At 34.0% G+C, this 72,089-nt stretch overlaps 4 protein-coding genes across 7 annotated transcripts; 3 read left to right on the forward strand and 1 right to left on the reverse strand.

Annotated features, from left to right (window-relative positions):
• Positions 1-9,838: 9,838 nt before the first annotated feature.
• Positions 9,839-13,211, reverse strand: LOC107929832 (putative cysteine-rich receptor-like protein kinase 30). The gene is made up of 7 exons (XM_016861350.2): positions 12,355-13,211; positions 11,732-11,860; positions 11,459-11,652; positions 11,179-11,389; positions 10,836-11,073; positions 10,356-10,486; positions 9,839-10,266 (listed from the first exon to the last, which is right to left on the reverse strand). The coding sequence occupies exons 1-7, from the start codon at positions 13,085-13,087 to the stop codon at positions 10,241-10,243; spliced, it is 1,662 nt and encodes a 553-aa protein (XP_016716839.1). The 5' UTR covers positions 13,088-13,211; the 3' UTR covers positions 9,839-10,240.
• Positions 13,212-25,265: 12,054 nt separating this feature from the next.
• On the forward strand, positions 25,266-25,885 carry LOC121230682 (cysteine-rich receptor-like protein kinase 28). The gene has a single exon (XM_041115877.1). It carries the CDS (start codon positions 25,270-25,272, stop codon positions 25,696-25,698), a length of 429 nt encoding a protein of 142 aa, XP_040971811.1. The 5' UTR covers positions 25,266-25,269; the 3' UTR covers positions 25,699-25,885.
• An 11,674-nt stretch (positions 25,886-37,559) lies between these two features.
• On the forward strand, positions 37,560-43,771 carry LOC107929836 (uncharacterized). Its single transcript, XM_041115421.1, has 8 exons — positions 37,560-37,564; positions 37,860-38,040; positions 39,954-40,102; positions 40,213-40,270; positions 41,522-41,563; positions 42,459-42,538; positions 42,663-42,835; positions 43,646-43,771. Exons 1-7 carry the CDS (start codon positions 37,560-37,562, stop codon positions 42,730-42,732), a joined length of 585 nt encoding a protein of 194 aa, XP_040971355.1. The 3' UTR covers positions 42,733-42,835; positions 43,646-43,771.
• Positions 42,663-45,783, forward strand: LOC107929834 (cysteine-rich receptor-like protein kinase 10). 4 transcript variants are annotated; one of them, XM_016861352.1, is made up of 8 exons: positions 42,663-42,835; positions 43,646-43,770; positions 43,848-43,976; positions 44,214-44,356; positions 44,428-44,638; positions 44,726-44,963; positions 45,055-45,205; positions 45,279-45,783. In XM_016861352.1, the coding sequence occupies exons 1-8, from the start codon at positions 42,813-42,815 to the stop codon at positions 45,630-45,632; spliced, it is 1,374 nt and encodes a 457-aa protein (XP_016716841.1). In that variant the 5' UTR covers positions 42,663-42,812; the 3' UTR covers positions 45,633-45,783. The 4 variants fall into 4 exon arrangements, with proteins under 4 accessions (XP_016716841.1, XP_016716842.1, XP_040971809.1 ...); XM_016861353.1 differs by having other exon boundaries at positions 44,217-44,356; XM_041115875.1 differs by having other exon boundaries at positions 44,428-44,963.
• Positions 45,784-72,089: the final 26,306 nt, after the last annotated feature.

The following is a 72,089-nucleotide window of genomic DNA, read 5'->3' on the forward strand; positions in this document are numbered from 1 at the left end:
ATATCAACAATCATGACACATCCATATTTCACTTTCGTTACTAAGGCTCAAACACAAAGCATTTATTAAATCTTTTCAATTTCGGCTCAATAGCCACACACAAAGAGCATGATTTCAATTGGCTTTATAACATAGTCTCTATGCACATTTGACTATCCATCATAGGATGACTAATCATTTCAATATAATTCAAGTAGGGTCATTACTCGAAGACTTACCTCGGATGTGGTCGAGCGAGTTCGACAGCTATTCGATCACTTTTTCCTTTCCCTTGTCCAACTGCGGTCCTCTAAGCTCTTGAGCTAATTCAAACAAATTTAACTCATTAAAGTCTCATTTTGCTAGCTTATGGCCGAATATGACAAGGAGTTTGATGGGTCATATGGCCACCTTTTAGCTCAAATACACAATGGTCATACGCATTTTTAATCACATCAAATGATTCAATACAATTCACTCGAACATCAAAAGAGAACCTCAAGGTACTTAGTCCATATACACATTAGACATTAGAGTCACATACGTACGAAATCACGAATCGAATTCGACATATTAGCTAATTTTCCCTTTAGCCGAATCTTCTAAGTCAAGATAAAGCCATCAACATGCTTACCTTTGGCCGAACATACACATCAACTTAGGTGCTCATTTATGTGGCCGAACACACACATGTCTATGTTAAGGCCGATTGCGACACTCAATACATTCTACAAGTATGGACACTTGCATTGACTAAACACCATTTTTATTATTTTTACTCCAAAGCCGAATGCCTCTCAAGCCCTAAGCTCATGATCCTTTCATCATTAAGCAAGTGTTATAACACAACTAACATCCATTTTCAATTTGAACACCAACATAAAAATATTAAACATGAAAATCCATAGCCGAAACATATACATGACATTAATCATTCCACCCATCGAAACAATATTTGTTCAAGACATCAAGCATTTTTATTTGGGTATTACATATATGAGCATTTAGAATTTATATTTTTAGCAAGATCAATTTCTTTCCTCAACACATTCTTCATCAAAACTTAAAGGAAATAATCAAATTCCTTCTTTAATAGCCATAGCCGAATGCTCCATCCATCCATCAAAGTTAAAAATTTAGCATGGTCTAAGTAAGAACCATGATAATTAACCTAAAACAAGCTAAAATTTCACAACTTTAACACAATATACTAACCTTATTAAGCATTCAAATGGCCGAAAGTTCTTTGCCCCTATTCCTTCCTTCAATTCGGCCAAGAAGACAAGGATGAAGCCTTTTTTTTTTTGCTTTCTTTTTATTCTTTTCTTTTATTCATTAAATCCCACAACCCAATATCAATTTCACAAATATATTGCCCATCATCAACCCACCTTGGCCGGCCACTATAAGGAAATTGGGCAATTTGACATGCAAGTCCACCTTTGTGTTGACATGCACTAATAAGCCCTTTAAAATTAGCCTATCATATTTCACCATGTCTCATGTTGATCCCTATTTAATAATTCCTCATGCAATTGGCAAAATTAGGGAATGAAACTTCCACATATGCATGTACACACATAATAAACGTAGAATATAACAATTAATTATTTTCATAACTCGGTTTTGTGGTCCCGAAACCACTTCCCGACTAGGGTCAATTTTGGGCTGTCACATCTGTCCACTCGAATTTAACATCTTTTCAGAGTAATCTGGTCATAGGAGTAGCAATCATAGAGAATCCATTTACAAATCATTGGTAATAACCAGCCAAACCCAAGAAACTTCTGACTTCAGTCACGTTCTTCGGCGGCTTCCATTCAAAAATAGCTGAAATCTTACTGGGGTCAACCCGTATACCATCACCTGAAACAATATGACCTAAGAATCCAACTTCTCGAAACCAAAACTCACTTTTACTGAACTTCACATACAACTGCTTATCTTTCAAAATTTGCAAGACTATCCTCAAGTGTTCAGCATGTTCTGCCTCGTTCTTCGAATAAATCAAGATATCGTCAATAAATACTACAACAAACTTGTCCAAATATGACCAGAATATTCGATTCATCAAATCCATAAACACAGTAGGAGCCTTTGTCAACCCGAATGGCATAACTAAGAATTCATAATGGTCGTACCTTGTTCTAAAGCAGTTTTAGGCACATCTGATTCTTTCACCCGAAATTGGTAGTACCCAGACCTCAAATCGACCTTTGAAAACCATGTCTCTCCTTTCGACTGATCGAACAAGTCGTTAATTCTTGGCAACGGATACTTGTTCTTGACTGTCACCTTATTCAACTACCGATAGTCCACACATAATCTCATAGAACCATCTTTCTTTTTCACAAATAATACGGGAGCACCCCAATGCGAGAAACTCGGTCTCACAAAGCCTTTATCTGTCAATTCTTGCAACTGTGTCTTTAATTCTTTCAACTCTGTTGGTACCATTCTATACAGAGCAATCGAGATCAAAGTTGTTCTCGGTATCAGCTCAATACCAAATTCTACTTCTCTGACAGGAGGCAAACCCGGCAACTCCTCTGGAAATACATCTGCAAATTCACACACAATCGGTACTGATTCAACTTTCTTCTCAAATTCTTTTGTATTCAATACATATGCCAAATAAGCTTCATAATCTTTTCTCAAATATCTCTGAGCTGACATCGAAGTAATCACACTAAACAATGCTTCTGATTCGTCTGATTCAACCCGCAGAATTTCACCATTTTCATATTTTAATTCAATAACCTTTTGTTTACAATTCACTATAGCATCATGCAATGTCAACCAATCCATACCCAAAATAACATCAAATTCATCAAACGGCAACAACATCAAGTCGGCTGGAAAGTAATGACCCCTAATCATCAAAGGACATTTCTTGCATACTTTATCAACTATGACACATTTGCCTAACAGATTTGATACTTTAACCATAAATTCCATAGACTCAATAGGTATGTTCATATTAGATACCAATTTCATGCACACGTACGAATAAGTAGAACTAGGGTCGATCAAAGCAATAACATTAATATCATAAAGAGAGAAAGTACAGGTAAGCACGTCGGGAGACGAAACATCTTCACGCGCCCTTATGGCATAAGCTCTAGCCGGAGCTCTAGCTTCAGATTTTGGCACTGATTCTCTAACTACATTCTTGCTGCTTGCCTCGTTCCCAGCATTTCTGGAGGATCTTCCTCTCGAAACAGTACCACTTGGCTTTACACTCTGAAATTTTTCTTTCTCGATCCTCTTTGGACAATCTCTAATAAAATGATCCGGAGACCCACACTGGTAACATTCATTAGTTCTACGAGGACCAAAGTGACTTCTACCACATCGTTGGCACTCGGGTCTAGCAATTCTCGAATTTCCCACACTAGCCACTGAAGTAGTCCGAGATCTGGAACCCATATTTTTCTTCTTACAATCCCCATATGAATGTCCCGCTGATGCTTGAGAACGAGAATACATATCTCTGGACTTTCTAGACTGTGGTGGGAGTGTACTGCTCATCGGTCTTTTCTTCCAATTTCTTGTCTCAGCCTATGTCTTTTTCTTCTATTTAATTAGTTCTTCAGCCTTACAAGCTCGATCAACAAGTACCACAAATTCTTTCAACTCAAGAATACCCACAAATACCTTGATGTCTTCATTAAGTCCATCTTCAATTTGTCTGCACATTTTAGCCTCTGAAGGGATATATTCTCGAGCATACTTGCTCAATCGAACGAACTTTCTTTCATACTCGGTAACTTTCATGTTGCCTTGCTTCAACTCAAGAAACTCTTTACGCTTTTGGTCTACAAATCTTTCACTGATATATTTCTTCCGAAATTCTTCTTGAAAGAATTCCCAAGTCACCTTCTCTTTCGGCACCACTAAAATTAATGTTTTCCACCAATGATAAGCCGAATCCCTCAGCAATGATATAGTGCATTTCAAGCACTCTTCAGGTGTACAAGATAACTCATCAAATACCCAAATAGAATTTTTGAGCCAAAATTCTGCTTTTTCAGCATCATCATCAACATTTGCCCTGAATTCTTCGGCCCTTTGCTTGCAGATTCGGTCAACCGGAGATCTATGGAATTTCATCAGATCCATACCTGAAGGCATCTGGGGTATAGGTTGAGAAATCGAGGGTGGTGGGGGAGGTTGTTGAGCAGTCGAGTTCGTACGAACGAACTCTGTATACCAAGCATTCATCATTGGGAGAAAGGCTTCCCGAGCCCTTTCTCCTCCTCCTTGGTCAACAGTAGGAGGTCAATTTTCAGTCGGCACTGCCCCTTCAGCAGGAGCTGGCACATTTCTCTCTACATTATCAGCCACAGTTGGATCGAGATCCATTTACTATAAAAAAATCATTTAAAAAGGTCAGGAGTCGTCACACTATCACAATATATAAATATGGCATATATAGCGAAATTTGTACTTACACCACGTTAGTCGGAGAACTGACTAAACCTACTCTAATACCACCAAATGTAACGCCCCCGTACCCGAGACTATCGCCGGAGTCAAGCACAAGGTGTTAACGGACTTAATTCATTAATTAAACAGCTCAAACAAATTATTTTAGAATTTCCAGACAAGCTGGCTAACTGCATCACAGTCGCTAAAAAATCTATTTCTCGAGTTATGAAACTCGAAAGCCAATTCCATAAATTTTTCCTGAAACTAGACTCATATATCTACTTACTAACTATTTTCTAAAATTTTTGGTCGAGCCAATTAGTACAGTTTATTAGTTAAAGTTTCCCCTGTTTTAGGGTTCTGCTACTCTGACCCTTGTGTATTACAAATTAGATATCTCCCTGTACAGATTTTAAATGACTAGGCCGTTTGTTTCTAATAAAACTAGACTCAAAAATGATTTCATACATCTAAGGTACAACTCCTAATTGCTTTTTTACAATTTATGGTGAATTTTTAAAATCAAAACATGGGATTCAGAGATATCTCTAACCTTGTTTCACCAAAACTTAAATATCTCATAAAATATAACTCATTTACCTGTTTCGTTTCTTCCATATGAAAATAGACTCATAAATATTCAGTTCCATAACTTATTCATCATTTAATTCCATTTCTACTATTTTTAGTGATTTTTAAAATTCATGTCACTGCTGCTGTCTGATTCTATTTTGTGGCCAATTTTACCTTTCCAAGGATTTTCATGGTTTAGTTAAGACATAAAGCGTACATGTTATCATATATAAACTTGATTAGCCATTCCAATAGCTAATCATTCTCAAACATTTCCATTCCATCCATGGACCATATCGTAAGACTATACACACAAAATGATTGGAATGCTATACATGCCATATTTCCAAAAATTACAAGTCATTATACCGCGATTGTCCAGTGATAGTGTGAGCGTGCCTCCGACCGTCCCGATCTCCAAATTGACTTGTCAAAGCTACAAAGAATGAAAAGGAGGGAGTAAGCATAGATGCTTAGTAAGTCCACATGCAAATAAAAAATAACTTAACAAAGCAATTATACTAACCAACATTAGCATAATATCACCAAAATATGTATCACATTTCTATTCATCATTCATCATCTTACCATATTATTGTTGTCGTATTAAGTCTCAACCCGAGGGTTAAGTACATACTTGTCCAAAGTGCCCATTCCACAACACTTACCAATACGTCACTTGCATCTTGAGTATTCTTCCGTTTCACTAGAATTTTACCCGTTAAACACATCGGAATATAACTCGGATACTTGGAAAGTTTGCACATAAGTGCCACATATGTAGCCAAGCTACCATGTAACCCGCCCATAAGCGAACTCAAACTCAACTCAACGAGCTCGGGCGTTCGCTTCCATAAGTGAACTCGGAGTCAACTCAACGAGCTCGGATGCCTAGTTACATCTCATGAACTCGGACTCAACTCAACGAGCTCGAACATTCGCATCCATAAGTTAACTCAAACTCAACTCAACGAGTTCGGATGCCTAAATATCCTAATCTATTCGCAAGGTTCAATGGGACTTTCCTTGTTCATACTCCTTTACCATTCTCCTTGGAATACCAATGACGATACTTCGGTAGTCTTTCACATTTTTCACATAATTCATAAAATTTTTGCATGTTGTCCAACAATAACCACAAAGCATAGAATTGCATGATAAAAATTATAATATCGTATAAATAGCATTAATGATTTAAAGTAGCAGTTATATTACAATATTTACATATGAACTTACCTCGATACAAAATGAGAATAGTCGAGCCTATTCCTCGTAAACTTTATTTTTCCCCCGATTTTGACTCGAATCTCTTTTCTCTTGATAATCAAGGCTTGAAAGTGTTGAAACCCTAGCTATGGTGGAGAGAAAAATTCAGCAGCAACTTATGGAGAAGATGATCATTTTTGTGTTATTTTTCTCATTTTATTTCAGTTAATATCCAAATGACCAAAATGCCCTTTCTTACTAAACTTTCAAAAATTCCATCCATGTCCAATTTTTGCCCATAAACTTAGAAATTGGTCGAATTGCTATTTAAGACCTCCTAATTAATATTTCAAAGCAATTTCATACTAGAAACTTCTAGAATGCAAGTTTTGCAACTTATTCAATTTAGTCCCTAACTTCAAATTAAGCACTTTATGCATAAAATTTCTTCACGAAATTTTCACACAATCATGCAATCATATCATAGACCTCAAAATAATCATAAAATAATTATTTCTATCTCGAAATTTGTGGTCCCGAAACCACTATTCTGATTAGACCCTAATTCGGGTTATCACATCACTTTAGATCTTTCATTTGTCATCCACCACCGAATTTTAAAGAAGAAACCCATGGACGTTTGCTAGGGTGTTCGAACAAGCTATTTTTGATTGCATGGTATGTAATTTTGTCCCGTTTTTAATGAATTCTGTGTTTTTGAAGTCGTTTTAGCTTAATCTAGCTAGTCTAGGGACTAATTTGCAAAATTTTTAAAGGTTTAGGGTTTTTCCATGAATGTTCTTGCATGATTTTTGAATTTTAATAGGATAATATGAATCTTTGCTATTAAATAAACAAGTTTTGTAAAGAGACTTTTTATGAAATTATTTTTTAGGGACCTATTCGTAAAAGTGATAAAAGTTTATGTTAAATTCTTGAAATGATAATTTTTATGGATTAGTAGACGTCCTAGTGCATTCGTCTAGCATAAAATGTGGATGAAATTGCTTAAATTCTAATTTACGAGCTTAGGGACTAAATTGTAAAGAAGTTAAAAATTAGAGGCAAAATTATAATTTTGTAAAAATATGAATTTTGGACTGAATTTAATAGTATAATTATTAAATGGATTGAATTTGTCTATTTAGATTAAAATAAACCTCGTACGGATTTAGATTGAAGAAAGTTAAAACCTCAAATTAGTTAATCTCGTTTGTATGTATTTGTTATTAATGTAAGTTTGTATAGTTTTGTCCATCTAATAAAAAAGAGCATCTTAATCATTTTTCAAAAGCTATCGTACTTTTGGAATAGTGAAAAAAAACACATGCAATGACTAATCAATCATTAAGATGAAATGTTGAAAATCGTAACCTCATTAACAAAACATATTCTATCAGTGGAATTAAGTTGAAATGGTTCTGCAACAAAATGTCCAACGTAAAATATAATTTCTGTTGGTCGAGGAAGTGTTATGGCCTTACTACCCAACATGGCAACAACAGTTGACATTGTTGGTCTGTTTTCTGGATCTACTTGCACGCATAATAACCCAATTTTAATGCATTTAAGCACTTCTATTGGCACACTTGAACGAGCAAGATGCTCATCTATTAGTTCCATTCCTTCACCTTTTGACCATAATTTCCATGCCTACAATTATTACATAGAATTAGCCTAATATATATATATAGTGTTAATCCATTCATTGAATATAGAATATGAAACATACAAAAGTCAAAAGGCTTACACCACGTTGTAATTGTTAGAGTTATATGACTCGAATCTCATCAGTTGTTAAAGAAATAAAATATAGTAACAAAATGAGGGGATTTGTGGGGACGAAAAGCCTCCATCCTTTTGTTACATTGATAATGATTATTTAAAATTTATGAACTAATTAAGAGACTATGTGTTCTATTTATTTTTAATTATTTGTTTTTAATTTTTAAATATGCAATAAGTAATATGAATCACTAATAATTTGATTTTGTGTCAAATCATTTACTAAATTAATTAAAAACTAAAGTTATGCTAGTCAAACTAAAAAAAAATTTACAAAATAAATTTTTATTTATATATTATATTTTTAAAATTTACAGTTTCTATTATTTTAATGGTGTTTAGTTAAGTTCAATCACTAACTTCTTAAAAATATAAAGAAAAAAAGTTATATATTGAATTAGATAATTTCAACCATAAATGAAACACTTGGTAGATTAGGAATGTCTCTGTTTTAAAAATTGAAAACTTTGATTAGGATGTTTGAGGATCAAATTGATTGAATTTGTAAATGTGAAGAGTTAAATTTATTGAATTATTTATAATTAAGATCAAATTGATAGAATATGTAAGTATTGAGGATTAAATGTGTTATTATATTGGTTAGAGAAAGTCTTTCCATTATCAATTTAACAATGGGTGACCAAAATAAAAATAAATTTAAACATTAATGTCTAAATTGAAAACTTTTAAAGTGAGATGACCAAGAGAAGAACAGGAACATAGTTGGCTTATAATTTGATGCATTATTTTTATGAAATTATATTTGAAATTTATTTTTATAAAATTATATTTGATGCATTATTTGTGCATAAGTCCTATGAGTGACTTATAATTTGCCACATCATTGATGAGCAAAACAAAAAAATATTAAAGGACATATAAATTAATAGCCCGAAATGTATTAAAATATAAATCTTCAAAACATTGCCTCTTTCTTCAAATCTCATCACAGCCAAGAAGGCAAATGTAGAGCCAGAAAATCGGTATGCTTGACGAGGGACCACCGTCCTCCACCATGGTACCGCCGTTCTCCAATGACTGCAACAACTCTTTGAGCAAACATCACCATTTCTTTTTAGGGATATTTATTTTAGTTCCTTCCTTACGAAACCCCCCACCCGTTTCACCAATTTCATCTAATGATTTCCTCGACCCATTCTTGCTCAATAACTTTGTGGTCATTGTGGAGGCCGTCACTCTTTCTTCGCTGTAGCTAGAGGTTAAAATCCCATCCATCAAGTTTAAATTTGCTGACGAACTCATGGTCATTGATTTTTTCGATAAATACTCGATGACAATCACGGATTTGTCATGTTTTGTAACAAGAGAAAGGTTAAGATCGGAGTCGGTTGTAGTAAAACTGCTCTTAACAACAGAAAAGTCCTTCACTCTAAACATTAAAACACACTTAAAGACTCACTCTTGAGTTACATTTGAAAGGAAAACGGTGGTATAGTTGAATTAGGGTTGACTCCAACTGAAGAAGTTTGTTTATTACATGAAGAATAAATGCTTCATCTCCATAATTTTTGAAAATAAGAAAGAAAAAGAGAGGTTGTGGAGGAAAATGGGGTTCTGGAATAACGAGGCACAATCTTCCAAGTTTGAAATGTGAAGATTTTGGTAAGGGTTTTCAGAGATAAAACATTGGAGGAGACTTTGAAATGTGAAGATTTTGGTAAGGGTTTTCAGAGATAAAACATTGGAGGAGACGAGGAAGGTGAAATTAAATTATATATTTTTAAAACTTAGGCGACATTAAGTGAAATTCAAATTTGAGGATTAATGTAAAAAAGTAATTTAAGGATGAAATTTTAAAAACTGAATGGCATTAAGATACATTAAAACCAAAATCATTACAATATAATGAAAGAAAATCTCTAGTTGTTTAAATGAAAAGTTGCAAAACGTTTTAGTATTTTACATCCAATATAAAATAGCATATTAACAATTTTTCAAAAGCAACATGCAATAACTAATTAATCATCGAGTTGAAATGCTTGAAATCGTAACCTCATTAACAGAAAATATTCTATCAGTGAAACTGAGTTGAATTGCTTCTGCAACAAAATGTCCAACGTAAAATGTAGGTTCTACTGGTAGAGGAAGCGTTATGGTCTCACTTCCCAACATGGCAACAACAGTTGACAGAGTTGGTCTATTTGCTGGATCTACTTGCACGCACAATAAACCAATCTGAATGCATTTAAGCACTTCTGTTGGCACACTTGAACCAGCAAAATGCTCATCTATTAGTTTCATTCCTTCACCTTTTGACCATAATTTCCATGCCTACAATTATTACATAGAATTAGCCAAACATATATAATATAGTGTTAATCTATTCATTGAAGATAGAATAGGACTCAAAAGGCTTTCACCATGTTCTGAAAGATGAAACCCGTTATTCTTTTTTCCACTTATAATCTCCAACAAAATTACTCCAAAACTAAACACATCTGATTTGACAGAAAAGAGTCCTTCCATAGCATATTCCGGCGCCACGTATCCACTATTTTAGTTCATAAAAAACAAAGAAAGATTAAAACAAAATTAGATAATCATAAACAACTTTACAAAGAAGCAAACCTTTTCTTCAATGTGTCTCAATCAAATAAAAGATGCCTTCAATAACAACCCATGTTAGTTTTGTTATACAATAAATCATTAATTGCACGGGATCCTTCTATCTTGCATGACTTTGAAGTAGAGGATAAATCTTTTTTTTCTTTTAACAAGTTAAATACTAATTAGTTGAAGATTTTTATATATCTCATTAAGTTGAAATCGGAGACAATGAACAATAAAATGTCAAATTACAAAAGAAAGAGAACAAGTTGGGAAGAATCCATAACACTTACTATGTTCCCACTACTCTATTTGTATTTGCTTCATTTTGATCTCCACAAAATATTTTTGCCATGCCAAAGTCTGAAATTTTTGGATTCATCTCATGATCAAGTAAAACATTACTTGCTTTAAGGTCTCTATGGATGACTCTAAGATGAGAATCCTCATGCAGATACATGATACCTCGGGCAGTTCCTTTAATAATATTGAATCTCTTTTGCCAAGACAATTGTGTAGCCAAACTTGAATCTAATAAATGCTCCAAAAAAATATATATATATTAGTTAAATATTCAAATTCATTTAGTTTATGTATAAAGAAAAATGTCGTTATTTAAAGGTTTAAGGCTCAAACCAAATAGGAACAGGTCAAGACTTCTATTCGGCATGAATTCATATACAAGTAACTTTTCATTTTTCTCTAAGCAACATCCTAAGAGCCTCACAAGATTTCTATGTTGTAATTTGGCAATTAACATGACTTCATTTTTGAACTCAAGCAGCCCTTGACTAGAAGCTCTTGAAAGCCTTTTAACTGCAATTTCGTTTCCATCTGCTAGTGCGCCCTGGAAATTAACATATAAACATGTATACTTTGTAGGCTTCATCATAAAGAAAATTCTAATCATAATTACCTTGTACACAGGGCCAAATCCACCTTGTCCCAGCTTATTTTCATCACAAAAATTAGTGGTCGCTGCTAGTAAAATATCCAATTTAATTGAAGGAAACTCTTGAGATGTTTCAACATTTTCGCTTGAGTTCTCATGATTCCCGCTTCCGATAAACAAGTCAAGTAATTGAACTTCTTGGCTATCTTCTTTATCCCCTGTAATAAGATATAATGTGATTGGCGTAAGATTATATCCAAAATTGGAAAAATGTCAACATGATCTAATAGTGCATACCTTGAATGTTTGTCCTTTTCCATAGGAAGATACAGCAAGCAGAAACCAAAGCTAGTCCAAGAATCGCCGATGAACTTTCACCAAGTGGAACCCAGATTGATTTGTTCTGATTCTTCTCTGGTTTTTGGTCTTTCCAAGATAAACAGATCTTATCAAAATCTTCAAAACTACATGTAATTAACAAGAAACACAACTACTCACTACCCTTTCGAAACAACAAATCACAACTTGCAACTCATTTCCTAGGACATTGTATAGACTAGATGCTAAGTGTGCTGACAACCCATCTCCACATTGGATGAATACAAGAGAAATTGATTGGCTAACCCACTCAATCAGTCAACTATTGAATTGTCATTTCTTTTGTTCTAACAAAAGAAAAGGAGAAGGAAAGCCTGCAGTTTTTTTTGTTTGATCCAAATGCAATCAGAGATGATGAGGGTAAGAAGGAATAGAAAAGAAGGCTCGCAAACCATATTAAAGATTGGATGAATGCTTGGTTTCTATATTTCAAATTTTTAATTTTGCAGTCTATAAGTATAATATTTGACAACTAGAAGAAGATAAAAAGAGATAAGAGTAGTAGTAGATTTTTCATTTACTTTAATTAGATGCGTACTAACCTTGTGTAATTGTGGGAATCAAGTCGAATGTGAACATACAGTTAGGCTTCTGAACATAACCTCCTTGCTTCCCATGGCAACATTCTTTAAAGGAACTCTTGGCTGCCCGCAGGCAGGAATCACATTCCTCCTGTGATATGTCTGGAGTGCACTGCATTTGTGCATTTATGTTTTGAGATACTGTCAAATATGCTTCCCCAGTTGCATATTTACGACTAAAAGAGCCGTTGGAAGCGTTTCTCACCAAACGGTCCGTCAAACTCTCCCAAATCGTATCAAATCGTGGTAAGTTGGAGCCGATGTCCTGCGTGATAGTGCCAGCAGTAGTAGGCTCTAGCTCCAGGATTCCAAAAAAGGGGCGATTTGCATAGCGTACAATACATGCGGGATCACCAGACCATGAAATGGCTTCTTTATGGTCGGGACATTTATCTCTGAGATCACGAACAGCGGATTTCACAAGGCCATAACAATCGTGTGGATTTAAGTCTCCACTGCACAGCCCAAGAGCGTAAGCTTTGTTGGAGTCTTGGCCAGCGGTGGCAGTAAAGAAACCACCACTTTTAGAGACATTATCTGGGAGAGAATCGAGAATATGGTCAAGGTTTTTACCATATCTACTGTTGGTTGTGAAACTACCAGACTCTGTTATGCATACATAGTCTTGATTAAAGATTATACTCATGCCTGTGAGCAAATGGGTGAGAAGAAAAGCGAGAACATTAACCCACATCACACGAACTCTACGTTAATTTCCCAATACAAATTGTTAATGTTCATCTGTCTTCTTCATTTTATGCTGGGGAAAAAAGCGATCTTCCTCCACGTTTCCACGCTCTGGAATTTCCTTTTTTACATGTTTAAGTCAAAAGTTTTATAATCAAATGAAGGGAAATATTAAATGAATAATTTCGTTCTTATGGATCCAAACTACGTGATCCGTCACTCATCCTATTTCTACGATAATTTATCTTTCTTAGGTTGGTTATATAGGTGTGCATGGGCCGGACTATCCAGCTCGGTCTGGCCCGAAGGCCCGCCCAAAAAATTAAAGGGTTCGAGTAAAAATATAAATCTGAAATATGGATTTGAGCAAAAAAACAAGGCCCGTTTTCTAAACGGGCCGGGCTCGAACAAAACTTTTTTGGCCCATATTATATACTAAATATATATATTTTTTATTTTTAATCATATTTACATTTTATTTTCAATTTTAATATAATCACTTTTTATTATATTTTCAATTTGTGTATTATTTTAAGAATTGTTTTAGTATTATTTTTTATTTATTTCTTGTTTTAATATTTATTTTAAATGTATTTGATTTATTATATTTTAAATTTTTTTATTTAATGAAATAAGTTAAAAAAATTAATATGGGCTGGGCCGAGCTCGGGCTTAACAATTTTATTTCAGGCCGGGCTGGGCCCGGGCCTAGGAAACGAGTCTAAAATTTTGTCTGAGCCCGGCCCGGCCCGGCCCATGCACACCTCTATTTGGTTATACTGAAATGGAATATAATAGGGTCCATAAAAGAAATTGCAATTAAATAGGGATGCCCAAAAATAATATTACCCAAAACTTAATAAAAGAATGACATGATGATAAATTTAGTCTTTAATGTTTATATCTTTTGGTAATTTAGTTTTTATTCTTTTTTATGGGATAAATTTAATCCTCAACATTTTAAAAGGAGTTAGAATTTGAACACCTAACTTTCATGAAGAGCCAAATTGTTATTTAATAGAAATATTAACTAAAACTTTAAACTTTTAAACATGGGAGTGCGCATGGCTACCCCGTATACTCCATTTTTTTAATTCTTATGAACTTTTTTATAATTATTTTGATTTTTTCATTAAAAAAAAGCTATTTGACTTTTTCTAAAGGCTAAAATAGTAGTATAAGCCGAGTTTTTTTTTTTAATTAGGCCTTTGGGTTATTTTTTTATTTAGGGAAATAGGTAGTTTTTAAGAAAGAGAAAGGGAAAGCCATTCAACTGGGCACTCTTTCTGCATAGGTGGCAGGAAAACGCACTCAACTGGGCACACTTTCTCTTTCTCTCTCCTAAAAACCCTAACCATTTTTATTCTTTTAGAGTTAGGGTTTAAGGCTTGGTATATATTCTAGGGTTTAGGGTTTTCGACTGAAATCGCGAAAGTTCATAGGTAGATTTGAGGGGTTGAGGATGTGATAACACGCCTCAGAATACATACATTTCATATATCATGGCGGGATAAGACCATCACCTCAAAAACTCATCGTGGGGATGTGACAGCCCTAATTTGGCCCTAGTCAGAAAGTGGTTTCGGGATCACAAAACTGAGTCACAGAAATAATTAAATGTTATACTCTGTGTTTATTATATGTGAAAGTGCATGTGTGAAAATTTCATGCTTTGATTTTGTCATTTGAGAGTAAAATTATGAAATAGGACCTATGTGAAAATTTCTGAAAATGCTATAGGCCAAATTGTAGTGGGCAAATAATTTGTAGTGTAAAATGGGAGGATTTGTATGTCAAACTCCCCATTTTATGTGTAGTGGCCGGCCATGATGTTGGTGGGAAGCAACATGTGCATTAGATAATAATAATTTAAGACATGAAGTTATGGTACTAATTGATATGTGTCATTTTATGTCATAAAATAAAGACTAAAAATAACAAAATGATGGAAGGGAAAAGTTTGTCCATCCTTGTTCATGGTAGCCGAAAATAGAAGAGAAAGGAGAAGAAAAGAGCTCTTGAATGTTCAGTCACTTGGGGAAGAAAATCCAAGGTGAGTTCATGGTGCTTTGCTTCTAGTTTGATGTTCATGGGTTTTTCTTGTTTCTACCTTAACCCATGAAGCATATTTTTTATTTTTGGTTATGTTGTGAGCATTCAGTCATGAATGGAAATGAGAGAAATGGTTGTTGTTTCATGTTCTTTTGATAAAAAATGGAGAATAGATGAAGTTGAGCCAAGCAAATGAGCATGCATGTGCCTTAGATGCTAAGGGGGGAAATCGGCTAACATGTTGTGTGTATTATGGCCGAATGTGAACTTGGATAATATTGAGTAATGTTGTGCTTTAAAATGATGAAAGGAAGATTATGCTTAAGTGAAGTTATAGGTATGTGATGATTGATTTGTGATATGCATGTTTAAATAACATGCATGCAAGGTATGTGTGAAAGAGTGAATTGGTAATAAATCTGCTTGAGATAGCAGCAGTAACGTGATTTTGGAAAATCACCATAAATTGTGGGAGATGAGTTAGAAGCTGAATAAATTATGTAATTAAATCTTAATGAGTCTAGTTTCTTATAAAAGAAACTGTGTAAGCAAAAGAATTTCCGATGATGAGATATTTGAAGTGATGTGGGACAGGGTCAGAATGACTTCTAGATCCTCTGTTCTATTTTTATAAAATCATTATAAATTGTAAAAAAATGGTTATAAGATTAAGTTTATATGCTTAGACTCCTTAATGAGTCTAGTTTCAAATTAAATAAACGAGAACATATTTTTAATTCTGTACAATGAGAAATTTGATTCGTGGTGAAGAGTGGTCAGATTAGTCAAGCAGTGAAATAAGGGAAACTTTAAGAAAAATCTGGTATTGATTGGCCAAACCAAAAATCCTGAAAATTTTTTGGGTAAAATATATATGGGTCTATTTTCATATAAAATTAACGGAACTTGATTTGGAGTTTCGTAGCTCCAGTTATAAATGATTTAGTGACTGTTGCTCGGGAAAACAGCTTGCAGTGAAATTATGATTATGTGGTAAACATTGACAAAAATTTGTTAATGAGTTGCATATTGATTTCTTATAAGCTTACTATGATCAGTAGGTGTGAAATTTGAATATATATATATTATATTTTGAAAGTGATGCTTGAATAGTCGAATAATGACTAATTTAAAATCTTTAAATTTTAAGCTCAAGAGCATAGAGGGGCAAATTCGGATAAGAGAAAAGAGAAAGTAATCGAATAGCCGTTGTAATCGTTCGGCAATATTTGAGGTAAGTTCTTAAGTGTTTAAGCTTGATTCCTTTTTATATGCCCAAGAGTTAAATTAATATGGTAAAGGGAATGTAAATTTTATTTAGTTAATGTGCCGAATATGTAATGATTTAAGGCTATAAGCCGATTATGGCTATTATGCTTAAGTTGAATTGGATTTGGAAATTTGATGCACTAAATGAGTGTTACAATGAATAAACTATGCCGTATATGTGCTGGTGGAGATATCACGATTTGTGATTATTAAATACTTAAAGGAAACCATGATGTGTATAAAATTATTATTATTAGTCCTTTGTGGTAGCCGAATATGGCTTGGCACTAAAGTGATTAAATGTAAACTTCGATGAGGTAAACCATTAAAAGTGTGGTGCTATAAGACTATGGGCTAATACGATATGTGGATTCGTTCCGTAAAGTAAATTATTCAGATATGCGATATGTACTTAGGCATGTTAAATTGATTGGAATTGAATCATGAATATGAATTGAGAAGCATAGGTAAAAATGCCTATGACATATATATGAGTAAGGGTAAAACCATCGTAAATTATCGATAAGGATGGGCTATGTGCGGAACCATCTTATAATTGCTAATTTGAAAGGTTGTGTGTGAATCAGTGAGCAATATGTATATATTAGATGAATCGTGACCTTTTGGTTCTACTTGAACTAAGTTGCGCGATAAATAATTTATGCATATGACTTATAGTCGAATGGTCACTATGGGTTAAGTTTGAATGGTGAAATGAAAATGTGATATGTTGAATGAGATGTGTTAATATATGATTAAATATGCATGATATTTGATGTGTATCCAGGCTTAAAGACCCGCAGGCTTCGTGCTGGTAAAATATCCGGGTTAAATCCCACAGGCTTCGTGCCGGTGATGTATATTCGGGCCTTCGTGCCTAGCAGGATTCATGCCAGTGATGTGTATTCGGGTCTTCGTGCCTAGCAGGCTTCGTGCCGGTGATGTGTATTCGGGCCTTTGTGCCTAGCAGGCTTCGTGCCGGGGATGTGTATTCGGGCCTTTGTGCCTAGCAGGCTTCGTGCCGGTGATGTATATTCGGACCTTCGTGCCTAGCAGGCTTCGTGCCGGTGATGTGTATTCTGGCCTTCGTGCCTAGCAGGCTTCGTGCCGGTAATGTATATTCGGGCCTTCGTGCCTAGCAGGCTTCTTGCCGGTGATGTGTATTCGGGCCTTCGTGCCTAGCAGGCTTCGTGCCGGTGATGTATATTCGGGCTTTCGTGCCTAGCAGGCTTCGTGCCGTTGATGTGTATTCGGGCCTTCGTGCCTAGCAGGCGTAATGCTGGTGAAATGATATGTTATGTGAATTCGGTGTTCCTTGTAAGATAAGGGTTTAGCCGAATGTTAAAGATGAAATGATAGTGTATTGTATCATGCTTATATGGCTTAATGGCAAGTATAACATGTTGGTAAATATGCAATATGCTTTTATAATCGAATGATAAGTTTGAAATGAATTTGAGTGAAATGTTATGCATAAGCTATCAAATGTTAAGTGTGAAAATGAGATGAAAGAAAAGTGTTTGAAATGTATAATTATATACGTTCGAATGATGTTAGTACTCAATTGATATGAATATGTTATATGGAACTTGTTGATTTGATTATTCGGGCCTTTGAGCTTAGTAGACTATAATATCGGTAAGATACTATTCGGGCTTTCGAGCCTAGCAGGCTATAAAGCTGGTGAAATGATATCGGGCCTCGAGCCTAGTAGGCGAAATGTCGGTGATTTGAGAAAAGCCTATGACTAAGGTACCTCGTGCTAGATTGTCAAATGAATACATTTAATACGTAAAGTGGGCCAGGTACGCAGTATGTACTCAGATGTGAGTTTGATTTGAAGTGAATCATAAGTGAGTAATGTGATACGTACGTGAATAAATGTTAAAACTATACCTATGATCATGATACACCTGGTCAGGGTGTGAAAGTATGTGAGGGTATTTGATTTAAATATGTATATGAATTCAGATTAAGTGTGATAAGAATGTTGAACGTGCATTATGTGCTTGTGTATATTCGGCCAGATGGCAATATCCCTAGAATTTGGCCTCTTAAGAAATTAAATAATCGAAGTATAATTGCGTTTATTTGTTTGCATTGCTTAAGACTTACTAAGCTTATGAAAGCTTACTCCATTGTTACATTTCTCTGTTTTATAGATTGTTTACTTCAGTTACCTGCTCGGGTTGGAGTTCACCGGAGATATTATCACACTGTCGAGCTCACGTTATCGGTGTAAGTAAATCCTAGTATTTCGAGTCTATGGCATGTATAGGGTTTTAATGTTTTGGACCTCGTAAGCTCATATATGGGATAGATTGCATGTGAAAAGAAAAGTTTTAAATTGATTGAAATTTTTCAGCACAGTTTTTGTGTGATTGACTGAGTTTAAGTCGGGTAACACCTCGAACCCTGTTCCGGTGAGGGATACGGGCGAAGGGTGTTACAGGGGAAATCTAGTTTCAAGGTAATAATCATTGATACAATCAAGGGCCAAAGTCTAAGTCAAGGTCCCTGTTAGCAGTTGTGATACGGTCATGGGTTCAAGTATAACCGAGGGGCCAGGTGACAGTCGTTACGCGGTCAGAAGTTTAACCTTTTTGGATACTCGCAAATGATGTCCTATATATACCACACATAAGATTGAAACCATAATCATACAGAAAAATTTTGTGGACTTTCGGTGTAATCAACGTAATTTTTTTCTTTGTTTCAAAGTAACTGGTATCTTTAAACTTTCATTCTTATCTGAAGGCTGACACCGAGGTGGACACAAGAGGGCTCTCAGGTAGAGAACGGATGTTCTGGCATAGTAGAGTTTAAACTTGGATCGACGCGGCATCGGTTGTAGTTATTAATGGCTTGTTTAATAAAGACAATCGTCGTCGCCCCGAAATGAGCATCACATTTACGGCACCAAAAAAGCCGCTCCCCGCCTGAGAGTCCTCTTGTGTCTATGACAGTGTCAGACTTCTAATAAGAAGGAAGGTTAAAGGTACCAATTTCCTGGAAATGAAGAAAAAAATTACATCGATTATAGCGAGAAGCCTCAAAGTTTTTCCGTATAAATATGCCCTCAAACTTCTATATGGTATTTTTTTAGGGCATCATTTTTTAGTATCCGAAAAGATTGAGCTCGAATCGTGTAATGACCGTTAACTGGCTCCCTCGTTATACCTCGATCCATTACCGCATAACGGTCGTCGATTGAGACCTTCATGTAAACTTCTACCCTTGATCATTTAAACCAAAACCACCCCGAACCTGGCTTCCCCGGGATAGGCTTCGGAGGTAATGGTCCTCAATCGGTATGATATATGAAATGTGTATAACTCGGAGTGATATTGCATCACCGACGACTCAAGAATACCTCGAACATTAAGGAAATATTTTCAGTGATCGAAATTGTTAGCACCCAAAAATGATTTATGGAGAAGAGGTGAAAAGTGTGTGGTAGAAGAAAAGATTAGTTTATACCGATCGAGCTCAAGGACATAGCAATATACTGGTCGGGCTCGAGGACATCCAACTAACTTTAGATCAAGAAACCGGAGAGGAGATTAGTTTATAAATTTCAAAGTTATTGATTTTTTATTCCAGCATTTATTTCTGTCGTGCAACCTCCCGGTCAGTATAATTCATTTATTTCTGTCACTAACTCATTTTATTTTACACCATCATCACAACATGCACCGGTTTATTTTACACCAGCACCATAACACGTACAATCATTCTCTACACTGACACATTCTGCCGGGATTTATTTTGCACAGCCGCCACCCCCTACATTGTATTACACGCTCCATGCGGATCACCCCATGGAACACCATATAGTGGTCCGTTGATAATGTCTCAAACACCCCCAACATCGTTGTTCTTTTGAGCTAGGTTATCCTTGCAAACGTCGACTCGATCAATGGAGGATGCACTATAGGCAGCTGGGACACGGTCCTAATCATCCATAAAGGAATGATATGAGGTCAGCAATCAACCTCGATGTGCACATGAAGACGAGGCCGAAGTCCTAGTTGAGCCGCCAACCCAAATAGTGCGACGGAACCTTAATCATACCTAACACACACCCAGTTATGGCACACATTCGAGGGATTGGTGATTATATCTATTTATAACTTTCCGAAGTTGTTTATTTTGTTTTATATTCGCAATATACACTTATTTAAAATATACATATCTTGTTTACTATAATTGGGATTCATGTACATAAGTTTTTAAGTTAAGGATTTTGAAGATGTTGGTCATGCTACAAACATTGTAATTCAAACACTTACTCTTGAAGGATTTAAATGAAAATTTAGTAAATTAATGTTGTATATGGTTTGTATAAGGGTTTGTGTGTCTTTTATAGTGAAAATATTTTTATTAAATTCAAACATACCTTACAATTATAACAATGTCTATCTCAAATGTGAGAAAAGATAAATCTACAAATTTATAATTTCAAAACGAGAATAAATAAATAAGACAATTTTTAGGGAAAAATGTGTCCTACCGGACACATTTTCACGAATCTGGCAAAGAAAATGCACCACATAAGACACATTTTTAAGAATGAAAAAAAAAATCTTACAAGGAGCGCTTTTATAACCAGATAAGTGAATGCATTTTCTTTTCTTTCTCCAAAAATAACACAGATTGATAAATTTTAAAAAACATATATTTAATTTCTTAAATAATTTTTTTTCCAGTATATTTACATAAATTTAGCTATTATGGAGAGAAGAGAGCTTCCTCCAGGTTTCAGCTCACCACGCTGTTCCAAGTCAAATTAAGGAAAAATTCAAATGAAAAAAAATCAAATTCTAAATTAAAAAGAAAAAAAAGGCGTTGGATTGACTACACTATTTTAATTTGGGTTATTTTCACGTTTCTTCAACTCAAGCAGCGACTTTAGTAATGAACTAATAACCGCGTGTCACAGGCTACATTGTTTTGTCAATCTAACAAACTCCATCAATATTTTAGGTATGGAAGTTTCCTCCGTCCCCACATTCTTTCATTTTGGTCATAGATACCGTTCCCACTTTCTCAATGAACTACCTTCACCCATCAATTAGTCTTCTTAGGCTAATCTAATATTATTTCTTTCATTTCCACTCAACATTTAATATCTTCCATCAATATCATGATTTTACAATTTATGTTTATAGGAAAATAAGGATAATTCCTTTTATCAACGTATGAAGATCTTTTATGAGTAGAGCTATTAATTTTGCTCGTACTACATTTCTCATAATAATTCATGTGTATATCATATAAATAATTAATTATTTTTTAATAATATTAATTATAAAATTAAATCAAACTCAATTTAATTTAAACTAAAAGCATTAATTTTAAAACTTCAGAAACAATGTGAAGGAAAAGAGACTCAATGGTCAATTTTACTAGCCCGTATTTCAAAAATTGGAATAACGGAAACTAAAATTGTAATTTAAAAGGTAAAAACCCTTTAAAATAATGCCAAAAACATGGAGGCCCGTATGATGTAAATTCCTCATTTTTTAAAACTCACTTTCTTTTCTCTCTTCCACCCTTTTTCTGGCAAGCATTGCCCGTCACAGAACCCAAAATTCTCTAGTTTCCAAAGGTGGTGCACTGTGGTCTGTACATAAACATCTCTTTTACTAAATTACATTTATGGTCATTCTAAAATAAAGTTCGCTTTATTTTGATTATTTTAAATTTTTCTATTTAATTACTTGTCATATCAATAATCTGTTAACAAAATGAAATTTTTAATCTCAGTGAATAATTTATACAATTATCTTATCTAAAGTTATTAAATTAAAAAAAATTAAAGTAACTAAAATAGAAAAAACCTAAATTTACCTTCTTCTTCTTTTTTTCTTTTTCCCCCCTTCAAATCTTTGCTTCTTCTTCTTCCTTTTGGAACCCCACAACTCAAAGGTTTTCTTTTTTTACTCTTCAAATCAGTTTCGAAAATTTTTAAAAAAAAATCAAAACTTTTCCTATTCCTTTTTAAGGAGGCTCACGAGTCTCCTCTTGATTTAAGGGTTAAACTCCAATGATGTCTTGTTCATGAGAACTTTTTCCTTCACTCTTTTTAAAAATTGAAAAAAATAAATAAAGATTTCAAAATCCTTTTTATTTTCCTTCTAAAACATGCATCAACCAAAATGTTGATGGAATAGGATTCTTAGGAATTTGATGTCAGCATTATAATCAAATTAAATTTACCATCGTATAAGTACCAACAGTGAACTATTACGTAAAAGGCAAATCCAAAAAGTAGAAATCCACTAAAGTGGAGCTCAGTTGGGCCTACAAGGTGGAGTGACCCATCACCAATGATTGAAGTGTCAATTTGGGCTACTAACAGTCCACTAGCCCTAAAAAGTAGGAGAGCTCATTCCTTAGGACATGGCTTAACTTTAGACAGGGTAGTGGCAAGCATATCTGCTTAGGATGAATACAAGAGAAGTTGGGTGACAAATAAGCTCAGTCAGCAGTCGACTTCACTTTTCTTTTGTTCTAACAAATGATAGGAGAGGAAAAGCTGCAAATATTTTGTTTGAGAGTGCTGGATTCAGAAAAGAAGGCTCTCAAACCATATTAATACTTGATTTCTATACTAGAATTTTATAATTTTGCAAGTCTGGAATTTATAACTACAACAAGTTATTGCCAAAGAGTTCACAATAATAGTAGATTTTGGAATAATACCTATCGGTATTCACCTTCGTTGACAAGATATCCATTTACTCACGAGCCATCTAGTAAATGCCTACTTTACCTTTTATAATTTGTAGGACTAACACGTGTGGTGGAGTCACCTCTCATGAAACGGGCTCTGTCTAGTTGGGACACTCGGCTCTTAGATCACCAACGTAGGCTTTGTTGGGGCCCTGGCAACTAGGCAGAGAAGAGAAGAGACCTTCCTCCAGGTTTCCACATGGAATTGTGAACACCAACTCTGATCATTTTGCATACTTTTTGGCTTGTTAATAAGTTATCAAGCAAATTTTCAAATGAATAAATACATTCTAAATTAGAAATAAAAATGGAACCTTTGATTCCATTACTTTTATTTAATTACTAATATGGTTTGAAGCACCCTTTGCAGATTAATTATTTTTTAAGCTAAATTTACAAAGTTAAATTTCTATATATATATTTTTTACATTTAAAATTTAGTGATTATATTTTTAATTTTAGAAATTTAGTTCTTTTACTTTTAGATTTTAAATTTTAGGTCTTGTTGTTAATATAGTTAAAATTCTTGTACTAAATTTATTAGTGTGACATTTTAAATCTAAAAAAATATTGTAATTGACAAAAAAAATTAACAATATTAACAATTTTTAAAAATTTCATAACGATTAAACATTTAAACTAACTAATAACATCATAAAAGTTGAGATACCAAATTATGTAAAAAATTAAAATATAAAAATTAAACCTTAAATTTTAAGATAATATAAATATCAAATGGTTACATAATCTAAAAAAAAGAAAAAAAAAGGCAAAAAGCTATAATAAGAATGGCCATGATTCTTATCCATATGCAGTATAAATATCAAAAGATAAATATAATAGTCAAAATTGCAATATATAAATCCATAAGATATAGATTGAACAGTCCAAATGTGTACTATATATATTTGGGATGATTGTGTTAAGAATAGGTTGTCTTCAATGATATTATAGTTGTAATTAATTTGAGACTAGTCAATATTCTTTTATTTAACATAATTTTTTATAGGTATAAATTGTGATTCGGTCATATTTGAAAAATGCTTATATTTTACATGCTCGAAAACCATATAACCACTACAAACAGTAAAATATAAAGTATCCAAATTCCCGGGAGGTTTGATGATAAAATTCACTTAATCCTATAATTTGAAAAACCATAACTTAAGTCACAATTGTATTAAAAAATATACTTGAATAAGACTCATAATAGGAACATGTTTAAACTTATATATAGAATTCATATAGGGGACATAAACTAAAATATATATACACTAAAAACTCATATATGATTTACATTGATTGAGACTATCTTAAATTTATCAAGCCCTTATTTGTTTTTTTAAAAGCCTATTATAAATTATAATCATAATTTATTTTTGTCTTCTCTTTTTTTTAATAAGTTTTTATGTAATTATAATATTAATTTTGAGATGATATTTTTTTAATAATTTTATCAATTTCTTTTTTATTAGAGTTTACTAAATAATGATAATTAATTAATTTTACAAAAAAATAAATTTATCCCAAGGTAATATGACTAAATTAAATATAAATTTAAAATATGTAATTTTAATTGAAGTGAAATATATTTTTATGAAAAAACAAATATATTTAGTTCTATAACATTTTTTATATGTAATTATCTTGTAGTTAAAAATAGAAAAATGAATAATCTAAATAGAAAATACATAAATAATAATAAATGGTATAATTGTTTTTTTTTAATTTAAATGTATTTAGTAAATAGATGTTATGTGATGTTCAAACTTGGATTCAGTAGCCATTTTCCTCCTTTTTAAGGCTAAACAACTGTATAACGGGACCTGGAGATTCTATTAATTTATGATCAACAATTGACTTTGACTCGTTTAGTTCCCCATCCGCGTATGCATCAAGCAATGAATCATCTTTATGAATTTTTAAAGCTGAACCTAATCACTTTCTTATTTCTATGTAACATAAACAATTTTAATATTACAAGTTATTCAACATTTTCAGAAAAAATTATATCCTGGTCAACTCAACTAGTTGGACAATTTTTCCAATCCATCAGCATTGATTTTTATAATATAAACCCTCTAAATCATTAAGTCTAATAAGCTTTCAAGAAGAGGAAGCAGCAGCGCAATGGATTCTTCATTGCAGTTTTTATTCATTTCTTTCACTATTTCCTTCCTTCTTACTCTTGCCGTTGCCCAAGAAGAGCCTCTAGACTTTTCCTGTATGGAAACCGGTGTCAATTTCACCATAAACAGCACTTACGAGACCAACCTCAATCGTCTCATATCTTCTTTCTCTGCAAACACAGCAAATGATTATGGATTTTACAATCTATCTTCCGGGGAGGGTTCCAATAGAGTTAACTCGACTGCACTTTGCAGAGGAGATGTGGGATCAGGCGATTGCCTCGGCTGCATCAACAACGCAACGACCGAGCTGAGAAGTCTTTGTCCCGACCAGAGGGAAGCAATTATCTGGTATAACAATTGCATGTTTCGTTACACAAACCATCTTTGGCGTTGTGGAAGACGACCCTTTGCTCTACATGTGGAATGATAATAATGTGACCGATGTGGATGCTTTTAATTAGTCCTTGAGTACCCTGTTGGATAGCCCACTACAAGAAAATAGACTTTTATAAGCGCCGCTAAAACTTTTTGCGGCGCTTATACTTTTTGCGGCGCATTTTAATACGCCGCAACAAACGTCGCTAAAGGCAACGCCGAAAAAATTGGTGGCTTTTATTTAAAAAAGCGCCACTAAAAGTCATGGCTTTTAGCGGCGTTTGTGGGAAAAGCGCCGCTAAAAGCCATAGCAGATTTGCAATATATTTTTTTCACCAATATCCAACCCTTCCTGCATTAAAATCCAACCAAATACAACAAATATAGTATAGAATGCAGCCAAAAACAGCAAATTTAGCATAAAAACACAACCAAAAACATTAATTCTAAATAATACTTCAAATTTAACGAAAGATATATGATATAATTAATAAATAAAGTAATTTAAAATATTCTTACAATAATGTTAAACGTGACAAAGTTAAAAACATTCTTACAATGAGAAAAGTAATGTCTAAGATGACGGCTTTTGCGATTGCTGAAACATCTGCATCATCTGCTGAAGTTGTAACTGGAGGTCATCGTACCTTTTGCTCTGCTCTGCTGCCATCGCTGCTACCTCTGCCTCTCTCGCTCGTGCCTCTGCCTCCCTCGCTGCTGCCTCCCTCTCTGCTGCCTCCGCTCTAAGTTGTTGCTGGAGTTCTTCATATTTTCGTTGAACCTCAGCAATTTGCTCAACCGTGTTCGCTTGCATCTGAGCTATCTGGTCTCTTAACCTCTGAACTTCAGCTTGAGCTTGACTTCCGAAAGGCATGTATTGCTGGGAGCCGGATCCAAAATATTGAGTCGGGGTAACACCAGATCCTTGAAATCGAACCCGACCGTACTTTTCAGGACCCAAAACTTCAGTGATAATTCTGTTATCAATGTTCTCAAGATTAACAGAACTATCAGTCGAAGCAATCGCTTCATATTTCGCCTTCTTCTCCTTTAGTTTCTCCTAAAAAATCAATTAAACAGTTAAAAACGAAATATATAATAAAAAAGAATGCAACATAACTTAACATTATTTAAAACTAGTAATGATGAATTGAATTAAACAATTATAATTAAACATTATAAATATTTAGAATAAATCAAATATTATTAAGTAAATATACCATAATTTCTCCAGCTTTAGATGTCATAGGAGATCCATCTTTCTTCCTATGCGTAATCTGAAAAAGTTGAAGGCGTCCAACTTTTTGTCCAGATTTGACTTCCTACAATATAGTAGTAAAAATATTATTTAATAGTAGAAAGTAATTAATATTTGAAAGAATTAATAAATTCATAGTACCTCGGCCTCAGCTACAGAAGCAAAACTTCTCGACCCTACTGTGTGCGTGAATTTTTGTTTTTGCCTGCTGCTTGTTCCAACTCGCTCACGGTCCTACATAATGAAATTATTATTACGTATATAGTAAACACTATATATAAGAGTTTGGAAATACACAATACCTCTCATTTCTTTGAATTCCAGAATCTAACCACATCTTCCCATTGGTACCTCAGCATTCCCGGCGGGACATTTCTCAATTTTTCCTCGAGGCTTATGTCTTTCTTAAAATAATGTTTTTTTAAAGTGCTTTTATTGTCTCTCCATTTTTACCCAATGCCTTCTTGATATAATCATCGGAGACCTCTAAAGCAAATCTCTCCTAAAAAAACACAAGTTTAGAATGTAAATATAAATGAAACTTAAACCAAAGTATTATAAATTACATTTACAGTTTGTTACCTTAATATTAGCGAGAGCCTGATTTTTGTTGCTATCAGGCATGTGATGCCATGATTCGTAGTTGATGGGCAACATATTGGCATTTCGTGCTAAAATGCCCAAATAGCCTGCTAAAAGTTGAGCTTCAGATCCAACAGGCTGACCATGAGTATTTCTACTTACTTTGACACGCTTGACAGGATCTAAGTCGTATAAATCTCTAAGCAGCGTACGTCTTCGAACTCTGCGCGTCTCACCACTTTCAGCTGAAAAATGATATACTATTATTATATTAAAATTGACAAAAAATTAATAATAAAAGTCAAAACATGGAAAATTAACTTAACATTACTTTGAAATTCTTCAGGCTCGTCAAGTGTCTCCGACACATTCGAAGATCCAACAACTGTCTGCTGTTCAATATTTCCTTCTTCCGAATTTGGAGTATTCTGGACAATACTTAAATCTCGTAATCTTCTTCTACGCATTTTTCCTACAATACACATAAAATAGTTAAAGTTTTAGTAACAAATTACAACAATAATAGTACATATAAAATAGTTAAATTATATAACATGACCAAGATTAAAATTATAATAGTACATATAATTAAAAACGTAAAATCTTACTACATCATTATTCGTAAATATCTTCATCCACATCATGTCGAACCCATTGATGTTGTGTACTAGTACTAGGGATATTTTCATCTAAGTTTTGTTCTGGAAAAGGTAATGTTTCTGATCCTTCGACGATGTCATCTCTACTTCCATTACCCATGTCAAACAAGTCTCTAGGGGTGTTCTGGAGTACAACATACCAACCCTCATCAATTGGATCTTTCGAATAAAAACCTTGTTTCACTTGAGAGGAAAATACATATGGCTCGTCCATCAATTGTTGTCCAGTGTGAATCAAGCGAGAGAAATTCACCATTGTAAAACCAAATTGATCTTTTTTAATTCCTCAAGCAGTATTAACATCAGCCCAATCACACCGAAATAAGACAACTTTCCATCTGCCATAGTAATCCAACTCAATAATGTCGGTAAGAAGTCCGTAATACTCCACGTTACCCTCAACCGGATTACTATCCCTAGCACTAGCATAACTTGTAATTGAAGAATTAACAACGACTCCACAATTTTGAGTTCTCCTCATTCTCTCGCGATACTTTGTATGAAATCTATATCCATTGATGAGGAAGGTACTATATCTTTTTATTACTCTGTTCGGACCTTGGGAAAGCCATTTAACTTCGTCATTGACGTTCTTCCCACTCCAAACCTATTGAATCGAAAGTAAGTTGAAGAATTAGAAATGTATTATGTGTAACTAAATTTCGCGATTATATGTAACTTATTAACTTTAGTTACATACCGTTTGACTTAACCATTCATGAAAAGATTCTGTGAATAAATTATTAATCTCTCGATGTTGCAATCTTCGAGAGCGTGCACGAGATCTCAAAATTTGTTTGTACTCACTATGTTAAAAACAAGTGTAATTGGTTAGAAGATAAACAAATCAAAACAACGAATATGTGAGGAAATTTTAGAACTTACTTGCGTAACGGTTCAACTAAATCGTGGTGAAAAAGTACATATCGATGTGCTTGTATCCACGATATATCATCTAATTCTGCAATTTCAACTTTGCCGATTGGTTCTCCATAACTTTGGAATAAATAAGTTTCGGCCAAGTTATAATCATTGAGCCCAACATTTCTATTTGGTCTATTCAATCGTGTTTCAACATCTTCTAAATATCTAGAACAGAATGTCATGCACTCCTCTGCCAAGTAGCCTTCAGCAGTTGATCCTTCTGGATAACGCTTATTGCGACAATAAGATTTCAATTTACTTAGGAACCTAAACACGATATACAATATTTATCAAAAGTTGTAACTAAATGTATAGACGCAAATAAATAAATACTTGACAAATAAATTAGCACCTTTCTATTGGATACATCCATCGATAAAAAACTGGTCCACCAAGTATTGCTTCGTGAGGGAGATGGATTACCAAGTGCACCATAATAGTAAAGAAGGAAGGTGGAAAGATCTTCTCCAAATTGCATAAAGTCAAAGCAGCTCGAACCTGTACTTTCTTAAGTTCTTCAACATCCAAAACTTTGCCACAAATAGCTTTCATTATATTGGATAGTTCAATTATACAGGACGTCACATTGTTTGACATGCAGCACCATAAAGTAACTGGGAGTAAATCTTGCATCAAGATGTGGTAATCATGTGATTTTAATGAATATAATCTTCGATCTTTAAGACTCACACATCGAGATATATTTGACGCATATGCATCTGGGACCTTTATATCCTTCAACACCATGCAAAACACCTCTTTTTATTTCTTTGACATTGAAAAAATAAAAGGCGGCAACCGATTTTTCTTATTCGAAAGTACTTGAGGATGAAGATCACGCCAAATTCTCATGTCAACTAAACCAAGTCGACTCTGAAGATTGTCTTTTGATTTTCCATCGACATTTAAAATTGTACCAATTATGTTCTCGCAGACATTCTTTTCAATATGCATGACATCAAGATTGTGGCGTAAAATGTTGTGCTCCCAATAAGGCAACACAAAAAAAATACTTTTTTTCCACAAGTCCGTCTCATTAGGATCATCCTCTTCGTCAGATTCATCATCAGATTCATCCCTCGATCTTCTCCTTGTTTGCGTGATAGGTGGTTGATTCATCTTCCCGTAACTAAAGTTGATATCTTTTAACATAAACAAGATTTCAGATCCAACGGTCTGCTCAGGAGCTCTTCTGTACTCTTCAGTACTGTCAAATAGAGTCCTCTGAAAGCTAAATTTATGATTTCCATCTAACCACCGACGATGGCCCATGTAAGAGAACTTCTTCCCATTATACAACCACTTCGAACAAGTTTGCGCAGCACAACAAGGACATGCATAACGTCCTTTAGTACTCCAACCCGATAAATTAGCATAAGCCGGGAAATCATTAATTGTCCACAATAAAGCTGCACGTAAATTAAAGTTTTCCTTTCTTAATACATCATATGTCTCAACACCCGACCATAATTGTTTTAACTCTTCAATAAGTGGCTGCAAATAGATGTCAATATCATTTCTGGGACCTTTCTCTCCAGGGATAATCATTGATAAAATAAATGAAGATTGCTTCATGCAAATCCATGGAGGCAAATTGTAAGGAACAAGCATTATAGGCCAAGTACTGTACGAAGTACTCATGATTTTAAAAGGATTAAAGCCATCAGCTGCAAGCCCAAGCCTCACATTTCGAGGATCACTTGCAAAGCTTGGAAATTTACTATCAAACGATTTCCAAGCTAAAGAATCAGCAGGATGCCTTAATAATCCATCATCGGTTCGTTGATCATTATGCCACCTCATAGAATTGGCCGTCTTTGACGACATGAAAAGCCTTTGAAGTCTTGGTATTAGGGGAAAATATCGCATAACCTTCACTAGCTTCTTTCTTAAATGTGCCCCACCATCATCCCCATTCACATCTTTTGTATTCCCATTCATCCAACGAGACTTACCGCAAACATGACAAGACTGTTGGTTTTTCTGATCACCCCAGTACAACATGCAGTCATTTGGGCAACTATGAATTTTATCGTACCCAAGGCCCAAATCTTTTATTAGCCTCTTCATATCTTGACAAGACTGGGGGATTTTTGCAAACGGAAACATCTCTCTCAGAAACTCTAGCAGCATTGTAAAAGAGTTTCTGGTCCACCCTCCCAAACATTTTAAGTGAAATAGACGAATACAGAAGGACAATTTCGAATATTTTGATCCCTCGTAAAGTTCTTCGTTCATTTCGTTAAGTAAATTGTAGAACTTCGCCGCTTCTTCATTTGGCTCTTCATCAGGTGCACTTGTTCCCATTTTGCAAAAAACATTTCCACCAATATTACAATCATCGGATGCAATAAAGTTAGGTAGAAACGATTCCTTACCATGACTGTGCATATTAAATGCATCCCGCAACATACCTTCCATGTCATCTTGTCTAACATACTGGTGGTAATCAGTATAAGGATAAGTTGAATTAATCATTGAAGAAGTTCCACTAGATGTACACTCTCCATGGAAAATCCATTTTTTATACCCCCGAATAAAGCCATCAACAATTAGATGCTCGTAGACAACTTCACGAAAATGCCAATTGATGTTGCCACACTTCTTACATGGGCAAAGAATCATATTCTCTTGGCTTGCATTTTGAAATGCAAAATTTAGAAAAGTTTGTACTCCATTTTGATAGGCATTGCTTACCCTTGACAATTTCATCCAACTCCTATCCATTTCGTAGTTCTTGAAATCTAAAGTTGACAATAAATTGCGTTTACTAAAATAGATAATATATATCAAGTATAAATTATCTAATAAGTGTAAACTAATTCAGGCAGGGGGATTTTGAAGTGTATATTTATGTATTACGTAAGTTAAGTAAGCTTTGTAAGTTATGTAAGTTATGTTATGATATACATTTATGTAAGGTATGTAAGTTATGATATGATATATATTTATGTATTATGTAAGTTGTGTAAGTTATGATATGATATATATTTATGTATTTTGTAAGGTATATAAGTTATGTAAGTTATTATATGATATATATTTATGATACATATTTATGTATTATGTAAGTTTTGTAAGTTTTTATACGATATATATTTAACATTAAGATAAATATTATTTCCCAAGCTAAAAAAATATTTTAATTAAATAAATTTTAAATAAATTTTAAAAAAATCACATGAATAAATTTTGTTCTCCAACTTCGAGCCTTGTTGTTGGATCCGTGTGGTGAGATAGTCCATTTTTATTAATATCAAAATCACATGAATTGATTATTTTAGGCATTGATATCACAATATTAATTTATTTTTAATATTAAATTTTCAAATTTCTAAAGAAATTGAATTTAACTTTTATTTAATTGGTATTATTGTTGTTGTAGCAATTTCGAGAATACAAGTTTAAGTGCATTTAAACATATTCTTTTTACGTTTTAAGAATTAAAGAAAGGTTATAAATAAACGTAGAGATTATATAAATTTTTCTAAAAAACCCAAAATTAAAATTAAACAACTCAAAAAATAAAAAAATAATAAAAATAATCATTAAAATATAAATATTAAATTAAATAATTTATACAAAATATAATTATTAATAGTAAAATTTTGACCAAATTCAAAATGATTTTGTATATAGTAATGGCATCATTATCATGTACTAATTAAAATTATTTTATTTTTCTAAAAAAATATCAATTAAATTTTCTCAAAGAATAACTTTAAAAAACAATAATATACATTTATAACTAAAAATGATGACTTCAACATCAATGAATTAAACTATTTATTGAGAGAATATTTCTCTCAAAAGGTCAATTAATATTTAATTTAGTTTTGTAACGATATTTTTTTACTTTAATTTTGTTTCAAAGTAACCCACCCTTATTCTGTCTCATAAAGTAAAGTGAAAGTTTTGAATAAATATTTTTTATAAATCAATTGATTTAATAAAATAAAAATATATAAAAATTTAAAAAATAATTTCATTACCATCGTCAATTTTTTTTAGTCTGAAAATATGTGAAGAACACTAAAATAGAAAAGTATGATCGTAAATGTCTAATCAAAAGCCTAGAAAAAAATGCATCACCTTGTATATAGTGAACAGAAAGCCGGAAAATAATATATTTAAACCCGCTTTATACAAAGCTCGTTGGTATATCAAATTATAGTTGGTATATCAAATTATAGTCAAATCCAATTAATAACACAAGATTTCAAAGTAACAATTATGGTTAGTTTGTCTTACTTTTCTACCACAAGATGTTTTGAATTTCATTTTTTGGAACCCTTCCATTAAAAAAATACATTACATTGCCTCAACCAAATATTTGCTGTTATACTGATGATGTACGTTTAAAATTTGGGTTTGGGTTTGATTCGAGAACTAATGATTATAAGCTACTTATAGTTTTCCAGAAAGTTTAGTTTGGTTGTGTCCTATCACTAGTGTATAAACTGCTCCAAGTCAACCTTCAAGTTAAATAGTGCACCCTCACAGCTTTCATAAAGGCAAAAAAAGAAGAGGGAAAATCTTAAAAATAATACCTTTTCCTTTCTGATAAGCTTGCAACCTTCAACAGGACCAGTACTTGCAAAAACCTCTTGGAGTAGTGGTTCAGTCACTTGTGAATGGATGTTTCCCACATACCTGCAGTTTCTCAAAAATAAAAAAACTAAAAGTTAAAGAAAAAACAGGAAAAAGAAGAGATAAATAAAACTATATAAGTAACTTTCAAAGTTGTTAAAAAGATGCAAGAACAAGCATCTATCACATTCCAAAAACCATTTAACTATCAATTAAAAGAGCCATTACCTTAGAATTTTGCACGGAGAGCCATAGCAACATATCCAATCAGCAGACTCATGAAGGAAAGTGTCTCTAATTCATGCGGTTATAAGCACAGAAGTGACTAGGATAGGTGCTTAAGCAAGAAGGGGAAATAAGTGACTCACAATATACAAACAAAAAAATGGAGAAAGGGGAAAAAGAAGTAAAAAAAATCTAGGCAAACACTCACACACTGCGGCAAGTACTTTGATCAAAACCAGGAGGCAGATTTCCACTTGGGATTGGCTCTATCTGCAGAAAAGAAAAGTGAAAAATAAAAAAAGAGGGGAAAAGAATGAACGATGTACAAAAAAGTCAGGTGCCACTCAACTCAATTCTAAAGCCTCTGTATCCAGGAAAAAGGATGAGTTTTTGAAGAAATCCAATAGTCAACCTAAAAGAACAAACAAGATGCTAACTACAACCATCACAAATGTGAGCATCACTTCTCCTACTTTGACAACACTTTCCACTTGAAAAGAGAACAAACTATCTTGCTTTTACTATTATCACATTTTCCCCCTTCATTTTTCAGTGCCGATCGGAAAAAAAATATTTCAGCCTCATCTAAATAAGACATACTTCAGCAGAACAATAGTCTACAGATCAGACCAAATTCAAGGGTAATGCTGTCCAAAGTTCCTTGAACTCCCTCCTCCAAAGTGAAAAACAAATCTATATCTTTCTGCATGATTCAAATAGAAAGGACTGTTGGACATGTAACTCAAAAAGTATGCAAATACATTGAAAGCACCATAGACTTTATAAATTAGCTTCATACTGTTATATTTCAGCACTATAAACCTAAAAATTCCCAGAACAAAATGCAGGAATCACACCTTAAACTCCAATACTCAAACAAGAGACAGATAATTGCACCTTTTTTTATATAATATTTACAAACTAGAGATAAAGATATATAAAAATATAAACATGGATATGGACAGACTGATTGACTGTGCATGTGTACCAGAAAGATGGCAACTAAACATTATCCAAACACAATCATTTATCAACATTTGCAAAACAAAATGAAGATTAAAATTAGCAGTAAACTAAATAAAACCAAAGAAGTGAGAACCACAAGTAAATGAGAAAGACAACAGAACAGAGAACCTAGTAGCTTTCCCATTAAACTTTGTATAAGAGAAAAAACAACATTTGAACTTCAAGCAAATGAAAATGTAAAATATTCAGAATCAAAAAATCTTTTATCAAAATTCAAAACAAAAACAATGAGCTTCAATCTATACAAGAAGCATGTTAAAGTCACAGGCTTTCTCATTTCTAGAAACCAAATCCAGAAACGTCTCCCACCAAAAATCAAGAAAATAACTTTTTTTTTTTGAAAATCATATTCAAATCGCAAAATAAGAGCAATGTCCATCGAATTCAAGCAAAGTTTATTGTAAAAGCTTAGCTTTCAAAGGTCAAACATCGCAGCATTAAATATAAAACTAACCCAATCTCCACCAATTCAAAAACAAGAAACCAAACATGAACCCGAAGATCCAAACACGATTTCGAAAAAAAGAAAAACAGATATTCCTGAAAACCAGATCAAAAACTATCAAATACTTAATGAAAAGAGAAATTGACGAAAAATCCTAAAAACAAGATTACAAAATTAGAGGATATCCCACATCAAATTCTTCAATGATCCACCTTCCCAGCCTATAGAATGAAATAGAATACTCTTAAGCTAAGTTTACATCTGACCCAGACAATCAAAAACAACACATTTGAATAATCGAAAACAAACAAACAAGTAGGTGATTTACAGAAATTAACTGAAAATAGACAAGCACACACTTACTTGTTACGTAGTTGAGCAAAACGTTGGTGCCAAAAAATTCGGTTGCTAAATTCCAAAGGCACTTGGGGGAAATCTCAGGAGCAGTGAGGACGGCGTACGGCGACGAGTAGGTGGTCAGGTAGCCTCAGGAGCTTCGGATGCTTAGGGATTTGGGGGAAAATTTAAGGATTAGGGGAATTGGGGGAAATCTGTTAAAGGGTGGAAATTAACACTGGAAATGGCTAAGTGTCAGTATGAGGAGGATAAAATGTTAGAAAAGAAAACGACGTCGTTTCATCAAAAATTTAAACGTCCAAAGCGCCGCTAAATCCCATATATTGTGGCGTTTGTAAGGTAGCGCCACTAATCCCCTTCCAGCTCCAATTAAAACGATAGCGTTTTAGTTAAAGATAAATGCTTTTTGTGGCATTTTTTTCAAAAACGCCACTAACCTCCATTTTATGTTCATTTTTTTGTATTTAATTTTTATTTGTTATCATTTTTTTAAATCTAATATTTAAATATATAAAGTTTATCTATTATCCCTTAAATAATTTAATCTAAAAATTTAATCTAAATAATTTCATTTTTTTCAAAAACACCACTACTCTAATATTTTACGATATTAAAATTAATATTATATCTTTTACAATTAAATAAAAAATTATTTAATATATAAATTAAAAAACACTAATTTATCTAAACCCTAATCCTCTAATCCCTAAACCCTAAAATCCTAAACCCTTCACATAAACCCTAAACACCAGACCCGTAACATGTAACCATTAACCATATAAACCTAAACCATAAACCATAATTTATTAACACTAAACCCTAAACCATAAACCCTAAACCCTAAACTCTAAACCTTAACCCCTAAACCATAAACTTTAAAACCATAAACCCTAAAACCATAAACCTTACACATAAACTTTAAACCCTAAACTGGCCCATAACCCATAACCCCTAAACCTTAAACACCGGCCCTTAAACCATAATTCACAAACCCTTAAAGTTGTAACTCATAAGCCATAAAACCATAAACCATATACCCTGATTTGTAAACTGTAAACCCTAAACTATAAAGATAATTAATTTAATATTTTAAAATTAACACTATCTCTTTCACAATTATATAATAAATTATTTAATATATAAATTAAAAAATACTAATTAATCAAAACCCTAAACCCATAATCCCTAATCCATAATCCATAAACCCTGAATAATAAAATATAAACTCTAAACCCCTAACCACTGACACTTAAACCATAACCTTTAAACCCCATAATCCCTAAACCTTAAAATAATAACTCATAAACCTTAAACCCTTAACCATATACCCTAAACTGTAAAGTACCCTAAACTATAATAATAATTAACTCAATATTTTAAATAATACAATCTCTTTTACAATTATATAAGAAAATATTTAACATATAAATTAAAAAACAATCAGTCATATACCAAAAATCTTTAAAATTATTTTAAATAATAGTATTTTATCATTTTTAACAAATATTTTTCTATGTTTTTACATTCAAATTTTTCCTACGTGTCATTATTTTTTCTGAAGAATATAAATATTTAATTAAAAATAAATTGTATTTTAACATAAATAAACCACTTAAAGTACAAAAAAAAGATGAAAAGATTTTTTGCGGCGTTTTTAGAGAAAACGCCACTATAGATCAGAATTTGCGGCGTTTTCTATAAAAGCGCCACTAAAAGCTCTGCACAAGTCGACATCGTTTCACAAAATTTTTTGCGGCGTTTTCTATAAAAGCGCCACTAAAAGCTTTACATAAGACATATAGCGGCGTTTCTTATAAAAGCGCCACTAAAAAGGTCAATATAAGACGATGGCGTTTTGCAAAAAAATTTTGCGGCGTTTTTTAACAAACGCCGCTATATGCATACCTTTAGCGGCGCTTCTTTGAAAACGCCACTAGTACTGATCTATAGCGGTGTTTTTGTACAAACGCTGCTAATGCCATTGAAGCTCCACTAAAACGAAGGCGTTTAGAGTAAATTTTGCGGCGTTTTTTCTTGAAGCGCCACTAAATGTGAACCTATAGCGGCGCTTTTATTAAAAACGCCGCTAAAAACGCCGCTAAAAACGCTACTAAAAACCTATTTTGCTGTAGTGGCCTCATCAACAGTGCTTCATCCGGGACTTCCCTTCGCAAGTTTGCAACAGGAAGTGCCCAAGTCACACCTTTTCAAACAGTTTATGCACTTGTTCAATGCACTCCTGATTTATCCCAGGCTGAATGCACTTCTTGCTTGTCCGCGGCCATTGAACTTATCCCCGAATGTTGTGATAGAAAACAAGGTGGCAGAGTACTCGAGCCTACACTACAGGAAAATAGGGCTTTAGCGGCGTTTTATCAAAAAACGCCGCAAAAATTTTAAAATACAGAGCAAAGCGGCGTTTTTTTTAAAACGCCGCTAAAAATAGAGCAACAGCGGCGTCGCTAAAAACTGATCATTAGCGACGCTTTTGGTAAAACACCGTTAAAGACTGAGCATTAGCGGCGCTTTTGGTAAAACGCCGCTAAAGACCAGGGCATTAGCGACTCTTTTGGTAAAACGCCGCTAAAGACCAGGGCATTAGCGGCTCTTTTGGTAAAACGCCGCTAAAGACCAGGGCATTAGCGGCGCTTTTGGTAAAACGCCGCTAAAGACCAGGGCATTAGCGGCGCTTTTGGTAAAACGCCGCTAAAGACCAGGGCATTAGCGACGCTTTTAGTAAAACGCCGCTAAAAGTTATATAACCCCTAAACCCAAAAAAATCATAAACACTAATTTATAACCCCTAAAACAATAATTATTAAAATTTATGGTTATACAATATATTAAATATTTTCTTATATAATCGTAAAAGATATAGTATTGAATTTAAAATATTGAATTAATTATCATTATAGTTTAAGGTTTATGGTTTAAGATATATGGTTTAGGGTTTAAACAGGTTTATAAGTTAACTATGGTTTAAGATATACGGTTTAGGGTTTAAGGTTTAGGAGTTAGCTAGTATTTGAAGGTTTATGATGAATTATGGGTTTAGGGATTATGATTTAGGGTTTAAATTAAGGTTAGGGTTGAAGTTTACAATGGGACAATTATTAACTTCTTAAGAGATAATTTCCTTTCTAGATTCTTACCTGGGATGCTATTAAGAAAGGGTGATTTTGATTGTGGCAAGCTTAAATATTAATCAGCATTTGTTGAACTATATATAATTTCCAAGTTTATATAACATAGAAATATCTTACAGAGTGGACATTATAACTAGAGTGTTCCAATAGAGAAATTGTTTTATTAAAGTTATGTAACTTTGTATAAATAATAGAGTGTATTTTTATCTGTTTTTTTGTTTAAATATATTTAGATTAAATAGAATGTCTCAAATAAAATATGTTAAAAAGGCGATATAGTTATTTGTGTTTGCAATATATAAATATAAAATGATGCTATATCAGTAATTATATTAATAATGTTAATATTAATTTTAAAATATTGAATTAATTATCATTATAGTTTAGGGTTTAATTTTTAGTGTTTAGGGATAAATATAGGAATCAGGGTGCAATTGTATATATGAATTTTAATTTGATCTAGTTTTTGTAAATTATTAACACAATTATTGATATAACACTATTTTATATTTATATTGCATACATAAATATTTATATTTATTCAATATAAAAATATATTGATGTATTTATTTTTAAAATGTCTATGATTAAATCAAAAATAAAAACTTAAAAATTTAATATTTAAAATTTAAAATTTTAGTCCATATCTCAGTTAAAAAACTTAATATTCAAAATGAAAAAAATTCAAAAAAATGATAATCTCAACATAAAAATTTTGAAAGAAAAAAATAGAAAAAAATATGTTAAAAATGAAAAAAAGTTCAATTAAAAAATAATAAAATTCATGAATTACCGGCGTTTTTTTAGAAAACGCCGCAAAAGGCCATTATTTTTTTATAAAAAAAGGCAAAACACCACTGACTCCCAAAAGTTATTTTTTGGTTACCCGCTCGTTAACCAAATCCCCCAAATTTCTTTTTCCTTTCTACTCTCAAAATTTGCCCCCAAATTTCTTTTTTCCTTTTCATTTCACTGCACTAAATTCACCCACCATAGCTACTCCTTTCTTCTTCTTTTTCTTTCTTAGTATTATTTCTTTTCTCTTTTTATTTTTTTGGCCTACTGTGTAATGTATTTACCGGTAACTTTTTATAGGCGGATGTAGAGACGGAGGTTGCGGCGGCCGGTGTGCCCAAGAAGAGAACATTCAAGAAGTTTAGCTTCCGAGGTGTCGATTTGGATGCTCTCCTTGATATGTCCACTGATGAGCTTGTCAAGCTCTTCCCTGCTCGAGCTTGCAGAAGGTAATAACACAATATTCATTTTTTGCTAACATTTTCCCACTCATTTTTAAATAAAAAATATGAAATGGGTTTTATTTTTTTATTGTTTCTTTTTTGTTATGTGATTGTAGGTTCCAGAGGGGTTTGAAGAGAAAGCCCATGGCTCTAATTAAGAAGCTTCGCAAGGCGGTAAGTTAATCTTTACTTTTTGCTCTTTTAATTCTTGCTTTTTAATCGATTATATCTATGGGATTTATGTTTAGATCTAAGGTTGATAGGTTCATGTTGAGTTACTGAAGTTTTCATTTTATTTTTGTATATAGTTGTAGCCTTTTCTCATTAATGTTTAAGCTAAAAGAAACATAGCATTAAAGTATTCTTTTATTGGCCTCATGAATCAAAATTTTATACTATTATTTATATATGAAGTGATTTTCATTGGAAATGTATTTTATTGTAGATCTTACTAGTCGAAGTTGATCTTTCCTTTCTTAGAAGAATGTTTTTTGTAAATTGTTTTTACTTTTTTGTCTCATAACGTATCTCATTAACTTAATGATTATGTTAAAAATTATGCACCTTTAGTTTACTCGTATAACTGCTCATAGGTGCGGTGTGCTTTGTAGAAAGGTGAAAATTTTGATGTAGAAGACAAGCTTCCAGCTTTTATGTTGATTTCAGTATGCTTTGGGCTTGCTATTTCTGAAATAGTAGTAGGATTAAGAGTAAGTGAACTAAATTAGTCATATTCTAGAGGTTGAGGTCCTGCATAACTGAGAAATGGTTGAATGAACATAAGCATCAAATAAAGAAATTTGGATTCTTTATATCCATCCTTTAGCTTATCTCATTTGTGTAACATTGAAACTTGGTAGCGGTCTAGGATTCTTTATATCTTTCTTACATTTGGCAGATTAGTACGCATAACACCTGGCGTAGGTAGATTTGTTGCTAGGAGTTACAGTCCAAGGTGAGAAAAATATAAGTCATAGCTTCCTGTTTCTTTTGATTATGTATCAGTTCTTTAATAGACAATGGCTGGTTCAATTGGAGGTTATTTTTTGTCTAAGCCTAAGATATTGTTTGATATTTGTGAAGTTGGAATTTAAGAGTTGAGACATAAGGAAGAGTAAAATAAGTAGGTTGTATGTCAGCCTATCATGTTTAGTTTTACATCAGTATCATATATTGAAAAACCACCTACCCCTATTTTTTTCGGGACTATTATCATCAATGTTATTGTAGATGCAGTGACTGGTTCCAATGTTCATAGAGGGCTTCTTGCATAGTCTAGGAGCAAAGCCACTTGTGTTACCAAGCGCATTTTCTGTCTGATCTTTCTCTTCATCATGGCCATGCTTCTCATTGTTGTCTGAATTATATCTTGTGTTGTTCAGCATCATAGAGTCGTACTAACCCCATCCTTAACTTGTGTTTCAGTCTTTCCACTGCGGGCATGGAAAGGCTTATCTCTTTGATAAGGTGTAAGTATTTCATTGCTATGCACTCTTTTTTTTTTTTTCTCCATGGAGTGTTCTCTAAAAATAGTCTTATCTATTTTAAAACCATGCTCATGATTTCACTTTCTATGCATTTCATTGTGTTTGGAAGAAACAAAGAAGTGTTTGGAATAAATAAATAAATGTTGTCAGCATGTTAGCACCACAGTTCAATGGTTATATACTTAAAAAGAAGATACATAATAATTAATTAATTTACATCATCAAGTGGATTATTGTTTTTAAGTTTTTTATTACAATAACTATTAATGTCTTGGTGTTATCTAAACCATTAAGGTTGCTCTCAAAGAATCTTTTCTTACATTCACACTTTGAATTTTTATGATATTTATCTTCAAAAGTTGGCAAATTACATCATTTGCTATTTTTAATTAATGCAAGTTTCAAAATTCGAATGAGTTTTGAGCCATTTTTCGAGTTTGGTTACTTTTTTTAATTTCTAATCTAAATTGATTCCAAATTAAATTTGGATGGTTAATTATGTATTATTTGTACTGCAATTTATAGTTGTAATATATATATTTTTTAATTTGAAAAACATTTTGTCCTGATTAATAGTCAGAATTTGTCTCCTCAAATAATAGCACCGTATATCATTTTAAATTAGTTTTCATTCTTGCAGAATTTAAAATGGAGTAACCTATAACATTTTGTCCTGAGTAACTATGGTGGATACCGTTTATTGGTTTTTTTTTTCTTTGCTAAACTAAGTCATGAAGGTTCTTCTTGGATAGCAATTTATTGAGGGGGTGGAATATTTTTCTTAAACTAACAAAATGGGTGCAAAGTAGTATTTAAGCATTTCAGGTCAAGTGTATGTTTAGAACTGTTATTTATATTTAACATCATTGTTTCAGGTCAAGTGTGTAGAAGTTTTCAAAGGGTTCTATGAAACAAAAACAAAACACAGAAAGCTTACATGGATATACTCACAGCGGTATCGTTTTGTATTTTTGCATTCTCATAATTTAACTGTATATTGTTTTTCTGGATATCGTTTTGATGATTACTTTTGTGTGGCAATCGCTCTTTTATGTTTTGACTGGTGGCAAATGGAACAGGAAAAACCAACTACACTTTGCGGTCCAAGAACAATTTGCGGTCCAAGAACAATTTGCAGGAGGCACATAATGACTAGCTCCTACCTCTACGAATGCTTGTGGGAGGCATTGCAGCAGCGAATAAGGATGATAACATGCAGTTGACACCGTATGTGCTATGAATCCGAATTCAGGTGTGATTTTTAGATATTTTATGTGCAAAAAAGTATTATAGTGTCTTATGTTTGTATGTTTGTTGAGCAGATTATAGATAGAACCTGCAGTAGGATCAACTAATTAGTTGATCAAAAGCTACACCCTATTTTGTAATCGTCTACTTGCATATTTGCATATACTTAATAATTATCTCGTGTCAACTAATTATTCTAATTTTTTATTTAATTTCAACATTTTATTTTTATTTGAGTTGAAAGAAGAAAATTTATTATTAATTATTTTTATTTTGCATATACTTTTGGATTTTAATTGTGTTATTAATTTATTATTTTAAATTCTAAATTTAAATTCATTAATTTTTGTATTTTGTTTTAAAGTTAAAATTTTAATAGAAAATTTAATTTGATAATGAATTTTAAATTTTTTATATTTTTCATGACTTTTATAATATTTTGTAATATATTTTTTTTTTGAATTTCATACTTTTAGCGGCGTTTTTGAGAAAAGCGCCGCTAAAGGTCGTGATCTTTAGCGGCGTTTGTAGGAAAAGCGCCGCTAAAGGTCGTGATCTTTAGCGGTGTTTGTGGAAAAGCGCCGCTAAAGGTCGTGATCTTTAGCGGCGTTTGTGAGAAAGCGCCGCTAAAGGTCGTGATCTTTAGTGGCGTTTGTGGAAAAAGCGCCGCTAAAGGTCGTGATCTTTAGCGGTGTTTTTTCAAATAAACGCCGCAAACTTTAGTGGCGCCATCTATAACGGCGTTTTTTGTGGCGCTTGTAAAAGTGCCGCTAAAGACCTTGAAAAACGCCGCTAAAAGTCAATTTTGCTGCAGTGTTAGCTGTAACTTTAGGTTCGAGATTGAACGCTTCTATAATCTTACGACTCCTGATACACCATTGACATCGACACCACCACCAGCAACATCCCCGCCATCAAACAACACCAAAAATACAACAGGTACCTTATTTTTCAAGTCAACGATTGTTAGAAATTTCTCTATCTTGTATGAAAGGGATGTGTGAAAATTTTTGCAGGAAAAAAGAGTAATTCGTCTCGAACTATTATCATCGCATCTGTCTCAGCTGTTGCTTTGGTGGTACTTGTAGTTTCCAGCTGCATCTTCATCTTTTTAAGGGTGAGGAAGTCAAAGGTGAAAGCTGAAAGTAAGTGAACACGATTTTTATTGATCAACTTTTACTTTCTTTCTTTTCTATGATATAGAATGTCGATAATGACAATATATCGCAAAGAAAAGATAAATAAAAATAAAGAACAGGTAGATTTTTTACGTGAGAAACCCTTTTAGGAAAAGAAAATTCATTATGTTTTACTTTTAACATTTTCCCTTCTAGAACCATGTTGAATCAATTTTAGCTCATAGAATTGTTACACCTGTGAAGAAGGTGGTGAGGCAGCTGAAGCAGTGGATGAAATAAAAAATGCAGAGGCTTTGCAATATGATTTCAGCACCATTAGTGCTGCAACAAACCACTTTTCTAATTCAAATATGCTTGGACAAGGTGGATTTGGTGCAGTTTATAAGGTAAGACAAAGGGGATCGGTCCCTATAAGATAAAACTTGTACATATATAATTCATTTTGGTGTCTTCTCAGGGAAAACTTGCCGGTGGCGAATTAATAGCAGTGAAGAGGCTGTCGACTGATTCCGGACAAGGAGATCTAGAATTCAAAAACGAGGTTCTGTTAGTGGCCAAGCTTCAGCATAGGAACTTGGTTAGGCTTCAAGATTTCTGCCTGGAACGAAACGAAAGGCTTCTCATCTATGAGTTTGTGCCTAATGCTAGCCTGGATCAGTTTTTATTTGGTATGAAGTATGATATCATCAGTGTATTATACAATAAGTACTATAAATCAAACTATCAACCTGATGTAAACATTTATGATGATGCAGATCCCGTTAAGCGTGCATATTTGGGCTGGGAAAAACGATACAAAATCATCGGAGGCATTGCTCGTGGGCTCCTCTACCTTCACGAAGATTCTCGACTAAGAATTATTCATCGTGATCTCAAAACCAGCAATATACTATTAGATGCAGAGATGAATCCTAAAATTGCAGATTTCGGGATGGCTAGATTGTGTGCAGTTGATCAAACTCACGGTGCTACTAGCAAAATTGTGGGAACATAGTAAGTACTGGAAATCTTGTAAAATTGTTAAATCACATTTACTTTTCTTTCATTCACAAGGAAAACTAATGTTTCTGATATTGAATTGTAGCAGATACATGGCACCGGAATACGCAATGCATGGTCAGTTTTCAGTTAAATCAGATGTTTTTAGTTTAGGCGTACTGGTTTTGGAGATTTTAAGTGGTCAAAAGAACAGTTCGTTTCACAAAGGAGATAATGTAGATGATCTTCTGAGCTATGTAAGTATCAATATCATTTGTGCTTATGAGATTGTGATAAGAAAATTTATTCAAAGCATTCAAATCGTGACAGGCATGGAGGAATTGGAAAGATGGAACAACAAACGAGCTTGTGGATTCAACACTAAAAGACAGTTCAACGACCGAGGTGATGAGATGTTTACACATTGGGCTGCTTTGCGTTCAAGAAAATGTAGCTGAGAGACCAAACATGGCTACGGTTGCGTTGATGCTTACAAGCTACTCTGTGACACTTCCATTACCTTCACAACCTGCATTTTTTATGCACAGTAACACTCAATCAGAGGTAGAGATGCTGTGGTCGGAAGACTTGAATTCTGGGGCGACAAAATGTAGTCAATCCAGAAAGGAAACTGCGGTAGTTTCTGAAAATGAGGTCACAATTACCGAACTCCATCCAAGGTAGCAAGCACCTGATCATATTTGTCATTCAGGGACTACTTCTCTCCCATCCAATCATAAGTATTTTAGCAACTGTTGTCAACTATTTATCTTAGTTTTTATAATGAGCTAATACCATCTTATTTGAATTAATAAATAGGAGTAGTTTGGTGTCACCCGATATATATTTAAAATAAATTATATTATTTGAAGATAATTTATTTTTTATTTAAAAAATATAAAATAGAAATATTTTTTTATATTTTTATACATTTTATTTTATTTTATTTTATGCACAATTTATTAACATTTGTGTTTTACTAGTTTTGATAATTCATTTATTATAAAATATAGGACACAAATTAGAAAAAAAAACACTTATTCTACTGAAATAATTACCCATTATACAACATAAATTCAATGAAAAAATAATCAAAATTGTTAAAATCTACATAAAATTGTTTCTTAACATACCAAAACTTTTACAATATATATTAAATATAACAAGACAATTGAGAGTTGTTCATGTTATTATATTTTGTGTTATTTTTTACGCTCAAAATATTATAAATATAAATTTTGACATGTTAATAATTTATTTTATATAGATTTAGAACATGTTTTCGTTCGCACATAATACTGTTATTGCTTTTTATATTCTACTGTGTTTTTGTATAGACTATCATTCCAATATTAATTTATAAGTTTGTGTTATGTTGTATTTAAATATGCATCTTATATTGATGTTCACGAGTGACTAAGTTAAATGTATCTATCAATTAATAGTATAGCTATAGTGAATAAAGATATCGTTCTCACGAAGATTAAAAGTAATAGTAATTACTATCTTTCTATTATGTAATTGATAAATTCAAAAATCATTGATTGAAAACTAAAATTAACTAATTTAATTAACTAACGAACACGACAAATAATAATTCAAGAAAATAATCGTTTAACAACCAAGAAGCGAAACAGTACATAGGAAAGAATTAACCTAGATTTCATCTGTCACTATCAATCTAAATTACGCAATTTATTCATTTAGTATCTTGATCTGTAGAAATCTCAAAATTATGCTAATATCTTTTTCAAGAGTAAGAGCAACTAACCCTAGGTTGATTAATTGAAATTCTTTTTCTAATTAAAACCCCTATTATCGCATTAACTCGATCTATGGATTCCCACATTAGATTTGACTCTAATCCGGTACATTTATGTCGTCCTATTTTTAGGATTGCATGCAACTTCATTTAATTATGCAAGATCTACTCTTAAACAAAGCCTATTTCTTCTCTAATTTAAGCACATCAAACATTAATCAATAATACACATAATTGAGAACAAGATCTAAGTATTTATTGCGTAAAATAAAATCAAAAGGCATAATTCATCATAGGGTTCATCTTCCTAGGCATTTAGAAAATTAGTTCATATTAGCAAATAAAAACATCCACAATACAGTATAACCACAATAAATAAAGAAACTTATAATAATCTCCAAATAAATAAAAAATGAATCTTCAATCTTGATAGAAATCTACTTCAAAATCTGCTTCAATGGTATTTTTCGAGTTGCTTTCTTGGGTATTCTATGACGGCTCTCTTTTATATTCTTATTTTGTCATATATATGTCTTAGAATACCTGAAAAACTTAAAAATCAAGTTTTCCTGCTGGTTTAGAGTGCAAATTGCGAAATTGACATAGCCTACCACATTGTCATGTGACAACCCGTGTGGCTCACACAATCGTGTGGAAAGGGTCAGTCCGTGTGGCTCCTGTAACTTGCTCCGATTTTTTGATTTTCACTCATTTTTTGCTCTTTTTGCTCCAAAATGCTCTCCTAAATATAAAAATATGAATATAGAGGATTATGAGCATAAAATTCACCACTAACATCGAATAATCACCCAAAAATGCATTAAGAATGAGCCCACAAACATGTTAGTTTTAGCACCTATCAAATATCCCCATACTTAAGCGTTTGCTTGTCTTCAAGCAAAATTCTCAACCCACAATCAAGTTAACTTTTCTCAATTTATTATTTTCACCGATAATGTCTTAGGATAATCTACAGATAATCATTCATCGGAAATTCACACTAAAATGACACTAAACAACACAAGCAAATCAAGTAGAGAATTTTAAGCTTTAAAAATATTAGGCATCTCCCTTATCTCAATAATTACCTGAAATTCAAACTCAACAAGAAATATCATCCTCACTAACAATTCACTCAAAGCACTGAAAGTGTTTAAGGTTCAAGTAATGTGCACTCAATAGTCAAAGGAAAAATGTTATTACCATGTGCTTACTTGAAAATCAAATCTCCACCACTACAAAATGGGCTGACACACCAATTAAGAGGTCTTTAAAATGTTGTAATGGGGCTTAGGTTAAGGGTATGAAAAAAGTTAGAAAAATTGGTTACAATTGAAAGTCGAGTTGATAAGTTGTCAAATTAGAAAAAAATCAGTTGCTGAATTAAAAGAATTCACATCAACAAGAAATAAATAATAAAAATGAGCTTTTCAACATAATATGAAGCTAACGATTCAAGCTCAATTTTTTTTTTTTTATTTTTTTGTTTTTTAAGAACAAAGTAAAATTCATCAATTCAAATAATGAAACATAGTCAGGCAACTAACCAAATCAAATCTTGACAAAAAGAGAGTTAATAAAAAAGATAATTTACAACATAGATATGTGTTACGAGTTAACATTAACGAGTTATATAAAAAATGTGTTAGGATCAACGGCGTTTACTAAATGATAATACAACAACTAAGATGATTAAAGTTTAGGTGGGCTAAGTCGTAAGTGTCTCTATCATCTCAGCATATCGAATCAATAATGTGGTACCAACATGTATAACCGAAACAAGTTCTAGAATAAAAAATCAAGTCAACATACTCATAATCAAAAATCAAATAAGCACGGAAAAATAAATATGCTCTATAGGCTCAAAAGCTCACAATATGGTTTTGATGTTAAACTTACAGATTTAAAATTTCAAAATAATATTTCAATTTAGGAAGACAACCTAAAATAATAATTTCTGTAAAACAGATTATCATGCTTGACTCTCTCTTGCCTTAAAGTATAAATCACTCAATTCACAAAAATCCACAAATTATTCCAAAACAGAATCAATACAAACACCAAATTAAAAGAAATTACTTCAATGGTAGCTGTGAAAAAATTACTTAAATAGAAAAAATAATTCATGGAATTTATCACATAAAATATAAACAACCTCTCCACACTTAAGATGTACATTTTCCTCAATATACAAACATATATAATCACAGAATAAGCATAAAATCATAAGAAGAGAAAACCGAAATTGCCTTGTATTTGGATGAATTCGCCAGAATAGTGCAATCCGAAAGCGTAAGCGAGTCTAAATGAAGTACATTTTTCTGAGCAAACTATTAAGAAAATAGACAAGAATAAATAAGATAAGGAAATTACAAACTAGAAAAAACAACCAACAAAATAGTAAAAATAAAAGTGCATAATAAATTAAACAAAAAACATATAAGCCTGAAAAATAAAATAAAAACAACTAACAAAAAGAAGTACAACTAAAAAAATAAAAATAAAAATACTAAAACAGAAAATTAAAGAGAATCAGTGATCGACATCGTGTGAGGTGTCAAGATTGTGAGGCACATGATCAGGTAGAGAAATGTGGAAATACTGGCATGTCCACTTGATAATACTAGAAAGAACATATGTTTTCTCCCTATATATTGGTTAATTTTTCCCCATTTAGTTATCTTTAGTACATATCAGTAAATTGCATTTTATAACTAAGTTGATCTTAGCCTATTTATCCTTAATTTCGTCATGTTTTGGTACCGATGTCGATGCATGAGTATTTCCAGATTACGCCCAGAATTATCGCCGCACCTGACAGCTATCCGAATAAGAACAAAAATGTGCGGGTTGTCTAGTCTGGTATAACCAAGTTGTACATATAGAGGCAGCATGATTCTGATGAAAGGACACCTGTGTTATTTGGAAGAATATAAATATTCACATGAAAAGGAAAAAAAGAAGAAGAACTTTTGGAGGGTATTATCTTCTTGAACCTATCTTTTGAAGCTTTTCAGCTATGGTGGCTTAAGTCTCCTATGGGTGAACTAACATGAAAGGGACGCAGATTCGCTCTTGACGAGGAGCCTTAAGTGTGACACAAGAGGGAATGGAGAGATTCAAGTCGAGATTGTTTAGGAATAGTATTCTCCACTTGTTTCTTTTATATTTCTTTTCTAAACAGTTGTGATTACTTTCTATTTTATGTTTGTAGAAAAGTACACATGATTTATGGGTTAAATGTTATTTTATTCAATCTTGTTTCTACTATTTAATCTTTGGGTTTGAATGTTTTTAACATGGAATTGATATTGCGACCACTGACACTGGAAAGTGCAGTGATAGTTCAAGCTAATAAGCATGACAACGGAAGTTGTTTGAGGACTAGAGGAATTTAATCCATTGTTCTTAATGGTGTTCCATTGCCATTATCGAAAGGTGTAGTTAATGTGCATGTTTAAGTCTAAGGTGTGGTTAATGTGCATGTTTAAGTCTTAGATTAAATATAGAAGTTAAGATTAGTAAGATATTCGTTGCAATTTAATGCTTCAGAAGTCACATATCCTTTTATACCTTGTGAGCACTTAGTATTCTGTTGAATATTCACGTTGGGGATCCCAGTTTATCATTATCATATTTTATCTTATTGTTTTCAAGTTATTGCTTCGATAACTACTCTCACAATTTATCTCGTTTCTATCTATTTATTGCACTGACATTGATAGACAAAAGACAACCATCCTTGTGGGATCGATATTTGACAGACTCATATCTGTCTACTATACTTGTATCGACAGTGTATGCTTGCACATTATTGCTGTGACGTTAAATAGTAGATCAAATTTTGGCGCCGTTGTCGGGGATGGCGTTTGTTTGATATTTATTTTTATTTTTGCACTTTGTTTTTATTATATAATAATTAGTTGCCACTAACTTGTTTTCTTTTTGTCACTATTTTCACATTTTATTTTAGGTGTTTGATGACCCGAAGCAATTCAGAGTTTAATGCCAATTTTGATCCAGAAATTAAAAGAACCGTTCGGAGAAGACTTTAAGAACAAAGGAATATGGCTTTACCAAGAAACAATGAATTCATACCCTAGGTCAGCACCAAAATACTAATAACCCATCGTTTTCGCAAGACGCTCAAATACAAAACAAGACTATACGAGACTTTGTAGTACCTGTCTTAGATGACTTATGACTGGGAGTTGTTAGATCAGCAATCCAAGCTAGGAATTTTGAACTCAAGCTAGTAATGTTTCAAATGTTGAATTCTAATAGGCAATATGTTGGACTGCCATATGAAGATACCCGAAAACATCTTAAATCATTTTTATTGATTTGTGCTTCCTTTAGTCAACAATGCGTTCTTGATTATGCTTTGAAGATGCAATTATTTCCTTATTTCTTGCAGGAAGAGCTTGTACTTAGGTCCTTGGGCTACCTGTGGGATCAATTACTTCTTGGAATGCACTAGCAACACAGTTTGTTTTGCGCTTGAACCCGCCGACAATGAATGTTCATCTCCGAAATGATATTACATCTTATCATTAGCTAGATGATGGGAATCTTCACACTACATGAGAACATTATAAATCTTTGCTTCGATGTTGCCCCATGCATGGCATTCGACAGGAAACACAAATTGAAAATTTCTATAATAGGTTGAATTCACACATGAGGAATCTTGTTGACGCATCAGCCAATAGTCATTTTCTGGATTGTACTTATAATGATGCCGTTGGAATTCTTGAAAGAATTGCTTAGAATGATTATCAATATCTTATCTCTAGAGCTGAATAAGCAAAAGCTACTCCAGAAGTTATTGAATTTGACGCAATATCTGCACTTAGTGCTCAAGTTTCTTCTCTTGCAAATATGATAAAAAAATACAATGGACTAGTGATGTTGCACCTATACAAGTTGCTCAACAAGTTGATGTTCTTACCTTTTGTTGTAAGATTTGCGGTGACAACCATAGCTATGAAGATTGTCCACAACATGCAGAGAATGTATTTTATGTTAGTAACATCCGCAACAATCCTTATGGCAACTCTTATAATAATTCTGCATACAATCAACAATCTTGGGAAACTCAGACTGCTGGACAAAATGTTGCAACATTCTAATATGGGAATATATTTACTCAAGCAATTATAATCCAAGACAGGGGGATTACAATGAACAATAAAAAAACTATAATTAGCATACTTAGATGCATCCAACAAATCCAGATGCATCCATACCAGAATTAGATACAGCCACAACATTCTTCAATGTCGAATCAACATGTTTAAGGACATCGACAACAACAGTACACGCAAGCTTCTCCTTCTGACCTGTTAGCAGCTCTTGAGACTTTAATGCGGGAGCATACTACTCGCACAAAAGCTATTGTGTAAGGGAATTCATCTTCTATTCGAGCGTTGGAAGCACAATTAGGACAACTTACTACGAATCTAAATACTCGACCGCCAGGCATAGTACCTAGTGACACAAAAAATCCCAATCCGAGGGGAAAAGAACACTGCAGGGCTATCACTCTTAGAAGTGGTAAACAAACTAGTTAGCCGACTACAGACTCTACTGTAGCACCTTAAGATACTAGTGAAGTGATCCTTGGTGAGAAGGTTGAATATAAAGAGCTTGTTGATTTACCAGACAAAGAAGTTCCACAAATTGACACTCATATGGCTAATGTCTGACCCTCGAAACTGTCGACGCAATCAAAGGTGTCGGCACAATCAGATGTATCTCCACCTTTACCTTTTCTACAAAGATTCAGGATGGATGAGCAGGATAAGCGATACCAACAGTTCCTAAACACACTGAAACAACTTCACGTAAATATTCCTTTAGTAAACGCTACTGTGCAAATTCTGAATTATGGGAAATTTATGAAGAACCTCTTGTCCAAAAAGAAGAAGTTCAGTGATATTGAAACTATTGCACTCATAGAAAGCTGTAGTGTTGTTTTGACAAATAAGTTGCCCAAAAATGAAAGATCATTGGAGCTTTACTATCCCATCTCCAATTGGCAACCATTATTTGGGTAAGGCTTTATGTGACTTAGGAGCTAGCATTAACCTAATGCCACTATCTACTTTTAGAAAGTAGGGAATTGGTCACATGAAACCTACTATAGTGGCATTGTAATCCTTGGCTCAACTTGAAGGACAAATCAAAGACATCTTAGTTCGTGTGGATAAATTTATTTTTCTGGCTGATTTTATCATACTTAACTGTGAGGCAGACAAGGAGGTTACCATAACCTTGGGACGACCCTTTTTTGCCACCGGATGAACTCTTATTGATGTTTACAAAGGTGAACTGACAATGCGACTTAATGATGAGCATGTTACTTTCAGTGTTTTTGAATCTATTCAATGCAAGGATAAAGAAGAATGACGTATTGTCGATGTGCTAGATGATCTAATTGAGGAATAATTCAATAACCAAAGCATAATACTTTCTAAGGAGTTTGCAGTGACATTTGATGATGAATTCTTAGATGATTGTGATAGCATGGTTGAAGTTAATAATATTGAACTCAGACATGGATGGCAGATTGAATCCTTAGACTTAGCCAACAGAACAAATCCAATTTTCAAGCCATCTATTGACGAAGCTCCTACCCTAGAATTGAAACCACTACCTACTCAACTTAAATACATCTTTCAAGTGCTAATAATACTTTCCCAGTTATTGTCTCCGCAACACTAGATGTAACTCAAGAAGAGAAATTGGTCCATATTCTTAAGCAATATAAATGAGCTATTGCTTGGAGTAGTGCCAATATTTGAGGCATTTGTCCATCTTTTTGCAAGCACAAGATCAATTTGGAAGATGAAGGCAAGCAATCAATTGAGAAACAAAAAAGATTAAACGAGAAGATGAAGGAAGTTGTCAAGAAAGAAATTATAAAATGGCTTGATGCTGGAATTATTTACCCTATTTCTGATAGCAATTGGGTAAGTCCAGTGCAATACGTTCCTAAAAAGAGTGGCATCACTGTGGTTAGAAATGACAAAGATGAATTAATTTCTACATGCATTCCTACAGGATGGCTAGTCTATATGGATTATCGCAAACTTAATGCTGCCACAAGGAAGGACCACTTCCTACTTCTTTGCATTGATCAAATGTTAGACAGGCTTGCTGGAAGAGCCTATTATTGCTTCTTAAATGGCTATTCAGGGTACAATCAAATTTCTATTGCACTAGAGGATTAGGAGAAAACTACTTTCACCTATCCCATTGGTACTTTTGCTTTTCGCTGTATGTCTTTCAGTCTTTGCAACGCACCAGCCACATTTCAAATGTGCATGATGGAAATATTCTTGTATATGATTGAAGATTCTTTAGAGGTTTTTATGGATGATTTCTCAATATATGGAAATGATTTTGATCATTGCGCTGACAATTTGGATAAAGTATTGAAGCGATGTAAAGACGCACATTTGTTCTAAATTGGGAAAAATGTCATTTCATGGCAACTGAAGGCATTCTATTAGGCCATCACATCTCTAGTCAAGGCATTGAAGTAGACAAAGCGAAAGTGGAAATCATTGAGAAATTACCTCCACCAAAAATGTGAAAGGGATTCGTAGATTTATTGGGTATGCGAGGTCTTATAGAAGATTTATTAGAGATTTCTCAAAAATTACAAAACCCTTATGCTTATTACTGAACAAAATAAAAAATTCTTCTTTGACGATGCGTGTCTAGATGCATTTATTCAATTAAAGAAACATCTAGTAAATGCACCCATTGTCGTTGCACCAGATTGGTCTCAACCTGTTGAAGTTATGTGAGATGCAAGCGACTTTGCTGTAGGTGTTACTCTAGGAAAACGCAAGGGAAAAATATTTCATGCCATCTATTATGCTAGCAAAACTCTTATAGAGGCTCAAATCAATTATACCACTACAGAGAAAGAATTGTTGGCTGTAATCTTTGCTTTCGACAAGTTTTGTTCTTATCTTGTCAGCGCAAAGGTTATCGTATTTACTGATCACTTGGCGTCGAGATATCTTTTTACGAAAAAGGATGCAAAACCAAAACTGATATGCTGGATCTTACTATTGCAAGAATTCAACATTGAGATAAAATATCACAAAGGTTCAAAGAATCAAGTTGCAGACCGTCTGTCTCGATTGAAAGATTTATTATCTAGTGTGTAGAAAACTCCCATTGGTGTCACAGGCCATAAAAAAAAAAGATTTATTCGTGAAGTAGTGAAGTATCATTAGAATGAGCCCTAATTATTCAAGGAATACAATGAGAACATTATTCGGCATTGTGTTCCAGAAGAGGAGATCTTTCAATCCTGAAGCACTGTCATGATGCTCTTTATGGAGGTCATTTCTGTGGCATGCGAACTACTATTAAGGTTATCCAATCATGATTCTACTGGCCTTTATTATTCAAAGACGCCCACAATTTTGTGAATCAATACAATATGTGTCAACGCACTGGTTTTATATCCCGATGTATTGAAATGTTGCAGTAGCCAATTATGAAGGTTGAATATTCGATGTTTGGGGTAGGGATTTTGTGGGGCCATTTCCAAGTTCATTTGGAAATCTTTATTTATTAATAGATGTTGACTATGTCTTGAAGTAGGTTGAAGTTGTTGCAGTCCCCAAGGATGATGCAAAGACAGTGCTTAAATTTTTTAACAAGCATATACTCATCCGCTTTGGCTTACCAAAGGCATTGATTAGTGATTAAGGTACACATTTTTATTGCAACCAAGTGGCAACCGCACTGAAGAGATATGGAGTTAATCATGGAATGGCTACTACTTATCATCTGCAAACTAATGGACAAGCCGAAGTATTGAATCAACAATTTTAAAACATTCTTGAGAAGGCTGTGAACCTTTTGAGGAAAGATTGGTCTTCCAAACTAGATGATGCTTTTTTGGCATTGCGGACAGCATACAAAACTCAATTAGGGATGTCAACATATTAATTGGTTTCTAGGAAAGCTTGTCACTTGCTAGTGGAATTGGAGCACAAAGCAATATGGGCAATTAAGCAAGTGAACATGGACCATGAAGCTGCTAGAAAGAAAAGGTTGTTGGATATCACTGAACTAGAGGAGATTAGGTGAAATGCCTATGAAAATACCGCAATTTACAAGGAAAAGACCAAATGATGGCATGACAGAATTATTTTGTAGCGACAATTTATCACGGTCAACAAGTTTTATTATTCAATTCTAGACTGAAATTGCACCCTGGTAAATTGCGCTCATGTTGGTCTAGACCTTTCGAAGCTGTCAAAGTATTTCCTCATGGTGCAGTCACAATCAAAGATTTACATGATGGACACTAGTTCAAAGTAAATGGACAGTGGTTGAAATACTATTTTGGGAATATTATTCAAAAGTAGGCAGGGACCATTAAATTGGTCGAAAAATTTTAATTTTTATTGAATTTATCATTATGTGATCTTATTTTATTTTTTTTCTTAAAGTCTATTTTACTTCTTGTTTTTTTTTTGCAGAATAATTAGGTACCATTGTTGACGCACTTAGACTTTATTGTCAACGCAATTCGTATTATCGTACTATCACTTATGACTCATCAAGAATGAGGGCATATAAGAAATTTTAGATCCCACTATTTGATCAAAAGTGACCTAGCTGACTAATCTGTCTGAGCGGGCAGAATTCTTATTGGACATATTTATTCTCGCCAACTTTATATCCCTTCACAAAATTCACGCCTTTCTATCTTCTTCTTTCATTCGCTATAAACCCCCTCTCCACTGTGCCAACTGTAACACATACAAAATAGCCATTTTTATTCACTTTCTCTTCTTAAGCTCGTACCTTTACAACTTTAAACAGTCTTCACTAAAAAAATATGGCAAGAATGAGAGGATCAGTCAAGAAAGCCACCAAGTCTATTGAAGAACACTCATCCTCTGCAACTACAGTTTGTGAATCGAAATCCTCCATGCCAATGCAGAAAAAAGGAGCCGATGATCTTTTTAATGAAAACGACTAAGGACAGGTTTCAAGATATCATTTTGAAGCGAAACTTCCACCCAGAACAGGGCATTCTCCTTTCACAATAGTAAGACTTGGGCAAGCAAGTTTACAATACCATCTGTAATTTGAAGTAGAGTTCATTGGTACGTGAGTTTTACGCTAACCTTTTATGACCATGAGTTAGAGTTCATCTTTGTTCGAGAAGACTGCATCCCATGGGATGATAAAAAAATCAATGAGCTATGCAACACTAAATGGATGTAGATGAACATTCTGAGTTCATTAAGGATATCACAAACGACAAAAGAGGCCTGTTGGTGAAGGATTTATGTGTCGAAGGAGCATTATGGACAGGTGTAATAACCCGTTTTTAGGGTTAATGGGAACAGTGGTTTTGGCACCACAATCTGAAGTCAAAATATTTATTTTATTATTTTAATAAGGTCTACAGCATGATAGATTAATTATGTGAAAGTTTCATAAAGAGATTTTACTGTTTAAATGCTTAATTCGGTAAAAAGGACTAAATCCTATAAAGCGTAAAACTTGAGTTCTAATAGCTAAAGGTGTCTAATAGCTATAGAACCTTAAAGTTAAGGTCCTTATGTTGTAAATAGACCATATCAATTATGGGTGGACATTTATGGGCTTATATCAGGTGTTTAAATGGTTTAATAATAAGGTTATTATTGTAATTTAGTAATTAAGGTTAATAAAACAAAAGAATAAAAGATATCATCTTTTTAATTGAGATGCCACCACCGAATCTTCATAATAAGAACAGCCATGGAAGATTGAGCATTCAGCCAAGCTATTTTGGTCAATCAAGGTACGGCTTTTGTCTCATTTTTAATAATTTTTACGTTTTTGAGATCTTTGCTTCATAATCTAGCTAGCTCGTATCTCCAATTTCAAAATTGTTAAAGTATTTGAATGTTGCCATTGTTGAATGCATGAGTATTTTGTTAGTTGATGATAGAAAATAAATCATTATTGTTAGATGTACAGGTTTTATAAAGTAAATTTTGACAAAAATGCAAATTAGGGATTAAATTGTGAAATATTAAAATTATGTGGTTAAAAGTGTGATTATTTGGAAAATGTGGGCTACTAAGGCAATAAGGAGAATTTGAATAAGCATGGGTAGGATGAAATTACATGAAATTGTGATTTTATGTGATAAGGACTAAACTGCAAAAAATGTGTAATAATAGGGGCAAAAGTGTAATTTTTAAAAAATGTGTAAATTGTGTTAAATTGAATGAATTAATGATTGAATAAGCTAATTTTGATTATGACTAGATTGAGAAAAGTGAAATACGGATTTAGATCGAGAAAAAGATAAAGTATCAGACTAGTCGATCCGTTCTGTCATTTTAACAATTGAGGTAAGTCCGTATGCTAATAAACGTACTTAAATTGTGTTATAAATTCTTATTTATTATTTAATTGAATTGAATTATATATGTTTATTTGTCATTGAACTTCTATAAATGTCAAATGAGCAAGTAAGAGCAAGAATCGACAGAGTTACAACGTACAAAAGTCCCGTGTGAACCTTAGAAATAGGATAGGATACAAATGTCACAACATTAGGATTATCAAGATTGATTACATGTAAGACCATGTCTGGGAAGTTGGCATTGTATTGTGATTACGTGTAAGATGATGTCTGGGACATTGGCATCGTTATATGATTTCGTGTAAGACCCTGTCTAGGACAATGACATCGATATGTGATAACATGTAAGACCATATCCGGGATATTGCATTGTATGAAATTTATGTGATTTTTGAGTATCCTTAATGATTCTGAATGGCTCAACGGGCAAAGTCAAGACGAAAATAAAAGTACAAATGAATTAAATAATACAGGTACGTACAGAACTTATATGAGAATCAAATGATGGTAATTTGGTAAGTTCTTAATGTATCATGTATATGAAATGAGAAAGATTTATGTATAAGTATGTTTCACACCAAAATGTGTTTATTTAGTTATAATGAGATGATGAATATTGAATTGAATAAAGTTTATATGTATAATTGCTTATGCAGATAAAAGTGTGAATGAATTGATAAGAAGTATTCAAACCATATGTGTTTTGAATGAATAAACTCATGAAAATCTTGATTAACTATGTCCACGAATTCGATATAGAATGATGAAATCATATGAATTATATCATGTTTTGAGTAATGGTTTAAAATGCGATTTTAATAATACGAGTTTTTTACCATATGACCTTACTATGTAACATCCCAAAATTAGGCCTAGTCGAAATAGTCATTTTAGGACCACAAATCTGATGTCAAAATATTTATTTTATGATTATTATGAGACCTAGAATATGTAAGTAAGCATGTGTTAAAGTTTCATGAAGAAATTCTTAGTGTAAGGTGTCTAATTGGAAATTAGGGACCAAATTGAATAAATTGCAAAACATGGATTTTAGAAGCGATTTGCATGCAATTGCTTTAGATTATTAATTAGAAGGTCTTAAAGAGTAATTTTCCCAATTTTTAAGTTTTTGGACAAAAATGGGCTGCATGGAAAATTTTGGAAGTTTAATAAGAAAGGGCATTTTGGTCATTTGGTAATAAAATCAATAAAAAGGGGAAATGAAGGCAAAAATCAACCATTCTTCTCCCTCTTGCAACCAAAATTCCAAGGGACACCATATCTAGGGTTTCTTCACTTTCCAAGCTCAATAGTAAGTGACTTCTAACCCCGTTTTTAATGTTCTTTGTATTTTTTAGATCATTGAAACATGTTTTCTCCAATTCTACCCATATTTTAAGCTAGGGTTCATGTATGCAAAATGAATCATATTTTACATGTTTGTTTTTGATGATTTATGGGGGAATATGAAAGTTAGATGTGTGTTAAACATCTTTTCCTAAGTGATTTTCATGAAAAACCCCTAAAATGACCTTTTTGCAAAAGGTACAAAACATGTGGTAGAAATGTGAATTAGATGAAAATATGGGCTAGTATGAGTTTATAATACATTTTTCTAGGCTTAGGTAACCAAGGAATTGCATGTATTTAATTTTACGAGCCTAGGGACTAAGTTGTAAAATTTTGAAATGTTAAGGGCAAAATGGTCATTTTTACTAGGGGTGAATTTTAGGTCCGAAATAAATAGCATGAGGTATCGATAATTTATTTTTACTGATATAGACCCAGAGGAACCAATTCCGAAGATTGATCGTGGAAAACTAAAGGTTTTGGAATAACTGAAATACGAAACCTAAGCAATTACCAGGTAAGTTCGTGTAACTCGAATGTAAACTATCTTTAAATACATTAAAGATGTATGTACATGTATGAATTATAATAGTAATATTTATTGTATGATAACTCATGAATTATTAATGTTATGATGAAATTTCCCAATTGAATAAAAAGGGATGTCTGATGGATTACTCGAAAATGAAATAATGGTATAAAGGATCTAGCCCAGACGGGTGATCCTATTGTGATCTAGCATCCCGAAGAATATGTGTGCTTTGACGGATTTAGCCCGTACGGGTAATCCGAATAGGATCTGAATTTAGCCTGGATTGGTAATTCAGACCTGAACTCGTATGAGTATATGTCATTGCAGGGGATTTAGCCTTAACTGGTAATCTCGACATTACTCTGTGAGTTACGTTGTGGGGTATTTAGCCTGGATTGGTAATCCCGCCATAAGAGTGAGGTTTTGGGGAGTGCGTATGTAAAAGATCACTTGCATGATTTGATGGTAAATGAGATATCCATCGAGATTCCAAGAAATTCGAAGGGATCAAAATGTTAAATGGGAATAGACATGTTTGAAATGATGAGCTCATCTATGAAGGATGTTACATTGTACTAGCATTAGACTAACTTGATGGTTGAGTACATGTGATAGGAAATTTTTCTATAAATGTTTGGCTTGAATGTCTTATATGGTTGCATGCTAAATAACCGATAAGTTTACTTTCCCATTATCCGGACTTACTAAGCATGTTAATGTTTACCCCTACTCTTTTCCCTGTTTTACAGAGCTCGTGGACTCGTGAAGATTGGAAGATGATTAGGGCATTGTCAACACTATCAACTTGTCTTTTGTTGGTATATAGATACTTTATTTTGTTTCAATGGCATGTATAGATTTTGGTTATTTTGTGATATGTGTCATTGGTTGGCCTATGTAAAGGCTTAAATATTAAACTTATTCTTTTTGTATATGGCCATAAGACATGGCTTATTTTGATGTAGGCTATGACCTACTAATTGTGCTTGTTTGTGGTTAATTGTTCTTGTGATGATTAAATGTGGTATATTATAAATAGACATATGAAATGTGGCCAAATCACTTGGGATGGTTAGGTCATAATTGGCAATGAGTTATAACAATGAGCCAAGTCTAAATGTGTTTTTTAATGAGATAGAAATCTTAAATACAAAGAGGATAAATGAGTATGTACATAACCGATGAAATAAGGTTAACATGCAATAGACAACTTATGGTAGTACTCAGACATATTTAGGTCATGTTAAACATCATTGAGGTTCACGAATATGAGTGGTTATAGAGGGTGACCATTAGCTTACATTTGTAGCCTTCAAAAGGGTCCACACGGATAGACACACGGCCGTGTGTCTAGGCTGTGTATGACACACGATCAGCCCCATGGGCATGTGGCATGGCCGTGTGTCCCCTGCACCTAAAATTTTTAGGTCAGAAAGCATGGTAGTAAAAACACGGGTAGAAACACGGCCGTGTGTCTCAATAGTGTGGAGGACACAGCCTAGCACACCGGCGTGTGTCTTGGCCATGTTTCCCTAAATGCATGATGATGTCATAAATAAAATACTCGAGTTTTTGGAACGGGCAACAACACGGGTGTGTCTAAGCCGTGTGAAGGACATGGGCCAGGGACACGGGCGTGTGCTCAGCCGTGTGAGAACCCCTGTAGGTTCGAAATAAGAAATAAATTCAATTAATTCCATAGGGGTAAGGGTGTGTCCCAAAGCACATGGGCGTGTGCATTGCCTCCACACGGGCGTGTGAGGCTTAACCTAGGAAATTTTTTGAAAACATTCTTAAGTTCTTGATTTAGTCCCTGACCATTCTCAATGTATGTCTTGGGCCTCGTAGGTCCATAATAGGGACATTATGAATATGATTGATTGGTTTTAATTTGGAAAGAAATTTTATAACCCAAAATGTTCCCGAAAATGTCATGTTCATGCACAATAATGCCCTGTACCTTGTCTCAGTCTCGGGTAGGGGTAAGGGGAAGGTATCAGAATTGTGGTTTAGTCAGTTTTAGGATAATGTAGCATATGTCGAGTATATCTATACATGCCATTATACAAGTTATGAATGTGTGACACCTCCTAACCATTTTTAATTGTATTTGAATATAGTAAATGTCTTCCAATCAAGCTCAAGATGAGTCTGAGGGAGTCGAGAGCCATGCTCTAGCTTCCATTCAATGAGTTATTGCTACTAGTAGTAGAAGACCTGTGTCTGAAGGCCGAGAAGAGGCAAGAGCTGCCTTCTTTGAGATGATGGATGAATAGTTTAGGGATTAATTAAGAAACCGCCCCAATATACCACGACCTCTTTCTCCCCCTACTCGACCTGAAGGAGAAGTGCCCCAAGGTGTGGAACCCATGAGAATTGGTAAGGCCCCCGTGGACAAAATTAGTAAATATGGAGCCGAAGAGTTTAAGGCCACAATTGATGACGATCCAGAACGTGTCGAATTTTGGCTTGAGAATACCATGAGAGTTCTCGACGAACTGTCTTGTACTCCTGAGGAAAGTTTGAAATGTGCGGTGTCGCTATTGAAGGACACTGCATACCATTGGTGGAAGACCATATCCTCAGTAGCACCGAGAGAGAGTATCACATGCGAATTTTTTCAAGTAGAATTTAGGAAGAAGTATATTAGCCAAAGGTTCTTGAACCAGAAGCGGAAGGAGTTCTTAGAACTCAAACAAGGAAACAAAACCATGTCAGAATACGAAAGAGAGTTCATGAGAATAAGTCAGTATGCAAGTGAGTAGGTCTAATCGGAGGCAGAAATGTGTAAGCGCTTCGAAGAAGGTCTGAATGACGAAATCAAACTGTCAATCGGGATTCTTGAAATAAGGGGGTTGGCTACGTTAGCCGATTGAGCCAAGAAGGCTGAGGAACTGAATAGTGAAAGAAAGTGAGCAAAGAGAGAAGCTAGAGCTTCGAGTAAGAGATCTAGCGTCAGAACACACTCCTTTCCTACTAAAAAATTGAAGAGTCAAGAAGAACGCTCCACTGTATCGGTGGGATATTCAGGCAAAACAAGAAGCTCTAAACGACACAACCCAATATTTTCCTCCCCTAAAGTAACTAGTGGGGATTGTAGATGATCAGAACCCAAGATGTAAGAGCTGCAACAAGTTTCATTTCACGGAATGTCGAATGAAGACTGGGGCATGTTTTAGATACGGTTCCTTTGACCACTTCCTTAAAGACTTCTCAGAATGAGCCAATAAAGAGGTGGATTTAGCCCCAAAGTCTAATGTTCCTAATGCTCGAGGTAGACCACCACGACATCCTGGAAGTGCAAGTCGTAGTCGAACTGCTGCCAAGGATACGACTGCAAAATCAGAGGCTCGAGCCCCAGCAAAGACTTATGCGATACGCGCTAGAGAGGAAGCTTCAACTCCCAATGTCATTACGAGTACATTTTCTCTTCATAATACTCATGTCATTGCCTTAATTGATCCGAGATCGGCCCATTCCTACATATGCATGAAATTGGTGTCTAGCATGAACATGTTTGTGGAATCAATAGAATTTGTAATTAAGGTGTCGAACCTTCTAGGCAAGTAGGTATTAGTAGATAAAGTTTGTAAGAATTGTCCTTTGACAATTCAAGGACATTGTTTTCTGGCAAATCTTATGCTTTTGCCATTTGACGAATTTGATGTAATACTTGGTTTGGATTGGCTGATCATCCATGATGTGATAGTAAACTGTTGTAGCAAGTACATAGAATTAAAATGTTCAGATGGTGACATTCTCCGGGTTGATTCGAATAAGTTGAATGCACAGCCAACTGTGATTACTTCAATGACGGCTCAAAGGTATATGAGGAAAGGATATAAGGCTTACCTTGCGTTTATATTGAATACTAAAGAATCTTAATTGAAGATTGAGTCGGTACTGATAGCCCGTGAATATCCAGACGTGTTCCTAGAAGAGTTACCAGGGTTACCTCCTATTAGAGAGGTGGAATTCGGTATTGAGCTAGTACTGGGAACGATGCCTATTTCTATTTCTCTGTACAGAATTAACCCTACTGAGTTGAAGGAGTTAAAATCTCAGTTACAAGAATTGACTGATAAAGGTTTTCCAAGACGGAGCTCTTAACCTAGGGTGCTCCCGTTTTATTCGTAAGAAAGAAAGATGTATCGATGAGGTTGTGCATAGACTACTGGCAACTCAATAAGTTGACTATTAAAAATAAGTATCCATTGCCTAGGATTGACGACTTGTTCGATCAGTTGGGGGCAGCCACCATATTTTCAAAAATAGATTTGAGATCCGGCTACTACCAGTTACGAGTTAAGGAGATAGATGTACCTAAGACTACCTTCAGGACGAGATATGGTCACTACGAGTTCCTCATCATGCCTTTTGGTCTAACAAATGCCCCTGCTGCGTTTATGGATTTAATGAATCGTGTATTCCAGACGTACTTGGACAAGTTTGTAATAGTATTCATAGATAATATTTTGATTTATTCCTAGAATGAGTTCAAACATGTTGAACATGTTGAACATGTTGAACATTTGAGGACTGTTTTACAGACTTTACGGGATAGGCAACTCTATGCTAAGTTTGGCAAGAGTGAGTTTTGGCTTCAAGAAGTCAGATTACTCGGTCATATTGTGTCGGGTGATGGCATCTAAGTTGATCCAAATAAAATTTCTGCTATTGTCGAGTGGAAGCCGCCAAAGAACGTTGCAGAGGTTAAAAGATTTTTGGGCTTAGCCGGTTATTACTGACGCTTTGTGAAAGGATTTTCGATGATTGCAACTCCCTTGACGAGGTTACTGCATGAAGATGTTAAGTTTGAGTGGTCGGAAAAATGTCAGCAAAGTTTAGATAAATTGAAGACATTACTGACAGAAGCTTCAGTTTTGGTACAACCCAAACCGGGAAAAGAAATTGTAATTTACAGCGATGCATCCTTAAATGGACTGGATTGTATGCTTATGCAAGAGGGCAAAGTGATAGCTTATGCCTCGATGCAACTGAAACTACAAGATAAAAATTATCCGACTCATGACTTAGAGCTAGCTGCTATTGTATTTGCCTTAAAAATTTGGAGACATTATTTGTATGGTGAAACTTGCCGTGTATTCACCAATCACAAGAGTCTGAAGTACTTGATGACTCAAAAGGAATTGAATCTAAGACAGCGAAGGTGGCTAGAGTTGATTAAGGATTATGAGCTTGTGATTAATTACCATTCTGGTAAGGCAATTGTAGTCACCGACGTGTTAAGAAGAAAATCCTTATTTACTCTTAAGGTTATGAACATGCATTTGGCATTATTTAAAGATGGTTTGATTTTGGCAGAGTTGAAAGCCAGACCGACATTTCTCCAGGAGGTTTGCGCAACTCAGATCAATGATAGTGACTTGCAAGTCAAAAGAGCACAATGTGAAACGAGAGTCGAATCAAATTTTTAGATTGATTCTAATGATTGTTTGATGTTTCGAGATAGGGTTTATGTACCCAAAGATGATGAGCTTATTCGGAAGATTTTGCAAGAGGCACACGATAGTCGTCTGTCAATCCACTCGGGAAGTACCAAGATGTAGAATTTAAAGACCATGCACTGGTGGAATGGTATGAAAAGAGATATCTTTGAATCTGTGTCAAAATGCTTGATATGTCAGTAGGTTAAGGCTGAACACCAAGTGCCTTCAAGTTTATTACAGCCTGTAATGTTTCCCGAATGGAAATGGGACAGGATCACCACGGGCTTCGTGACTGGACTACCATTAACCCCGAAAAAGAAAGATGTTGTTTGAGTTGCAGTGGATAGACTAATTAAGTCGGTCACTTTATTCCTGTACGGAAAAATTACTCTCTTGATAGATTGGCCGACCTATACATATACGAGATTGTGAAATTACACAGGGTACCGTTGTCGATCATTTCAGATAGAGACCCGAGATTCACTTCGAGATTTTGGAAGAAACTATAAGAAGCCTTGGGTACAAAGTTGAGTTTTAGTACGGTATTCCACCTAAAAATCGATGGTCAGTCTGAGCAGACGATTCAAACCCTTGAGGATATGTTACGATGCTGCGTCCTTGGATTTTAGGGTAGTTGAGAAAAATATTTACCATAGGTGGAGTTCGCCTACAATAACAATTTTCAGATGAATTTAAAGATGGCACCTTATGAGGCGTTGTATGGCCGGAAGTGCCGGACTCCATTGTATTGGATGGAACTCAAGGAACACCAGATTCACGGGGTTGATTTAATCTTGAAGAAAAGGTTAAAGTGATCCGTAATTGTTTGAAAGCGGCATCGGTTAGGCAAAAGTCATATGCCAATTTAAAAAGGAAAGAGATTGAGTTTCAAGTCGGAGATAAAGTATTCTGGAAAGTGTCTCCCTAGAAAAAAGTTTTGAGATTTGACCGGAAAGGCAAATTAAGTCCAAGGTTTATTGGACCTTACGAGATTACTGAGAAAGTTGGACATTAGCCTACTGCTTAGCACTGCCATCCAAATTAGAAAAGATTCATGATGTTTTTCATGTGTCCATGTTGCGTATATATAGATCAAATCCCTCACATGTGATTTCTTCGATGGAAGTTGAGATTAGACCGGACATGACCTATGGTGAAGAACCGGTCAAAATTTTGGCTCGAGAATTCAAACAATTAAGGAACAAGAATATAACCTTGGTAAAAGTTCTATGGGATAGGCATGGAGTGGAAGAAGCCACATGGGAACCTAAAGAAACCATGAGAAGTCAATATCCGAACTTGTTTACTGGTAAGACTTTCGAGGACCAAAGTCCCTAAGGGGGGAAAAACGTAACATCCCAAAACTGGGCATAGTCAGAACAGTGGTTTCAAAACCACAAATTCGATGTCAAAATATTTATTTTATGATTATTCGGAGGCCTAGAATATGAAAGTAAGCATGTGTTAAAGTTTTATAAAGAAGTTCTTAGTTTAAGGTGTTCAATTGGAAATTAGGGACCAAATTGAATAAATTGCAAAACTTGGATTTTTGAAGCAATTTGCATGAAATTGCTTTAGATTATTAATTAGAAGGTCTTAAAGTGTAATTTTCTCAATTTCTAAGTTTTTGGACAAAAATGGGCATGCATGAAAAATTTTGAAAGTTTAGTAAAGAAAGGCATTTTGGTCATTTGGTTAGAAAATCAATAAAAAGGGGAAATGAAGGCAAAAATCAGCCATTCTTCTCCCTTTTGCTGCTGAAATTCCAAGCGTCACCATAACTAGGGTTTCTTCACTTTCCAAGCTCAATAGTAAGTGACTCTTAGCCCCATTTTTAATGTTCTTTATATTTTTGAGATCCTTGAAACATGTTCTCTCCATTTCTACCCATATTTTAAGCTAGGGTTCATGTATGCAAAATGATCCATGTCTGACATGTTTGTTCTTTGATGATTTATGGGAGAATATGAAAGTTAGATGTGTGTTAAACGTCTTTTCCTAAGTGATTTTCACGAAAAACTTCTTAAATGACCTTTTTACAAAAGGTACAAAATATGTGGTAGAAATGTGAAATAGAGAAAAATGTGGGCTAGTATGAGTTTATAATGCATCCTGCTAGGCTTGGGTAACCAAGGAATTGCATGTATTTCATTTTACAAGCTTAGGGACTAAGTTGTAAAATTTTGAAATTTTAGGGGAAAAATGGTCATTTTTCCCGAGGGTGAATTTTAGGTCCAAAATAAATAGCATGAGGTATTAATAATTTATTTTTATTGATATAGACCCCGAGGAGCCGATTCTAGAGATCGATTATGGAAAACAAAAGATTTTAGAATAATTGAAATATGAAACCTAAGCAATTACCGGGTAAGTTCGTGTAACTCGAATGTAAACTATCTTTAAATACATTAAAAATGTATGTAAATGTTTGAATTATAATAGTAATATTTATTGTATGACAACTCATGAATTATTAATGCTATGATGAAATTTCCAGGTTGAATAAAAAGGAATGTTTGATGGATTACTCGAAAAATGAAATAATGGTATAAAGGATCTAGCTCGGACGGGTAATCCTATAGTGATCTAGCATCCCGAAGAATATGTGTGCTTTGACGGATTTAACCTGGGCTGGTAATCCGAATAGGATCTGAATTTAGCTTGGACTGATAATTCAGACTTGAACTCGTAGGAGTATATGTCATTGTAGGGGATTTAGCCTGGACTGGTAATCCTGACATTACTCTGTGAGTTACGTTGTGGGGGATTTAGCCTGGATTGGTAATCCCACCATAAAAGTGAGGTTCATGGGAGTCTGTATTTAAAAGATCACTTGCATGATTTGATGGTAAACGAGATATCCATCGAGATTCTAAGAAATTCGACGGGATTAAAATGTTAAATGGAAATAGACATGTTTGAAATGATGAGCTCATCTATGAAAGATGTTACATTGTACTGGCATGAGCCTAACTTAATGGTTGAGTACATGTGATCGGAAATTTTACCATGAATGTTTGGCCTGAATGTCTTATATGGTTCCATGCTAAATAACCGGTAAGTTTACTTTCCCGTTATCCGGACTTACTAAGCATGTTAATGCTTACCCCCACTCTTTTCCCTGTTTTACAAAGCTCGTGGACTCGTGAAGATTGGAAGACGATTAGAGCATTGTCAACACTATCAACTTGTCTTTCGTTGGTATATAGACACTTTATTTTGTTTCAATGGCATGTATAGGTTTTGGTTATTTTGTGATATGTGTCATTGGTTGGCTTATGTAAAGGCTTAAATATTAAAGTTATTCTTTTTGTATATGGCCATAAGACATGGCTCATTTTGATGTAGGCTATGACCTACTAATTGTCATTGTTTATGGTTAAATGTTCTTGTGATGATTAAATATGGTATATTATAAATAGACATATGAAATGTGTCCAAATCACTTGGGTTGGTTAGGTCATAATTGGCAATGAGTTATAACAATGAGCCAAGTCTAAATGTGTTTTTGAATGAGATGGAAATCCTAAATACAAAGAGGATAAATTAGCATGTACAGAACCAATGAGATGAGGTTAACATGCAATAAACCACTTATGGTAGTACTCGGACATATTTCAGCCATGTCAAACATCATTGAGGTTCACGAATATGAGTGGTTATAGAGGGTGACCATTGGATTAGATTTGTAGCCTCCAAAAGGGTCTACATGGATAGACATACGGGTGTGTGTCTAGGCCGTGTGTAACACACGGTAAGCCCCATGGGCGTGTGGTATGGTTGTGTGTCCCCTACACCTAAAATTTTTAGGTCAGAATGCATGGTAGTAAAAACACGGGTAGAGACACGGCCGTGTGTCTCAACCGTGTGGAGGACACGACCTAGCACACGGGCGTGTTTCTTGGTCGTGTTTCCCTAAACGTATGATGATGTCGTAGATAGAATGCTCAAGTTTTTGGGAACAGGCAAAAACACGGGCATATCTAACCCGTGATAAGGATACGGGCCAGGGGCACGGGCGTGTGCTCGGCTGTGTGAGAACCCCTTTAGGTTCAAAATGAGAAATAAATTCAATTAGTTCTACACGGGTAAGGGACACGGGTATGTCCCAAAGCACACGGGCGTATTCATTGCCTCCACACAGGCGTGTGAGGCTTAACCTATGAAATTTTTCAAAAACTTTCTTAAGTTCTCAGTTTAGTCCTAGACCATTCTTAATGTATGTCTTGGGCCTCGTAGGTCCATAATAGGAACATTATGAATACGATTGATTGGTTTTAATTTGGAACGAAATTTTATATCTCAAAATTTTCCCGAAAATGTTATATTCGTGCACAGTAATGCCCTGTATCTTGTCCCAGTCTCGAGTACGGGTAAGGGGCGTTACATACTAAGCTTTATAGCTTACTTTGTCTTATTTTTCTATCTTTTATAGTGATTCAGACGTTCACTCGGGTTGGAAGTTGGCAGAGATCACATCACACTATTTGGATTTTAATTTCGGTATTTATACACTTGTGACTTGGTTATATGGCATGTACATGCTTGAATTATGTGGAAATGTGTTTGTAATGTTGAATGTGAGTTTGTCTTGTATATGATGTGAATGTTGGTGTGTATTTGACCATTTTTTTTATATGGCTTGTTAATGACTTATGTTTAATGTGTAATTTGCCTTGTGTAGTGGCATATTTTGGTATGGTTGGTGATGGTTCAAGTTGATCAAATGGTCATTTGGCATATGATGAGTATTTGCTTATGAAAAGCATGATTTTAGACTTGATAAGTAAATGGCTAATAGATGATTTATGAGTCAAGCTTTGTGTGTGATTGATGGTAGTAAAAATACATATTGAAATAGGTTGTATTGATAAGTATGATATGTACTTTGTAATATGATTGAATAGGTGAGTAATATGAAACATGCTAGTTTGGTATGTGTTTGAATGTACAAATAGTATTGATTTAAGTTGATGAAATGGATAGAATTGGTTGTGTAAGTTTGGTGCATGAAATAACATGTTTTGGCTACTTATTAATGTATTGAAATGACATGAAATGTGTTGTTTTAGGCATGCTTGAGAAGGGTGAGAAATGTGGCTTTAACCAATCCTATTTTCACTCTACACGGCCGAGCACACGGGCATTTGGCTTGACCGTGTGTGACACATGTCCTTGGAACACGGTCGTGTGTCCCTTAGGATAGCCCTTCGAATTAAGTCAGTATACCCTACAAGTTTGGCACAACCTAGATAGACGGGCGTGTTGACTGGCTGTGTGAGACACACGGGCTGGCACATGGGCGTGTGGCCGGCCGTGTGACCCAAGTCAGTAACCCTTCCAGGTTTCCCACGGCCAAGGCACACGGCGTGTCTCCGACTATGTGATGCAAGTTAGTATGTATGCCCTGTTTTCATATGGCCTGTGACACGGACATGTCTGGTGTTCGTGTAAGGCGCATGGCCTATTCACACGGGCGTGTGACCCCTGCATGCATGAAAAATTTCTAAATTTCCCAAAGTTTTCAAATGTTATCGGTTTAATCTCGAACCTCCTTTAAGCATTTTTTAAGACCTTGTAGAGCCATAAAAGAGACAATGTGAATTTGTTGGATGAGTTTTATACACTAAATGGATAAATGTATATGTTTAGTATGTGAATAATGTGTATTGATCAGTAATGCCTCGTAACCCTATTTTGGTGACGGATACGGGTTAGGATGTCACAACGGGTTCATATCAAAGAATTATACAATGCATTGACGTTTCCTAACACTGTAAAGTAAAATTTGGTTTCATTTTTTCAATTTTCAGCTACAGCCCTCTACTCACAACACCATAGTCACCCTCAATAGAATGTGCCTGATACATTCAATTGTTAAGGGTAGAAAGATTAATGTCAGTGCAATGCTCCACCAGGAAATTGCTAATTGCGCCGCAAGGTAAACTGGAATTTTGGTTTTCCCATTGTTGGTGATGCTATTGTGCTAGTAGAAAGGGATCATGCCCCATGATGATGAAGAAGTCTTGGTTAATAAGAGCCTGATCAATGAAGCTTCTATTGAAAGAATGACTCCTGACAAAGATACACCGACAATGAAGGAGGCAACGACAAGCAAGATGAGAAAGGACATAACCAATACAGAAAGTAAGGGAACAAACCTAACTTTAGAGACATCATTGTTGCACAAAATGAATGATATCGAGAAGTTGGCCAATTCCATCCACAATAAGTAGATCAGACTTGTCGCTACAATAAAGGATATAGACATCTGTAGCTGAGGAAAACTAAGTCAATTTATTTTAAGTTTTTTTTAGCTGTAGTGTTCATACATTGCACGTAGTTGTAATTTTTATTTTGTTAGTGCACATTGTCGTTGATTTTCTATTGTCATTGAATTTTAATTTTAGTGTATTGAGGGCAATGCAAACTTTAAGTTTGGGGGAATGCATATGAGGTTTGGAAATACACTTACATTTCAAAAAAAAAAGTTTAATGAAGCATGCAAGGTTTATTTGTGGTTAATGCAAATGTGTTTGAAAATTTTTGTTACATTCAATGCTTAATTCTTGAATCATGTGAATTATCAATAAATGAGTTGGATAAATTTAACTGAATGTTGTATCTTCAATTCTTTGAT

This window comes from Gossypium hirsutum, chromosome A06 (genome assembly GCF_007990345.1).
Source record: "Gossypium hirsutum isolate 1008001.06 chromosome A06, Gossypium_hirsutum_v2.1, whole genome shotgun sequence".
NCBI lineage: Eukaryota > Viridiplantae > Streptophyta > Magnoliopsida > Malvales > Malvaceae > Gossypium > Gossypium hirsutum.

What these genes read in the sequence shown, in the direction of transcription:
- LOC107929832 (XM_016861350.2), bottom strand. Translation starts at nt 13,087, where the DNA reads ATGTGGGTTAATGTTCTCGCTTTTCTTCTCACCCATTTGCTCACAGGC. An exon ending in GATTTGGCCCTGTGTACAAG is followed by an intron (nt 11,390 to 11,458) that starts GTAATTATGATT and finishes GTTAATTTCCAG; the next exon opens with GGCGCACTAGCAGATGGAAA. An exon ending in AATAGAGTAGTGGGAACATA is followed by an intron (nt 10,487 to 10,835) that starts GTAAGTGTTATG and finishes GAACTAAAATAG; the next exon opens with TGGATACGTGGCGCCGGAAT.
- LOC121230682 (XM_041115877.1), top strand. Translation starts at nt 25,270, where the DNA reads ATGGATTCTTCATTGCAGTTTTTATTCATTTCTTTCACTATTTCCTTC.
- LOC107929834 (XM_041115875.1), top strand. Translation starts at nt 42,813, where the DNA reads ATGTGCTATGAATCCGAATTCAG. An exon ending in GATTTGGTGCAGTTTATAAG is followed by an intron (nt 44,357 to 44,427) that starts GTAAGACAAAGG and finishes GTGTCTTCTCAG; the next exon opens with GGAAAACTTGCCGGTGGCGA. An exon ending in AGCAAAATTGTGGGAACATA is followed by an intron (nt 44,964 to 45,054) that starts GTAAGTACTGGA and finishes ATTGAATTGTAG; the next exon opens with CAGATACATGGCACCGGAAT.
- LOC107929836 (XM_041115421.1), top strand. An exon ending in ATAGAAAACAAGGTGGCAGA is followed by an intron (nt 38,041 to 39,953) that starts GTACTCGAGCCT and finishes AACTTTTTATAG; the next exon opens with GCGGATGTAGAGACGGAGGT. An exon ending in AGGCTTATCTCTTTGATAAG is followed by an intron (nt 41,564 to 42,458) that starts GTGTAAGTATTT and finishes TCATTGTTTCAG; the next exon opens with GTCAAGTGTGTAGAAGTTTT.